Consider the following 72,089-nt stretch of genomic DNA (forward strand, 5'->3'; position numbering starts at 1 on the left):
TAAAATGAATAATATTCAAAAGCAATTGCATGCAGTTTCACAAATGCTCTTATTGTCATCCTTCCCATCTCAGTGGTATTTATGAGCCGTTAAAGCAATGAAAGGGGAGAATAATTTTTTTTTTATAAATATGAACATGGTGACTTACACTTCAAGGTTCTAATCACCCTTTGAGCTCTTAAAACTTCTATTTGTCTTCCTGATTTAGATTGTGTGTCTCTTGAGCTCTGAGTACATATTCTTTATTCCTGGTACAGTGCCAGATCCATCAGTGTTAAACAAATAATTAATCTTCATAATGATAGCTTGCAGAGGTGGTCCCGCAATTACTGAAGGGCACCTTGACATCCTTGGGAAGTCTGCTTTGAAAAATAGATGTGTGTGGCAGATAACAACCGAATATTAAAGCAAATCATTTAACTTCTCAGATCCTCAGTTTCCAAGTCTAGAAAATAAGGGTGTTGAGTTGACTAGATGCTCAGTTGTTGGATCAGACATTTATGAGGCTAATCCATATATAGTCCTTTTTAATCTAAAAATTCTTTTATGCTTTAGAGAATTACTCTAGTTTTCTGGGTTCTGTTTACTTTCCCTTCAGGTGTGTGTCATACACAGGAATCTGACTGGATCTCAATACGTAGTATTTGATGTATCTTCATCTTTCATCTCATTTTAGTGGATTAAATATTGAAGAAAAAATATATTTTCTTATAAAATAGTAGCAGTGGCTTGTGTACAAGGTTGTAAGAGTCCCACACAGTTTGGCCCCTATTTCCTAATAGTACACATAGCAACATAGCACCATTTATATATTCAGGAGGCTATGGTGGAAGGACAAAGGGCTTGGGATTCCAGTGTGACCATCATCACAAGGTACAAAGAGTGCAACTATTTAACAAGCTTGTTAAAGTTTCAAGTGTACAGAGAAACGTACTGTTTAATGAGCTTGGGGGGAGTAGTTAGCCTCTCTAAGCTCAGTTCTTTTACCAACGTAGTAAGGATATGAATAATGACTTCTAGGACTTTATGAGAATTAATGTCTATAAACCGCCTGACATAGAGGAAGTACTCAATAAAGAGCAATTTCCTTTTCTCCCCCTTCTCTCCTTTTCTCTTTGACTTCATTCAGCAGTCCTTCTTAGTCTGTGAATATTTCCATTTTATTTAAAATAAACCTCCACAGACCAAACCTGACCTAGTGGTCCTGTTGTCACAAATCTGATAGTGGAGGAATTAAACTGGTTATATCTATAGAAAACCCATCTTTGCAGAAATATATCTACCCTACCTTTACACCCTGCAATTAGCCTACCAGTTCTGCCTGTAGTCACCTTTGGATGAAGGCATTAAATACACCTGCTGAAATGCAATGATGATACCAAGATGGGTAACCAGTGAGTCTGAAGAGGTGGGGATATCCTTTCTCTTAGGAGAAATACTCAGTTGGGGGGAAAAATGTTTTCAAACTTCATATTTGACCCTGGGGTTTCTGATATAATCCTGGTGAGCAATACTGTCAGAATGGGCTATCATTGCTAAAAATGCACCTTATCAATTAGTAGTGAGAGAGAGTAGGGCTAAAAGGAAGAGTAGCATTATCGTAAGCCAGGATGAAAACAGCTTATATTTTTTTTCAAAATTTCCTTATGAGATGGCAGTATGTTCCAAGGCAGTTGGGATTCAAGTCCATTCAACCCATACCTAAGTGTGCCTACTGTGTCTAAGGCACAATAATTCTGAGTATCACAGAGGGAATGGAAGCAGAATTAAGATAATTCTGGGGCACAGCAGAGAAAGCATAAGAACGGCCTTACAAAGACGGATCTATTAATCCAGGGCCAACCTAAGGACAGAATTTTAGGAGGTAGATGGAGTCTGAAAATGAAGAGTGGTTTACACATAAAGAATACAAGTGAGCTGAAGGTAAGCATCACTAATTCGTAATAATCAGTCCATCCTTGATATAGATTTATGGTAAGCATCATCCTTTTTTAGAGGGAGGCAACATAATACAGTAGAAGGATCACAGGACCAGAAGTAAAGCAATGTCTTTGATAAAAATCTTAAGTCACTAACTGCAGGAAAGGTGTCCATGTGTATGTCCCCTAACCTGTCTGAGCATTAGTCTTCTTAGCTGTGAAATGGAACTCATAATTCTTGTTCTGTTTTACAAATGGGATAGTTGTGAGAATTAAAAAAAAAAGTAAAAAGTAAATCAAAGTGTTTTGAAAATGATAGACTATTTAAATTCAAGCCATTACTATAGATGTTTTAAAGGTTAACATCAAAGAAATCTCTGGAAGTTCTAAAATAGTTAAAAGTTATGATGTTTTTCTTCCTTGCCTTCAGGTACAGAAGAAATTAAGAAGGATTATTTTAGGTTTGCTTTTTATTCAGGTATTTATTCACACATGTTTGAGCATCTTAAAGCAAAGGAAGGGTAAGATGGTGGTGATAATGTAAAAATTTTCTGTATCACTTAATGCTAGATATTATATTGGTGATACTTTCTAATAAAAATTATTCCTTGAATACTCTATGAGGAAGAATGCAGAGAATGTCTTTGCTTTTTCATCAGTGAAGTATGTATTGTTTTGAATTGGCCTTAGTCAATATTTTGCTCATTCAACAGAAATAACAAAAACCCTCAAATATAATATATATTGAGTACTCATTGTGAAAACTGCATTGACTTCGGCACTGTATAGAAGATAGACGGAAAAAAGAATGTTGTGAGTTGATGATGCTTATGAGCTTTCTAGTGTTTCAATTAATTGTTTCAATTAAATACATTATAATTCCAAGCAAGACATTTACTATGTTCCACAGATGGGATCTTAGGTTCTTGAAGAATTTTCCATCCATAAAGATAGCTGCCATCCTAATTATCCTAAGAAGTCATTCAGATAGCTTCTGCTAGTAAACCAGGTGAAGGATCAAGGTCTGCTATTTTAGTGGAGGCAAGATGTCAGGGGAGCTGAGGCATCCTTCTTTCTAGTGGGGTAAGAGGAGAATACATATATCATTGCATACCTAGGGATCAGTATTCTCACTTTTCTTTTTTTCTGTTTTCCTGTCAATAATAGAATGTTATGGGGGCACCTGGGTGGCTCAGTTGGTTAAGCGTCTGCCTTTAGCTCAGGTCATGATCTCAGGGTCCTGGAATTGAGTCCTGCATTGGGCTCCCTGCTCAGTGGGGAGTTTGCTTCTCCCTCTCCCTCTGTGCTCCCCCTGCTTGTGCTCTCTCTCTCAAATAAATAGAATCTTTAAAAAATAATAGAGTGCTATGTTACATCCTTCCTTTTCTTCTTTTTGTCTATCCCAGAAAGGAGAAGGGAATTTAAGGAAATGCTTAACAGAGTGGTTAGAGGTAAAACGGAAAAGATCTATGTGGAGTTGCATTTGCTTGAACCCTTATAAGATGTGGTTGGGTTTATGCAGTGGAAGAAGGGAGTAGAGACAATCAGAAGGAACTCTGAGCGTGGCAGTAGTACAGAGGACATAGGACATAGAGAAAGAGAGGACCTCCATGAGATTTCAAGGCTGTGAGCCAAAAGGTTAAGGACCCAAAATGAACCATTTTATTTGGCTGTTCAGGGCTCATTGGTGTCTGGAGTCAAATAATTTTATTATTTTCTGGCTATTGGTTCAGATCTCTGATTCTGTTTTCTCTGAAAGGAATTGAAGTGATAGGACTCTTATTTATAGAAAAGCCTCTATTGGCAAGATTTGCATAAGGCAAAATTGGGACGTACTTAGTGTGTGTTTTAAGGAACTGGCTCCATTTTAGGCAATTCTTTATGTCCTAAAGGCATCTCAGGTCTCTCATGTTCCCTCACTGCTCTCTTCCACAGAACCTATTCTAAACAGATGGTCTCTGATAGTCACTTACTTTGAAATAAACATGGTTGGTAGGTTTATTTACTTATTTTCTGGGAAGGCAGGAGACAGATGAATACATGTCATGTTGGAATTCCATATATCGATACTATTAGTCAAGTAAGTCAAGTAAGTATATATCTTAAAGGAGAAAATCTGATTAAGTCGTAAAATTGTGTAGTAGTTAGGGGGCATCAATTTTGAATTTGCTTTTTAGCAACTTGATTTCCCTGAAGTTGTTTTTGGGGGATGGGAAATGGAAATAATAATGGAAGTAATGCTATCTCATGGATATATTTTAAGAATTTCATAAAAGACTTTTTTTTACAGAAGAAATTGTTAAATTTATTATTATTATTATTCAGCTCATTTTGGCTATGGGCACAAACCTGTAACTTGAATATTCATGGATCCTCAGTTTCTGATCCAATTTGGACTACATTTCAGACTTACAGGTATAGAATGTAGAATTGCTGCGAGACCGATCTCCATTAGTCTGAAGGGAGCCCACTGAAATACAGGAATCACTAATGTGCACCCTGATTTTTCCTTTTAGAGCATACATGGGGCAAGGGTTGTGTCCCTGAATGCTGCTACATATTTTTCCTTTCCTCTGAGGTTTCTTACAAAGAAGGTTGTTGCACATGCAAAAAGTAATATCCGTGAGGTACCAAGTACCGATTTATTTCTTGCTGAACAAATACTTCGTAGATCCTTCGAGAGAGTTTCTGATTAAAGCTGTGTTTAAGAACCTGGCTTGGGCCAGGAGGCCCAAATGAGGAATCTTGATTTCCTCTTCCCTCTCCTTAAAGCTAAAATGCTGGACTGAGGAGGTCAATTCCAGCCTGACTTGCCATCCCAGCCTTAGAGAAGCTGGCATCGAATGGAGGAGGAACAGCATTTCCAGGTTGGTCTTTAAAAAGCAGTCCTGACTTGTCAGTTCACCCTTGAGAAGCCAAAGCTAGAGAGTGACAGGTTTGATGACCACCGAGACTCGTCGACTAGAAAGAGAGCAGGTGAGGCCTTGGTCTTCAACCCCTAGTTATGTGGTCCAGTGAATGACCAAATTGAAAATAAATTCTTTCTATGGACAGAAGACATTGGATCTATGGACCTATGAATCCATGGGTTGGATGTAAGGAAGGACAGAAAGAATGGCAGAAATATGGTGGCAGAAGTTTCTTCCTTTATAAAAACAGTATAATATTTGAAATATTCTAGCCACCTCAGAATCTGAGTGGATCATTCAAAAACTCAAGCTCTGTGCTACAATTATTTTAGATATTTCTATCACTTTGGCCCCCCATTGTCCAGACAAAAGTTTCCCTGAATCCCTACTAATTCAAATAATTTGTACAGTTTCTTTAAAAAAATAGATTTGAATAAAATAAAGTAAGCGATGAATAGAAAACACATATGTGAGGAGCTATCAGTAATGGGGAATGAATAATAGTGCATTACTCTGTGCTAAATGGCAGCAAGGTACAATTGCAAAAATCAGTAGCAATGTAATATAAACAGAAGTGAAACAATTTAAAGCTATTGTGAGAATCTCAATAGATTGTCATTATATATATAATACAGTGTTATTTACAAAAATATAATGTTCTGATATATGTTATACATTTCAAATTATTATTGCAATAAGAAGTGGAATTTATAGGGGCGCCTGGGTGTCTCAGTCGTTACACGTCTGCCTTCGGCTCAGGGCGTGATCCCGGCGTTCTGGGATCGAGCCCCACATCAGGCTTCTCCGCTGGGAGCCTGCTTCTTCCTCTCCCACTCCCCCTGCCTATGTTCCCTCTCTCGCTGGCTGTCTCTAGCTCTGTCAAATAAATAAATAAAATCTTTAAAAAAAAATTGGAATTTATAGTAATCTCTAATTTTAAAGTGATTAACATATCCTTTTATTTGCATTTTTTACCTTAAGAAAATATGATCACACTATCAATTTCGTCAGAGAAGTATCTGTGCAATTAGCACTTTGGTGTTGACTTGGAGCCTTTATAAGGTCATATGCTAATTTTCAAAAGTATTTACACTGTATGGAAAGATGTTGAGAAAAATCTCCTGTGGACATAGTTTTAATTTCCAAATGTTCAGAGGCCCAGACCACAGTCCTAGCTCATGTTAAGAAAAATCACATCATACAGGGAAGTAGCACTAACAAAGGAACAAGGATTCTGAAGTCTAGTCCCAAAGCAAGAGCAGTATTGTTGAGGGGTAATCTCAAAGGATGGTTGATTTCAAAGAGCAGTGAAGCTTTTTTCTGCTTCAAGCGCACGGTAGAGCACAGAGCAAGACTGATTGTCATGTTTTAAGTGTAATCAGGGTGAGGGAAAAAGAGAAAAGGCTTTTTAAGAGTTGAAGAAAAATACCTAAAGACAAAATCAATGGAGATTAGAGCTTTTGTTTCATAGTGATATCTGCTTTTATTTATATACATTCGTGATTAATACACATGACACAGTTACTTAGTGACATGAAAGTGGCTAATTTTCCTGTTAGTAAAAAATACTGCTAAGTGTGCAAATATGAAAATACCCACTGTTTAACTTTTAATTCATTCTGCTAACATGTCAGGTTTTGTTTTTCGTTTCTTACTATCAATGTGAGCAACTAGCATCCAGGCATTTAGGTCGGCTCTGTTGAACTATTATGGCAATTAATTCTATCAACAAATGTTTATTGAATACTTTTCACATATTGGACACTGATACAAATGTTAATGACATAGCAGTGGATCAACAGATAAAGGCCATGTCTTCTGATGCTTATGCAGTAGCAGATATGACAAAAAAATTAAGTAATCAAGTAAAGAATGAGAAGCATTCAAACTTTCAACTATAAAATAAATAAATCACAGAGATGAAATCTACCACATAGTGAATATAGTTAATAATATTATAATAACATTGATGGTGACGGATGGTGCTACACTTGTCGTGGTGAGCACTGTGTAATGTATAGAATTGTCGAATCAGTATGTTGTACACTTGAAACTAATATATCACCGTATGTTAAATATATATTAATAATAAGTAAAATGAGAGAAGAAAAAGGAGCAGAAAGCATTCACGTGCTTTTGGCTCATATACAATGAGGATTCTAATGTCCGTGGAATCAGGATGGGCCTTTCTGAGGCTGAAGTATGAATCAGAGTTAGGTAATTTAATTTATTTGGTACAAGACACTGAATTAAACACTGTAATAAATGCAGTTATAAATCTGTACTTATGGAGCTTACAATTTAGTAATAATGATAATTATTTAATAATTCATTATGTGCTAGGTATTAACCTTGCTTGTATCAATTTTTTTTTAATCCTCATAACAACTATATGAGGTAGGTGCTGTTATTAACCATTTTTAGGTGAGGAAGCCAACGATCAGAAATTTTGAATAACTTACACAGATCTTCGAACTAGCAAGTGGTAGGCCTAGTAGATGAACATAGGTGTCTGGCTCCAAATCCTGCGCTCTTAATGAGTATTCTAAGAAAAGATCAACACATATAATTGCAAATATGCTAATGAATTGTAAGGAGTGACAGGTATAGGAGGTTCCTGTGTGGGAGCTCAGGGGAACACCTAGGGCATGATGTGGCACAGATTGAAAATCTCTCCCTTCGCCTGCCCTGTCTAGGCTCTCTCTGCAATATCCCTTCTCTGGCATGATAGTTAATGCACAGTCTCCCCTTGAAGGGAGGCATTTCTCTTTGATTGAAAGAAGTCCCTTGAAGTCTAGATGCCTGCCATGTAGTCTGCAAATAAAAAGAATTGTAAAGAAAACTGAGAACTCCTATTTCTCCTGGTAGAAACCCATCCCTCTTCCTGCACAAGAGTAGGCTGCAGGAAGTTCTGGTTGGACCAGAACTATTGTCAAAAGCAGTTCTGAGTCTGTGGAAAAGCTGGAACATCACTAGTTGACATCTCAAAGTGATGCTGTAGTGAGTCCTGTATTGCCACAGTTTAGTCAGACTTGTATCCTAATGACTTAAAAGTTTAACTTTGACTCCAAAGGACAATGAGGGGATCGTCTAATATAATTTTCAATTATATTGAATTGTTTTACCAATCACTATCCTAAACACTTTATGTGCCTGGAAATACAGGTTATTTGGTGAAATCTAATCTCACTGGAAAGCTTTGATGCTCTATACCAAATTAAAACTAATTTAACTGAACCATCTATGCTGCACATTAATATTAAGCAATTACAATAAATGGAAGCACTGCAAATATGTTAATCGCTTTCATTAAAAAACCGATTTCCTTAATTATTTTCTAAGCAAATATTCTTTACCAAGCTATTTAAGTATTTGCAACACTCAAATTCAATAGGTGATTGGGATGTCAATTTATATTAAATACATATTTTTTAAAATCTATTTTGCATTGCAAGTTTTAAAATGTATTTAATCCAGAATTGAATATGATTTTAGAAGACTATTTTCATTTGACTAATATTAGAAATTTTATTGGGTCAAAAGAAAATCTCTCATTTTTAATCCTTAAATACTTAAGGCTTCTGAGGACACCCACTTTCTCTCAAAAAGAAAGGTCTCTCTCTCTCTCTTCCTGGTCTCATCACTGATATTAACTGGGGTTCAGACCTCCATGGTTTAAACCTGGCTAAGCACTAAGGTAGCCCTTCAAGTTCATGGGGAAGGAAGGCTTTGGAGATTTATAGGTCTCATTACCTCCACAGTTTTTCAGTGCTTGTGTGACTAACTTCGGTGAAATGTCTTGATTTTCTTCAACAGAGAGGATGGTGGGTTCATGAAATATAACACAAAACATTTCCTGTGTGCTCTAAGCTTAAAAGTCAGAGTACTACTAGTGGTTCAGGATTTTTAATATAAAACTATTTGCTATGGTTATTGCTGAATGCTGTTTCACACACCTAAATATGAGATATGTTATACTTCAAAAACATGGATTTGGAGTCACATGGAAGAAAAGAAGGAGGTTAATGAGAAGAATTACTTTAAATATATTTAAGGTCTTACTCTTACACTCCAAAACACTCTGCCCTCCACTTCTTCTCCACAAGGGTCAATTAAAAAATAATAATAAATTATTTGTACATTGCATTTCTTATATGTTATTTTTTCAAAATTTTTATTATTTGTGTTTAGTTTTATTTTAAACAGATTTATTGAAGTATAATTGACACACCCTAAATTGCAGTAATTTAATAGATTTTGACATATACACACACCCATGAAGCTGACACTACAATCAAGATAATGAGCCTGTGACCCCTCAGTTTCCTCTTGCCTCTCGTAATCTCTCACATTTGATCTTTCCTACCAACTTCCTCTTTGTGTGTGTAGTATATACTCATTTTGTCTGGCTCCTTCTATTCAGAGTAAATATTTTGAGATTTATCCATGTTGTAGCATGTTATCAATAGTTTATGTTTTTATTGTTGAGTGGTATTTCATTGTCTGTAAATACCACAGTTTGTTTAACCATTCATTCATTGATGGATACTTGAGTTGTTGCCAGTTTTTCACCATTACAAATAAAGCTGGTGTGAACATTCATTTATAAGTCTTTATGTGGACATGAATTTTAGTTTCCCTTGTGTAATACTTAGGAATGCAACAGTTGAAACATATGGTAGAAATATATCAAATTAAAGAAACTGGCAAAATGTTTCCCAAAGTGCCAATGCTATTTTACATTCCTACCAACAGTATGTGAGAATTCCAGTTGCTCCATATCCTCTCCAATACTTGGGTTGTTTTTTTTTCCCCCCTATTTAGACATTCTAATATATGTTTAATGGTAGCTCATTGTGGTTTTAATAGGCATTTCTCCAGTGACCAAAGATGTTTAGCATTTTTCAGGCATTTTTTTTTGTTATTCATAAATAATTGTTTGGTGAAGTATATATTCAGAAGTTTTGCCCTTGATTTCAATTATTCTCTAACTGAGATGTGGGAGTTTTTCATATATTCTGCTGTATAAAGCCTTCATCAGATATGTGATATTCAAAATTTTTCCAGTCTGTGGTTTGTAGTTTAATTTTCTTAACGATGTCTTTTGATGAGCAGGAATTTATAATTTTGATAAAGTACAATTAAAAGTAGTACTTTGTTTTACGGATCATCCTTTTATCATATCTAAGGTAATGTTTCCTTATCCAAGTTCAAGAAAGCATTTCCTTTTTTTTTCTAGAAGCTTTAAAATTGTTGGTTTTACATTTAGGTATACCATTTTGAGTTAATTTTTACATATTGTGCAAGTTACGGATCAACGGCCATTTTAAGCATGTGATTATTTAATTGTTCCAGCACCATTTGTTGAAAAGACTCCTTTCTCCACTGAATTGTCTTAATTCCTTTGTTAAAAACCGGTTGTCCATATATGTGTGGGTCTGTTTCTAGACTATCTGTTTTTATTCCATTCATCTATTTGTCTGTCTTGATATTAATATAACCTGTCTTCAATACTATAGTTTTCTAATAAATCTAAAAATCATTAAGTGTGTGCCCTCTGGCTTTGTTCTAATTTTTCAAAGGTATTTTAAATATTCTAATTCCATTACACTTTCAAGTGAATTTTAGAATCAGTTTATCAACTTCTACAAAAAAATGTTTTGATTAGAATTAACATTTTATTGGAAGTGTATTTATAATTTCTTAGAATAGTATTGACATTTTACCAATGTTGAGTCTTCTGACCCATAAACAAAAATATATCTTTCTCTTTAAGTCTTTAATTTCTCACAGCAATGTTTTATAATGTACATATATTTCACATATTTTTCAGGTTTATCCCTATTTCATATTTTTTGATGCTATTAAAGGGGTATTTTTTAAAATTTCAACTTCTACTTATTCCTTGCTAGTATATATAAATATACTTGGTTAGTGTTTATTGATCAGGTATTCTGCAATATTGCTAAATTCTTTTATAATTTTTAGTAGCTTTCTGGTACATTCTATCATATTTTATATGTAGAAGATAATTTCATCTGCAATTGAAGTAATTTTAATTATCCCTTTCTTTTGTGGATGCCTTTTATTTCTTCTTCTTGCCTCACTGCCCTGGATAATGTTGGACAAAAATAGTGAAAGTTCAAGTCCAAAGGCCTTGTCTTCTCCTGACCATGAGGGAAGACATTGTCTTTGACTGTCAAGGATGATGTTAGTTGTCGGTTTTTTATAGATGCCCTTTATTAGGTTGAGGAAATTTTCTTTCATTCTTAGTTGGCAGAGTGTTTTTGTCAGAAGCAAGTGTTGGATTTTGTTATTTGCTTTTTTGTGACTATATTCATGGGATCATATAATAATGTAAATATGGCAAATTACACTGGTTTTTTAGGAGTTAGTCTGACCTTGCATTCTTTTGATAAACACCACTTTGTCGTGATGGATTATCTTTTTTTTTTTTTTTTTAAGATTTATTTGTTTATTTTGGGGAGCAGGGGCAGAGGGAGAGGGAAAAGCAGTCTCTCCGCTGAGCTGGGAGCCCGACGTGGGGCTCCATTCCAGGACACTGGGATCATGACCTGAGCTGAAGACAGATGTTTAACCGACTGAGCCACTCCGGTGCCCCGCCCCCCCAATACTGTTAGATTAATGAATGATGCCTAAGTTACTGGTTGTCTTCTACCCATCTGGTTCCCAGGAAGCAAGGCTGGCAGCTCATTAGATGAGTCTCTTCAGAAAAAAACATGACAAAGCTAAGTAATATTGAAAGGGACATAGAAAGTCCCTGGATCTTGGCCCACACTACTACCTGACTCATATCAACATGACTTAAAAGTAGCATTTGAACCAAGGGGTATTTCTTTTGTATCTAGAATGTTTGAAATTTACAAAATATAAGGAAAAAAACCCTAAAAGACACCTTAACTTATATTCTTCCAGTTTTGTTTGTTCTTCTGTATGTATACGTTTACACAGTTTTGAGCTTCTAAACAAATCAAAATCCATCAGGCTATTCATTTTATGGCATTTTTAAACATGTTATTACCAACATCATAAGACCACTTTCATAGTTACATCAACATTGAGTCCTGTGAACATATCCTACTTTGACAATTTATTTTTTCCAATTTTAAATTATAATTTTCATTATGTATGTATTTAATTATGTATAATTTTCATATGTTTTCATTATGTAAATTTATTTGAATTTTAACCCATGCGTATATCTGTGAAACACCCCTACAAACATGATGTAGAATATTTCCATTACCCACAAAAGGATTCTCCGGCCTGTTCACATTCCATGCAGCCTTTGTCGATCAGTCCCAGACAACCACTCATCAACTTTTAGTTACAATCCATTAGTTTGCAGTTTCCAACATTTTAATTGAATGGAGGCTTACAGGATGTATTATTTCGTGTCTGACTTTTTTCACTTTAGTCAATATTTTGCTCATTCAACAGAAATAACAAAAACCCTCAAATATAATATATATTGAGTACTCATTTGAAAACTGCATTTACTCGCACTGTATAGAAGATGGAAAAAGAATGTTGTGAGTTGAGGATGCTTATGAGCTTTCTAGTGTTTCAATTAATTGTTTCAATTAACATACATTATAATTCCAAGCCAAGACATTTACTATGTTCCACAGATGGGATCTTAGGTTCTTGAAGAATTTTCCATCCATAAAGATAGCTGCCATCCCAATTATCCTAAGAAGTCATTCAGATAGCTTCTGCTAGTAAACCAGGTGAAGGATCAAGGTCTGCTATTTTAGTGGAGGCAAGATGTCAGGGAGCTGAGGCATCCTTCTTTCTAGTGGGGTAAGAGGAGAATACATATATCATTGCATACCTAGGGATCAGTATTCTCACTTTTCTTTTTCTGTTTTCCCTGTCAATAATAGAATGTTATGGGGGCACCTGGGTGGCTCAGTTGGTTAAGCCGCCTGCCTTTAGCTCAGGTCATGATCTCAGGGTCCTGGAATTGAGTCCTGCATTGGGCTCCCTGCTCAGTGGGGAGTTTGCTTCTCCCTCTCCCTCTGTGCTCCCCTCTTTGCTCTCTCTCTCAAATAAATAGAATCTTTAAAAAATAATAGAGTGCTATGTTACATCCTTCCTTTTCTTCTTTTTGTCTATCCCAGAAAGGAGAAGGGAATTTAAGGAAATGCTTAACAGAGTGGTTAGAGGTAAAAGCGGGAAAAGATCTATGCGTTGCATTTGCTTGAACCCTTATAAGATGTGGTTGGGTTTATGCAGTGGAAGAAGGGAGTAGAGACAATCAGAAGGAACTCTGAGCGTGGCAGTAGTACAGAGGACATAGGGACATAGAGAAAGAGAGGACCTCCATGAGATTTCAAGGCTGTGAGCCAAAAGGTTAAGGACCCAAAATGAACCATTTTATTTGGCTGTTCAGGGCTCATTGGTGTCTGAGAGTCAAATAATTTTATTATTTTCTGGCTATTGGTTCAGATCTCTGATTCTGTTTTCTCTGAAAGGAATTGAAGTGATAGGACTCTTATTTATAGAAAAGCCTCTATGGCAAGATTTGCATAAGGCAAATTGGGACGCACTTAGGTGTGTGTTTTAAGGAACTGGCTCCATTTTAGGCAATTCTTATGTCCTAAAGGCATCTCAGGTCTCTCATGTTCCCTCACTGCTCTCTTCCACAGAACCTATTCTAAACAGATGGTCTCTGATAGTCACTTACTTTGAAATAAACATGGTTGGTAGGTTTATTTACTTATTTTCTGGGAAGGCAGGGAGACAGATGAATACATGTCATGTTGGAATTCCATATACGATACTATTAGTCAAGTAAGTCAAGTAAGTATATATCTTAAAGGAGAAAATCTGATTAAGTCGTAAATTGTGTAGTAGTTAGGGGGCATCAATTTTGAATTTGCTTTTTAGCAACTTGATTTCCCTGAAGTTGTTTTTGGGGGATGGGAAATGGAAATAATAATGGAAGTAAGCTATCTCATGGATATATTTTAAGAATTTCATAAAAGATTTTTTACAGAAGAAATTGTTAAATTTATTATTATTATTATTCAGCTCATTTTGGCTATGGCACAAACCTGTAACTTGAATATTCATGGATCCTCAGTTTCTGATCCAATTTGGACTACATTTCAGACTTACAGGTATAGAATGTAGAATTGCTGCGAGACCGATCTCCATTAGTCTGAAGGGAGCCCACGGAAATACAGGAATCACTAATGTGCACCCTGATTTTTCCTTTTAGAGCATACATGGGGCAAGGGTTGTGTCCCTGAATGCTGCTACATATTTTTCCTTTCCTCTGAGGTTTTCTACAAAGAAGGTTAGTTGCACATGCAAAAAGTAATATCCGTGAGGTACCAAGTACCGATTTATTTCTTGCTGAACAAATACTTCGTAGATCCTTCGAGAGAGTTTCGATTAAAGCTGTGTTAGAACCTGGCTTGGGCCAGGAGGCCCAAATGAGGAATCTTGATCTTTCCTCTCCTTAAAGCTAAAATGCTGGACTGAGGAGGTCAATTCCAGCCTGACTTGCCATCCCAGCCTTAGAGAAGCTTCATCAATGGAGGAGACAGCATTTCCAGGTTGGTCTTTAAAAAGCAGTCCTGACTTGTCAGTTCACCCTTGAGAAGCCAAAGCTAGAGAGTGACAGGTTTGATGACCACACGAGACTCGTCGACTAGAAAGAGAGCAGGTGAGGCCTTGGTCTTTAACCCCTAGTTAGTGGTCAGTGAATGACCAAATTGAAAATAAATTTTTCTATGGACAGAAGAATTGGATCTATGGACCTATGAATCCATGTGGTTGGATGAAAGGAAGGACAGAAAGAATGGCAGAAATATGGTGGCAGAAGTTTCTTCCTTTATAAAAACAGTATAATATTTGAAATATTCTAGCCACCTCAGAATCTGAGTGGATCATTCAAAAACTCAAGCTCTGTGCTACAATTATTTTAGATATTTCTATCACTTTGGCCCCCATTGTCCAGACAAAAGTTTCCTGAATCCCTACTAATTCAAATAATTTGTACAGTTTCTTTTTAAAAAAAAAATAGATTCTGAATAAAATAAAGTAAAGCTAATAGAAAACACATATGTGAGGAGCTATCAGTAATGGGGAATGAATAATAGTGCATTACTCTGTGCTAAATGGCAGCAAGGTACAATTGCAAAAATCAGTAGCAATGAATATAAACAGAAGTGAAACAATTTAAAGCTATTGGTGAGAATCTCAATAGATTGTCATTATATATATAATAAGTGTTATTTACAAAAATATAATGTTCTGATATATGTTACTACATTTCAAATTATTATTGCAATAAGAAGTGGAATTTATAGGGGCGCTGGGTGTCTCGTCGTTAAGTCGCTGCCTTTCGCTCAGGGCGTGATCCGGCGTTCTGGGATCGAGCCCCCACATCAGGCTTCTCCGCTGGGCTCAGTTTCTTCCTCTCCCATCCCCCTGCCTATGTCTCCTCTCGCTGGCTGTCTCTAGCTCTGTCAAATAAATAAATAAAATCTTTAAAAAAATTGGAATTTATAGTAATCTCTAATTTTAAAGTGATTAACATATCCTTTTATTTGCATTTTTAACCTTAAGAAAATATGATCACACCTATCAATTTCGTCAGAGAAGTATCTGTGCAATTAGCACTTTGGTGTTGACTTGGAGCCTTTATAAGGTCATATGCTAATTTTCAAAAGTATTTACACTGTATGGAAAGATGTTGAGAAAAATCTCCTGTGGACATAGTTTAATTTCCAAATGTTCAGAGGCCCAGACCACAGTCTAGCTCATGTTAAGAAAAATCACATCATACAGGGAGTAGCACTAACAAAGGAACAAGGATTCTGAAGTCTAGTCCCAAAGCAAGAGCAGTATTGTTGAGGGGTAATCTCAAAGGATGGTTGATTTCAAAGAGCAGTGAAGCTTTTTTCTGCTTCAAGCGCACGGTAGAGACACAGAGCAAGACTGATTGTCATGTTTTAAGTGTAATCAGGGTGAGGGAAAAAGAGAAAGGCTTTTAAGAGTTGAAGAAAATACCTAAAGACAAAATCAATGGAGATTAGAGCTTTTGTTTCATAGTGATATCTGCTTTTATTTATATACATTCGTGATTAATACACATGACACAGTTCTTAGTGACATGAAAGTGGCTAATTTTCCTGTTAGTAAAAATACTGCTAAGGTGTGCAAATATGAAAATACCCACTGTTTAACTTTTAATTCATTCTGCTAACATGTCAGGTTTTGTTTTTCGTTTTACTATAATGTGAGCAACTAGCATCCAGGCATTTAGGTCGGCTCTGTTGAACTATTATGGCAATTAATTCTATCAACAAATGTTTATTGAATACTTTTCACATATTGGAACTGATACAAATGTTAATGACATAGCAGTGGATCAACGATAAAGGCCATGTCTTCTGATGCTTATGCAGTAGCAGATATGACAAAAAATTAAGTAATCAAGTAAAGAATGAGAAGCATTCAAACTTTCAACTATAAAATAAATAAATCACAGAGATGAAATCTACCACATAGTGAATATAGTACTAATATTATAATAACATTGATGGTGACGGATGGTGCTACACTTGTCGTGGTGAGCACTGTGTAATGTATAGAATTGTCGAATCAGTATGTTGTACACTTGAAACTAATATATCACCGTATGTTAAATATATATTAATAATAAGTAAAAATGAGAGAAGAAAAAGGAGCAGAAAGCATTCACGTGCTTTTGGCACCTATACAATGAGGATTCTAATGTCCGTGGAATCAGGATGGGCCTTTCTTGAGGCTAAAGTATGAATCGGAGTTAGGTAATTTAATTTATTTTGTACAAGACACTGAATTAAACACTGTAATAAATGCAGTTATAAACTTCTTATGGAGCTTACAATTTAGTAATAATGATAATATTATTTAATAATTCATTATGTGCTAGGTATTAACCTTGCTTGTATCAATTTTTTTTTTTAATCCTCATAACAACATATGAGGTAGGTGCTGTTATTAACCATTTTTAGGTGAGGAAGCCAACGATCAGAAATTTTGAATAACTTCCACAGATCTTGAACAGCTGGTAGCCTAGTAGATGAACATAGGTGTCTGGCTCCAAATCCTGCGCTCTTAATGAGTATTCTAAGAAAAGATCAACACATATAATTGCAAAATATGCTAATGAATTGTAAGGAGTGACAGGATGTAGGAGGTTCCTGTGGGAGCTCAGGGAACACCTAGGGCATGATGTGGCACAGATTGAAAATCTCTCCCTTCGCCTCGCCCTGTCAGGCTCTCTGCAATATCCCTTCTCTGGCATTATAGTTAATGCACAGTCTCCCTTGAAGGGAGGCATTTCTCTTTGATTGAAAGAAGTCCCTTGAAGTCTAGATGCCTGCCATGTAGTCTGCAAATAAAAAGAATTGTAAAAACTGAGAACTCCTATTTCTCCTGGTAGAAACCCATCCCTCTTCCTGCACAAGAGTAGGCTGCAGGAAGTTCTGGTTGACCAGAACTATTGTCAAAGCAGTTCTGAGTGGGAAGCTGGAACATCACTAGTTGACATCTCAAAGTGATGCTTAGTGAGTCCCTGTATTGCCGCAGTTTAGTCAGACTTGTATCCTAATGACTTAAAAGTTTAACTTTGACTCCAAAGGACAATGAGGGGATCTGTCTAATATAATTTTCAATTATATTGAATTGTTTTACCAATCACTATCCTAAAACACTTTATGTGCCTGGAAATACAGGTTATTTGGTGAAATCTAATCTCACTGGAAAGCTTTGATGCTCTATACCAAATTAAAACTAATTAACTGAACCATCTATGCTGCACATTAATATTAAGCAATTATATTAAATGGAAGACTGACAAATATGTTAATCGCTTTCATTAAAAAACTGATTTCCTTAATTATTTTCTAAGCAAATATTCTTTACCAAGCTATTTAAGTATTTGCAACACTCAAATTCAATAGGTGATTGGGATGTCAATTTATATTAAAGTACATATTTTTAAAAATCTATTTTGCATTTGTAAGTTTTAAAATGTATTTAATCCAGAATTGAATATGATTTTAGAAGACTATTTTCATTTGACTAATATTAGAAATTTTATTGGGTCAAAAGAAAATTCTCTCATTTTTAATCCTTAAATACTAAGGCTTCTGAGGACACCCACTTTCTCCAAAAGAAAGGTTCTCTCTCTCTCTTCCTGGTCTCATCACTGATATTAACTGGGGTTCAGACCTCCATGGTTTAAACCTGGCTAAGCACTAAGGTAGCCCTTCAGTTCATGGGAAGGAGGGCTTTGGAGATTTATAGGTCTCATTACCTCCACAGTTTTCAGTGCTTGTGTGACTAATCTCGGTGAAATGTCTTGATTTTCTCTTCAACAGAGAGGATGGTGGGTTCATGAAATATAACACAAAACATTTCCTGTGTGCTCTAAGCTAAAAGTCAGAGTACTACTAGTGGTTCAGGATTTTTAATATAAAACTATTTGCTATGGTTATTGCTGAATGCTGTTTCCACACCTAAATATGAGATATGTTATACTTCAAAAACATGGATTTGGAGTCACATGGAAGAAAAAGAAGGAGGTTAATGAGAAGAAGTACTTTAAATAAATTTAAGGTCTTACTCTTACACTCCAAAACACTCTGCCCTCTACTTCTTTCTCCACAAGGGTCAGTTAAAAATAATAATAAATTATTTGTACATTGCATTTCTTATATGTTATCTTTTCAAAAATTTTTCTCTATTGTGTTCAGTTTTATTTTAAACAGATTTATTGAAGTATAATTGACACACCCTAAATTGCACTAATTTAATAGATTTTGACATATACACACACCCATGAAGCTGACACTACAATCAAGATAATGAGCCTGTGACCCCTCAATTTCCTGTTGCCTCTCGTAATCTCTCACATTTGATCTTTCCTACCAACTTCCTCTTTGTGTGTGTAGTATATACTCATTTTGTCTGGCTTCTTCTATTCAGAGTAAATATTTTGAGATTTATCCATGTTGTAGCATGTTATCAATAGTTTATGTTTTTATTGTTGAGTGGTATTCCATTGTCTGTAAATACCACAGTTTGTTTAACCATTCATTCATTGATGGATACTTGAGTTGTTGCCAGTTTTTCACCATTCCAAATAAAGCTGGTGTGAACATTCATTTATAAGTCTTTATGTGGACATGAATTTTAGTTTCCCTTGTGTAATACTTAGGAATGCAACAGTTGAAACATATGGTAGAAATATATCAAATTAAAGAAACTGGCAAAATGTTTCCCAAAGTGCCAATGCTATTTTACATTCCTACCAACAGTATGTGAGAATTCCAGTTGCTCCATATCCTCTCCAATACTTGGGTTGTTTTTTTTCCCCCCTATTTAGACATTCTAATATATGTTTAATGGTAGCTCATTGTGGTTTTAATAGGCATTTCTCCAGTGACCAAAGATGTTTAGCATTTTTCAGGCATTTTTTGTTATTCTAAATAATTGTTTGGTGAAGTATATATTCAGAAGTTTTGCCCTTGATTTCAATTATTCTCTAACTGAAATTGGGAGTTTTCATATATTCTGCTGTATAAAGCCTTCATCAGATATGTGATATTCAAAATTTTCCAGTCTGTGGTTTGTAGTTTAATTTTCTTAACGATGTCTTTGATGAGCAGAATTTATAATTTTGATAAAGTACAATTAAAAGTAGTACTTTGTTTTACGGATCATCCTTTTATCATATCTAAGGTAATGTTTCCTTATCCAAGTTCAAGAAAGCATTTCCTTTTTTTTTCTAGAAGCTTTAAAATTGTTGGTTTTACATTTAGGTATACCATTTTGAGTTAATTTTTTACATATTGTGCAAGTTACGGATCAACGGCCATTTTAAGCATGTGATTATTTAATTGTTCCAGCACCATTTGTTGAAAAGACTCCTTTCTCCACTGAATTGTCTTAATCCTTTGTTAAAAACCGGTTGTCCATATATATGTGTGGGTCTGTTTCTAGACTATCTGTTTTTATTCCATTCATCTATTTGTCTGTCTTGATATTAATATAACTGTCTTCAATACTATAGTTTTCTAATAAATCTAAAAATCATTAAGTGTGCCCTCTGGCTTTGTTCTAATTTTTCAAAGGTATTTTAAATATTCTAATTCCATTACACTTTCAAGTGAATTTTAGAATCAGTTTATCAACTTCTACAAAAAATGTTTTGATTAGAATTAACATTTTATTGGAAGTGTATTTACTAATTTCTTAGAATAGTATTGACATTTTACCAATGTTGAGTCTTCTGACCCATAAACAAAAATATATCTTTCTCTTTAAGTCTTTAATTTCTCACAGCAATGTTTTATAATGTACATATATTTCACATATTTTTCAGGTTTATCCCTATTTCATTTTTTGATGCTATTAAGGGGTATTTTTAAAATTTCAACTTCTACTTATTCCTTGCTAGTATATATAAATATACTTGGTTAGTGTTTATTGATGGTATTCTGCAATATTGCTAAATTCTTTTATAATTTTTAGTAGCTTTCTGGTACATTCTATCATATTTTATATGTAGAAGATAATTTCATCTGCAATTGAAGTAATTTTAATTATCCCTTTCTTTTGTGGATGCCTTTTATTTCTTCTTCTTGCCTCACTGCCCTGGATAATGTTGGACAAAAATAGTGAAAGTTCAAGTCCAAAGGCCTTGTCTTCTCCTGACCATGAGGGAAGACATTGTCTTTGACTGTCAAGGATGATGTTAGTTGTCGGTTTTTTATAGATGCCCTTTATTAGGTTGAGGAAATTTTCTTTCATTCTTAGTTGGCAGAGTGTTTTTGTCAGAAGCAAGTGTTGGATTTTGTTATTTGCTTTTTTGTGACTATATTCATGGGATCATATAATAATGTAAATATGGCAAATTACACTGGTTTTTTAGGAGTTAGTCTGACCTTGCATTCTTTTGATAAACACCACTTTGTCGTGATGGATTATCTTTTTTTTTTTTTTTTTAAGATTTATTTGTTTATTTTGGGGAGCAGGGGCAGAGGGAGAGGGAAAGAGAATCCTGAGCAAACTCCCTGCTGAATGCAGAGCCCGACGCAGGCCTTGATCTCATGACCCTGAGATCATGACCTGAGCCGGAATTAAGAGTTGAGCACTTAACTGACTGAGCCACCCAGGCACCCCATGATGGATTATCCTTTGTATGCATTGTTAGATTTGATTTCATAAAATTTTGTTTAGAATTTCACAACTCTGTTCAGGAAGGATATTCATTTTCTTATATATTAGGGTACTCCAGAGAAACAAAACTAATAGGATGTGTACATTTATATGTACAGAGAGATTTATTTTAAGGAATTGGCTCAATGGCTGGAACAAACAGCACTTAAATCTGGAACAAACAGCCTTAAAATTTGTGTGGAACCAGAAAAGGCCCCGAATCACCAAGGAATTGTTGAAAAGGAAAAACAAAGCTGGGGGCATCACGTTGCCGGATTTCAAGACATACTACAAAGCTGTGATCACAAAGACAGCATGGTACTGGCACAAAAACAGACACATAGACCAATGGAACAGAATAGAGAACCCAGAAATGGACCCTTGGCTCTTTGGGCAACTAATCTTTGACAAAGCAGGAAAAAACATCCAGTGGAAACAAGACAGTCTCTTCAATAAATGGTGCTGGGAAAATTGGACAGCTATATGCAAATGAATGAAACTTGACCACTCTCTCACACCATACACAAAGATAAACTCCAAATGGATGAAAGACCTCAATGTGAGATGGGAATCCATCAAAATCCTAGAGGAGAACATAGGCTTCAACCTCTTTGACATCGGCCACAACAACGTTTTTCATGACACATCTCCAAAGGCAAGAGAAACAAAAGAAAAAATGAACTTGTGGGACTTCATCAAGATAAAAAGCTTCTGCACAGCCAAGGAAACAGTCAAAAAACTAAGAGGCAGCCCATGGAATGGGAGATGTTTGCAAATGACACTACAGATAAAAGACTGGTATCCAAGATCTACAAAGAACTTCTCAAACTCAATACACGAGAAACAAATAATCAAATAAAAAAAAATGGGCAGAAGATATGAACAGACACTTTTCCAATGAAGACATGTAAATGGCCAACAGACACATGAAAAAAATGTTCAAAATCATTACCCATCAGGGAAATTCAAATCAAAACCACCTTGAGATACCACCTTACGGCAGTTAGAATGGCAAAAATGGAAAGGCAGGAAACAACAAATGTTGGAGAGGATGTGGAGAAAGGGGATCCCTCTTATACTGTTGGTGGGAATGTAAGTCGATACAGCCACCTTGGAAAACAGTGTGGAGGTCCCTTAAAAAGTTAAAATTTGAGCTACCCTATGATCCAGCCATTGCACTACTGGGTATTTACCCCAAAGGTACAGACGTAGTGAAGAGCAGGGCCATATGCACCCCAATGTTCATAGCAGCATTGTCCACAATAGCTAAATTGTGGAAGGAGCCGAGATGCCCTTCAACAGATGAGTGGATTAAGAAGATGTGGTCCATATATACAATGGAATATTACTCAGCCATCAGTAAGAACGATTACACAACATTTGCAGCAACATGAACGGGACTGGAGGAGATTATGCTAAGTGAAATAAGTCAAGCAGAGAAAGATAATTATCATATGGTCACTCATTTATGGAACATAAGAAGTAGGAAGATCGGTAGGAGAAGGAAGGGAAGAATGAAGGGGGGGTGGTACACAGAAGGGGGAATGAACCACGAGAGACTATAGACTCTGGGAAACAAACTGAGGGCTTCAGAGGGGAGGGGGGTGGGGGATTGGGATAGGCTGGTGATGGGTATTAAGGAGGGCACATATTGCATGGTGTGCTGGGTGTTATACGCAAATAATGAATCATGGAATACTACATCAAAAACTAAGGATAAACTGTATGGTGACTAACATAACATAATAAAAAATTATTTAAAAACCAAAGGAATTGGCTCATGGGATTATGGAAACTGGAAAGCTCAAAATGGTAGGCTGGCAGCCTGGAGACCTAAGGAAGAGCTAATAATGTCCTTACTCCTTACTCCGGGCAAGGAAGTCAAACTTTATTCTATTAAGGCCTTCAAATTATTGGATGAGCCCCACCCATATTATGGTGGGCAATCTACTTTACTGCAGTCTATCAACTGAGATGTTAATCTCATTAAAAAAAAACAAACAAAAACCCCCCAAAATTCAGACAGATCTAGACTAATGTTTGACCAATTGTCTCGATACTGTGGCCCAGCTAAGTTGATACATAAAATTATCCATCACATCTTGCAATGCCTTTGTTTGACTTTGGTGCCAGTGTAATAGTGGCCTCATATAATGAGTTGAAAATATTTCCTCCTTTTCAACTTTCTGGATGAGTTTGCATGTATTTTATATTATTTCTTCTCTAAATGTTTAGTTAATTCACTCTATCTAGGCCTGGATGTTTCGTGGGATAGATTTTAGCTATATATTCTTTCTATCTAATAGATACAGTATTTTTTCTGATTATCTGTTTCTTCTTTAATGAGTTTTGGCTATTTAGGCCTTTAAAATATTTTCCCATTTTATCTACGTTGTGAATGTATTTCCATAATATTGTTATTAATATTGCATTATTATTCTTTTAATATCTGACACATTCTGTAGTGATGCTATAATTATAGTTCATGCTATTGGTAATTTGTGGCTTCTTTTTTTTTTCACAATTACAATAGGAATGAAAAATGAAACCATAATGAGGTTCTTTAAAAAATTTTTTGTCTGGTGGAATTGGCAACAATTTTAAAAGATAGAAGTATTAGAAAGAAGATGCACAAGTAGCATTTTATTTGTTGGTAAATCCCTTCTCAAAAACAATATTGTGATATGTTGTATCATAATATATATGATATGTGCAATAAAATTGCACATATCCGGTGACCCAATCATTCCACTTTTGGACTCTGAATTAAGTAGTTACACATTAGTGCAAGGTTATGTTTACAAAGAGGAATGACATCAAGGACTATTTTATATTGTATACTTTATTGTTTTAATCTCAATGATGACAATGGACTGAGAAATTCTGTAATTTTAAAAATGAAGGGAAAATTATTAAAGTTGCCTTTTATTTAATGATACTCTTTCATTTTCAGAAAGCTCATATTCTTTTGTATTTTTTGAGTAATCCAAGAGTCATTATAGTGTACTAGATAAGAAATAGAATCCACAGCCAGATTGAGTGGATTTGAATTGTAGGGTCACAACCTTACTTGCTATTTTATAGACAATTTATTCATCTCATCAGTGCCTTTGTTGCTTCATCTGTGAATGCCTTATATCAATACTAACTTAAAGCCTTCTGTAATAATTAAATAAGACAACAAATACAAAGCTTCTAGTACAGAACCTGGAACTAGTAAGACCTCTAGAAATATTAATGATTGCTAATGGTTAATGAAACCCTATTGACTGCTCCTTAGTTTATCACAGGGTATCAGTGAATTAGTATGCAATTGGTGAGTTACCCTGTAGAAGATAATGAGAAATAGTTAGACAAATTTCAAATCTTCCTAATTGTATGTGACTTGAATTTTGTATATGGATGTCCATAAAGTTCTTTCTTTATCCTCAAAGTTCACATCCAATTTTGTGATAGAGATAGCTAGTTGCCCTCAAAAATTTACTTTCCTCTTCTTCCATATGTAATATAAATTTTATATTTGTATTTATACTGACATGACCACTTAGAACAAGATGATTCTAGTTGCGGGGCTCCTGGGTGGCATAGTCAGTGAAGCTTCCGACTCTTGGTTTCAGCTCAGGTCGTGATCTCAGGGTTGTGGGATCCAGCCCTGCATCGTGCTCAGCATGGAGTCTGGTTTGGGATTCTCTCTCTCCTCTCCCTCTGTCCCTCTGCCCCCCTCATTCTAAAATAAATATATCTTTAAAAAAAAAAAGATGATTCTGGTTGCTGGGATATATATATTGTGGTTGCTCTTGGAACCATTGAGTAGCAGCTTCTAGAAACCTTCTCTCTGGACAGCTGGCGTGAGTCCTTCCTCTTTCTTCTCATTCCATTCCTCTGTCCTTCATTCAGGACACTGTATGCGTCCTTAGACTATGAGCGGAAAGACTTCATGGAGCTTGGTGGAGTGGTAAGCTGGAAAGTTCACTGTCAATGAGGACACCAAGGAACACAGGCCACTCTCACCTTGCAATGCATGCCTTCACACGTGCATGTGAGAAACAGACTTCTCTCTTATTTAACTCAGTATAATTTTCTGTTTTTCTATCAAAGTTAATTTTAACTGATAATTCACAAACCTACATCTTAGTGTTGATTGTTCTCTATTATTTGCCTTCAGAACTGTTTGTACTTTTTGTTTGTGGGTTTGGGTTTCTTGTCTCTTCAGAAATTTTATCCAGTTCTGACTTTGAATATCTTTCATTGTTTTTATCTTTGCTGATACCTAATATCCATGTGTTGGATGTATATTTTCTTATTTTCATATTCTCTTAGAGCTTGCTTTCTCATTTTGCTTTTCCTTTCCCTGGTAACTTATCATTGTATTCCCAGTACTAAAACAGTACCTGGCATATTCCTAATTTGTTGAATGAATACAATAATGAATTAATTAAATGAATTAATTACTGCTAACTCTATGTTAGCTGCATCTATTTTTCTTCTTAACTGCTTCATGATTTCTATTTCATATTTCATCTTTTTTTGTAATTTCATATTTCTTTGTTCTATTTTGTTTGTTCATGTCTTAACACTTTTTATTAGTGTTTTCAATGGTATAGGGGAGTATTTTTCTAAAATTTTATGTTGTTTCTTGGAGATAACTTTTCTTCTGAAGCCGTCTTTCAAACCTCCTTTTTTTGTAGTATCTATTTTTTGCTTGGATTACAAATTTGTGTTTTTCTATGACCATATACTTTTTCTTATCTTGTTTCAAACCAGTGGTCAGATTCTGTTGAATCCTTTTTACTTCAGACAAGATTTATGTTTCAGGAGTACAAGCAAAGTTACTTGTGCCTCTTTTCTGTTTTATAAGCATAAAACTGATTAAGGGATTCAGTTTACTGTCCTATAAGAGGAAAGAGAGAAATCATTGGGAGCCAGTGGTAGAGGTCATATTTGAGGTTTCAGAGGAGAGAGATGGTGGGAGAGAAGAGGGACCTTTTTCAGAAGATCACCATCAGTACTCTTTGGGTGTGTATCAAGAACTCGAGGATGCCTTTGACCACTTGGTGCTATTATGAAGGCTACCCTGAAGGCTTGGGCATTCTCAGTTCCCAAAGACTTATAGAAACGAGCAGAACTAGCAGTCTTTACAGAATTGCAAAGTCTAAAACAACAAACATCTCAATTTTAATCAGTTGTAAACTGAAGTCTGAGGATGACAGTGGCCTCCCTCACACTCAGAACATTGGTCTGACTAAGGAGCCTCAAGAAAGAGCTTGATTTTCCCACCAACTTTGAAGTATGGATTTTTTTTTTTTTGGAAAGACTTTATTTATTTATTTGACAGAGCAAGAGTGCATAGCAGGGGGAGAAGAAGCAGGCTGCCTGCTGAGCAGGGAGCCCGATGGCAGGGGATGGGGTGGGGGGCGGTGGGGGGGTCTGGAGCCTGACTCGAGGCTTAATACCAGGACTCTGGGATCATGACCTGAACTGAAGGCAGACACTTAACCATCTGAGCCATGGATTTTCAATACCGAAACTGATATATAACATATGCATTAATTCCAGGTTGTATTATTTCTCTATATTGCTCTTTTTGGAATGGTGATATAATCTAGGCGTAAATTTATGCTGGAATTGGGGGCAGTGACTTGGAAAGTTGGCACTTTCAAATTGAGTATGTTGTCTTAGAACATTTTCTTTCTGTCTTTACTGAAGACATGTCTTGCTTTAGCTTTCAGTGTACATCCCTCTTTCAGGCAAGAGGTGAGCTAAGTTCACAGTGACCATTAGTTGTGTGAGTGGTGGTGATAGTGGTGGTGGTGTTTACTGCAGATTAATTGACTCTGGTAAGCAGTTTCAAAGCTGGTGACTGTTTACCTTCTTTTTCCTTCTCTGTTGCACCTGATAGTTTCTGAGTTAATTATTTGTGCTGTAGAAAAATTAAAACGGCTTGTGCAAGCAATTCATTGCTATGTCAATGTCCTACTTTTTCCTTTGACCAAACTTCACTGTATTTGATAAATATTCATCATAATTTTCAGTTTGGGAATTGAGCCTTTTCTCGGTTTTATTACAGATGGGAATTTAGTTCCCAGTTTTTGTTCATTAAGTAGGTTGCCACAGGTTTTAAGAATATGAGTTTACTCTGCTACTATTTTACCAAAGCCTTTAGCCTCTGGAGTGTGTGTGTGTGTATGAGAGAGAGAGAGAGAGATTGGGAGAGGGAGAGGGAGGGAGTGTGAATACTACCAGGGACTTGTGGGGGGGTCAGAGGGAGAGTCTTAAGTAGACTGCACCGAGTGCGGAGCCTATGGGGCTCAATCTCACAACCCTGAGATCAAGACCTGAGACAAAACCAAATCAGAAGCTTAACCGGGCACCCCTCAGTTTTACTTATAAGAATGTATTTTTCATCCCCTACCAACACCAGTTTTCCTTTCCTAGGAGCAGCCAAAGCCACAGACAAAGTAACAATTTAAATATAATTTGTAAAATCCTGCCGCTGTCATTTTTCATACTGTAGTTTTTGTTCTCGTAACCTGTTATTTGCAGACATCCTGTCCTCCTTTTCTCCCTGAATCAGTATCAGTTGGCCATACTTGGCCAACACTCCTAATTGGTTTTCTGGTTTATTTGAGCTCTGTCTCACAGATTAGTAGCCCTCTCCCATTGCTCTCATTTACAAGGCAACAGTTGAATAGCAAGTGAGTTTAAAAAGGTTGAGTTAAATTTCTGCTGCATCTTAATTTTGGTACCTACAAATTTAAAAAGATGAGGGGTTTCTAGAAAGGACCATGTCTTGAAGCTACACGAGCTGCTCACTTCTGAGGCTGACAACTACTTAATTAATTTCACAAGATCAAACAGACAGGAGGAATTTGAACACAGGTCTCTCTTATTTTAAGTACATTACCTTAGATTCTTTAGTATTTTCTTCTGTTAATATCACAGGATGCCAAGGACTGTATCAACTGAGACTTACTTCATGGCTGTAACTGAGTATAGAATGATAATGCTACTGCTTTTCAACAACCAAATTAATTCGATACAAGAATGATAGATCCTCACAGTTTGGCCATTTTCTGAACAGAAATTACAAGAAACTATCTTGCAAGAAATTCTCTCTAAAACTTCAATTAATAAATATAATAAATTTTCATTCAAATAAAAGAGCACAAAACTATATATGGAATTTCTGCTGGCAACTTTTCCAAAATTTTCTAAAAACCCAGTTAATGGGGCACCTGGATGGCTCAGTTGGTTAAGTGCCTGCCTTTGGCTCATGTCATGATCCCAGGGTGCTGGGATCAAGTTCCACATCAGGCTTCCTGCTCAGCAGGAGTCTGCTTCTCCCTGCTCCTCCCCCCACTTGCGTTCGCCTGCAAGTGCACGATCTCTCTTTCTCTCTCTCTTTCTTTCTCCCTCTCAAAAATAAATAAAATCTTAAAAAAAAACACCCAGTTGACATCCTTTCCCCCACATAACATCCAGGTATTAAATAAAGCTGACTAGATGTAACGTAGAGATCTCCATGACTATTTCTCCAACAACTGCTTGAATACAAAATTTAGATTCATTTCATTTACTTACCAATATTTTAATGGCAAGTGACTGGAAAATTTTTTAAAAAGGCATTTTAAATATTTTTGAGTAAGTTGCAAATGATGTTGCCAATACTTTATCAAGAGGGAGCAATGTTTTTTGTTTTGTTTTGTCTTTCCTAGCCAATGAGTAGATCTGGTATTCCAATCATCTCACTTGGAAGAGTGAGATACTTAAATATTTTTCTTGGCCTAAATATAAGGATTTTTTAAAAACTCCAAATTATATTGGTTTTGACTCTTTTATAAGTATGACTTCATTAAACACATTTTTGTAGGGACTTGTGTCTTATAGAACCAGAATAAACAGTCAATCATGTATTTGAAACTAGTTGTATTGAATATCAGTTTTGGGCTTTAAAAGCTCTGAACAGTTAAAGCTGATACTCCTTCCTGTAACTGATGGACTGTCTGCATGGACTAAAGATCATTCAAATGATGCTCCAAAATAAGCTTCCTGTTATAACGGAGGCACACGCACAAGAGCAGGAATTTCACATTCAATCAGAGTACAGAAGAAGGAAATCCTTCCTGTATAATGGAAATGATAACCTTGAAATACTTGGGCAGTCACCCTTGAGAAAGCAAAAAGACCCAAATGCTAAGTGTGATGAGCCCATGAAGCCCAGAATTGTAGAGTAGCTTTAATTTCATGGCATCTGGCAGAAGAGCCACAAATGGTCACTCCAAACTCCTAAGTAGCTTGTTAATCATCCTCATTTTATATTTAAATTCATATACTAGGCATCTTTACAGGAGTGGACCTTAAATACAGGTAATTTGTAGGCACAATTTGTTACAAACCGTTTAAATAAAATTTCTAAAATTATTCTAGGTTTTATCCTATTGTACAGCTAGATTCTATTTCAGTTGCAAAATTCTATTTCAGTTGTCAAGTTGAAAGGTGTGAAATTATTTTTTAAGCTGGTACTATAAATTATATGCCAGAAATACAGGGTCACTTTCCCTAGTCATAGCAATGTTCAGGTACCAAGTTAACTTTTAGAAAGCATATTTTTAGAGGATACATGGAAATCAACTGTCACACTGAAGCAGGACCCAAGCAGCATAAAATATTAATGCATTCTTGATATAGTCAGTAATTTCCATATAGGGTAGGGTAATATACTAGGGGACAGGCTGCACATGGAGTCAGAACCAGATCTGAGTCCTAGCTTTGTTAAACTTAAAAATCTTGAGTATATTTCGTGTATTAAAAACTTAACTTTTCTTTCTCCAAAATAAAAATGATACACATCATAAAAGGCTGTAATGAGAATGCTGAGCTATGCATAATATACAACAGTAGGGTAGGCAAGACTTCCGTCTCCCCTCTGCTTCCCCCCAGAGAAGAGAAGCACTCATTAGCATTATCAGATTGAGGACTCAGAGTGGATCACCTTTGCTAGTGAGAAACACTGCACTAAAATGCCTCTAGATGGGTGTGACTTCTCTCATCTCTGCAGTGCAGTGACAGAGGCCCAGTCATCTGCTCTTTGTTCCAGTATGGCAGCAGGGAGTATAGGGCTTTTGAGTTTGCTAGGACCCAGGCCAGTTTTTACTGTCAGGGGCTCAGATGTAGCCCTTGTAGTTAGAAAATCAGACTTCCTCTCAGTGGGTAGCCTGTGCATACGTATGTGGATTGCTCTGTTTTAGTTTAACATAATTTAAGCCTAAGGAATTTAGGATAAAGGACTGTGACCATCCCAGCTATCTAAGTTCTCTGCAACAGAGGCTGCCAATCCAAACCCAACTAATAATAACCTGTGTTCCTGGGTCCATTAAGCACTTTCCTTTGCACATGAACACATTTTGTGGACCTCATGAAGAGAGATGATTCGGTTATCCCTGGGTCCTCTGGCTAAATAAAATACTGTTATTTTGCATAAAGTCTCAATTCCTCTCTAGATACCAACATACGTGATAGTGGTTTGCTTTATGTATTCTTGGTATTAATTACCACTATTTGTTGTCTAGTTAACTTTGCGCCAAACTATAGGGCATTTGGCTCTTATAAGCCCTTGTTCCCTGAATGCTGAAGTTCCTTAATGTTCTCTCCAGGTCTTCTCTTTTCACTTCCAGAATATTCTCATCCACACTGATGACATTATTATTTCTTCACTGATTGCTTCCAAATTCATATCTCTATTCCTAATCTCTTCTTTGAGACTCAGCTCTGTATTTCTCTGTGACTATTAATGTATCTACTGGATTTCCCACAGGCATCTTAATATGGCTAAAAACAAATACACGTTTATTATGACTTATATGTATTTATCCTCTTGTTTTAGTGATAGTAGATAGCATTATCACCTTTCCAGCATTCCATTCCATTCCAGCTCATTCCATTCTCTTCTGTTCCATTCCCTCTCCTTCAATTTCACAAATCCATCCAATTGCAAAATTTCAGTCTATTATGTCTCAGATCTGCCTCTGAATAAAGCCACTATGCTCCTGGACTGTCACTGTCTTGCCTTATGGATACTTTCAAATGTAGTTGTGCCTATTGTGAGTAACTACGTCCTGTCCTTAGTCTTATCCATTCCAATTTTCTTCCACTTTTCTTCCCAGTTATTTTCCTAAAGCAGAAAACAAAACTATTAATTTCTTGCTTAAAATCTGATTGCTTCTCATTATGTTCTCAATGAAGTCTAAATTATATATCATATTAAACATTGTTTATAATTATCTGTTGCCTACTCAGCCCTCTGGCCTCATCTCCACAATATTTATCTTATTCACCAATGACTCAGAACATGCTATTCCCAAAGGCTAGGATATTTTCACAGATGATCCCTTTCCGTCTAGACTTTTCCCTTCCTCCTCTGGCAATTTCTGTTCATCATTTTAGACTCAGCTTAACTTCCTCCGTTGTGGAGCCTGTCTTTATTATTCCCCAGCCAGTCACTCACTCCCTTGGCACCATCTTTGGACCTATATTGCTGCAATGCAACATCTGCTGACTTGTCATTCTGTCCCAGGATACTTTGTGGTATTTAATCAAGTTTCTGTCTCCAATTATGTTCATAGTTTTTGCAATATGGCAGAAGATAAAGAAATACTTATTTGTTGGCTGATTGGCCAAGTAGCAAAGAACTTTGCCATTTTCTTCAATATTTTTTATGTAGATAATTTTAAGATCCCTTACTTCATTCCCATTTCCCACCCCCCACATCCTCATCTCAGCAGCCCAGCTACCCCTGCAGATGCAACTATTCCTCTTTTTCATAAGGTTATACAGGGCATATGTAGATGTATTTTAAACACGGAAAATAAAGATTAATAACTATTTGAAATGAATGAAAATAAATTCAGGAGAATTTATTTCATTTGGCATTAGTTCCATACGTGTATTTTTTTTTTTATCTATTGTGTAGAAAGTTGTGTCCCAAGTGTAAAATGCGCTGAAACTGGAGACAACAGCAGACAGTCTAGTATTAGTGGATATTCCATATCTTCATGGTTTTTCCAGGAGCTTAAAATTTTCCCCTCACATTTCTTCAAATAGAAGACTGCAAAAGAACTAAAAAGGTGAAGATTAGCACTTGCCAAAAATTTTAGGCCAAGAAAAGTATATTGTTTGAAATATCCCTATAACTGAAAGGAAAGTGGTATTTTAGCTTGAATTATCTGTGTAATAGGTTCTACTGTCCACTTGATGGAATATATGTAGACACAGCTTACATGGCAACCCTATCTTAGCCACTCATCCTTTTTTTTTTAATGTAGTTTCAGCATCACAAGGATACTTTTTCTTTATTTTGTCTCATATTACCACATAGTTACCAATTTGCTGAAGAAGTAGTTTCAAAAGGATCCTGATTTGCAGAGCACAGGTTTCCTTAGCTCAAGGTTGTATATGTTCTGAAGTAAAAATGAAATTCTTTTCAATGTTTGAACTCAGTGGAGCTGAATTTACAGTTCAGGGAATTTTAATAGCCATTTCTTGATGGACCTAGACCACCTCCTTCTGATTAAGTTTATATATAACTTGGCAAGGAGGAAGGAAGTCATGGCTCATCATCATCTACTGTCCAAAGTGACTTAAAACAAAAATAAAAGAAGCCATAGGGTATTGCTGTTAGAAAATTGTTGGTAAAGATTGTTTTTTAAAAAAATTATTTCTAGAGAATTCATTCATAATACTTTCTTTTTAACAAAATTTATTGATAATGAGTTGATTATAATGGCCAATTATAATTTAAAATTGATCATAGATGCCTTTTTCAACACATGTTATCTGTCAAGTAGCAGCATATATCCATAGTGCTTAAGTATGCAGGCTCTGAAGACAGACAGTGAATTTGAATTCAGTCATTAAGATTCCCTACTCGTATGGCCTTGGGTAGTTCCTTTACTTAAGCTTTTTCTAAGCCTTGACTTCCTTTATAGTAAAATGGGGTAACAGTTCTACTAACCTCACAGTAAGTACTCTATAAATTTCAGCTCTTATTATTTATTGTTAAAAAAGCATTAGCTGTATAGAAGGAAATGATGTCTTACAACATTCTTTCTGAACTTTATATATGTCTGCTGATTTCATGCATTTTTTTAAATCAAAACATATAGCATAATTTTACCTATTAATCCGAGAGCACCATTTAAATATACATACTAATATTTCTTTCCCAGATGATCAGTGAACAATAATGTTCATCCAGCGATTAGAAAATATGATCAATTATCTGATGTGAGGTTTGATTTTAAATGTCAGTCACGTTTTTTAATGTGCTTTTAATAGATGTTATGTTTTAGAGCAGTTTTAGGGAAACAGCAAAATTAAGTAGAAAGTACATGGATGTCTTCTTTGGAGAAGTGTCTATTCATGTCTTCTGCCCATTTTTTGACTGGGTTATTTGTTTTTTGAGTGTTGAGTTTGAGAAGTTCTTTATAGATCTTGGATATCAGCCCTTTATCTGTAATATCATCTGCAAATATCTTCTCCTATTCCATGGATTGCCTCTTAGTTTTGTTGACTGTTTCCTTTACTCTGCAGAAGCTTTTTGTCTTGATGAAGTCCCAAAAGTTCTTTTTTGCTTTTGTTTCCCTTGCCTTTGGAGATGTGTCTTGAAACAAGTTACTGTGGCCAATGTCGAAGAGGTTACTGCCTATGTTCTCCTCAAGGATTTTGATGGATTCTTGTCTCATATTGAGGTCTTTTATCCATTTTGAGTTTATCTTTGTGTATGGTGTAAGGAAATGGTCCAGTTTCATTCTTCTATATGTAGCTGTCCAGTTTTCCCAGTACCCCTTATTAAAGAGACTGTCTTTTTTCCATTGGATATTTTTTCCTGATTTGTCAAAGATTAGTTGACCATAGAGTTGAGGGTAACAGACACATGAAAAAATGCTCAACATCATTAATCATCAGGGAAATACAAATCAAAACCACAATGAGATACCAATTAGAGTGGCAAAAATTAACAAAACAGGAAACAACAAATGTTGGCAAGGATGTGAAGAAAGGGGAACCCTCTTATACTGTTGGTGGGTACAGCCACTCTGGGAAACAGTATGGAGGTTTCTCAAGATGTTAAAAATAGAACTACCCTATGACCCAGCAATTGCACTACTAGGTTTTTACCCCAAAGGTACAGATGTAGTGAAAAGAAGGGGTACATGCACCCCAGTATTCATAGCAGCAATGTCCACAATAGCCAAACTGTGGAAGGAGCCGAGATGCCCTTCAACAGATGACTGGATAAAGAAGATGTGGTCCATATATACAATGGAGTATTACTCAGGTATCAGAAAGAATGAATACCCACCATTTGCATCGACATGGATGGACCTGGAGGGGATTATGCCAAGTGAAGTAAGTCAAGCAGAGAAAGACAATTATCATACTGTTTCACTCATATGTGGAACATAAGCAGTAGCACGGAGGATCATAGGGGAAGGGAGGGAAATCTGAAGGGGGAGAAATCAGAGCAAGAGATGAACCATGAAAGACTGTGGACCCCAGGAAACAAACTGAGGTTTTCAGAGGGGAGGGTGTGTGGGGGGTAACCGGGGGATGGGTATTAAGAAAGGCACATGTTGTGATGTGCACTGGGTGTTATATGTAACTAATGAATCATGAACACTACATCAGAAACTAATGGTGGGGGAGCCTGGGTGGCTCAGTCGTTAAGCATCTGCCTTTGGCTCAGGGCGTGATCCCAGCGTTCTTGGATCGAGCCCCGCATCGGGCTCCTCTGCTGGGAGGCTGCTTCTTCCTCTCCCACTCCCCCTGCTTGTGTTCCCTCTCTCGCTGGCTGTCTCTCTCCCTGTCAAATAAATAAATAAAATCTTAAAAAAAAAAAAAAACTAATGATGTACTAAATAATGGCTAACTGAACATAATAAAAAAAATAATACAATATGTGTTTTTGGTGGTGGGGGGCCTGTGTGGCTCAGTTGGTTAAGCATCTGACTTCGGCTCAGGTCATGATCTCAGGGTTCAAGTGGGGCTTCTAGGTCAGTGGGGAGTCTGCTTGTCCCTCTCCCCCTGCTTATGCACTCTCTCATTCTCACTCGCATAAATAAATAAAATCTTTAAAAAAAAGAAAGTATGTGGAATTCCCAGAAACCCCTTTCGCCATGTATACATAGCCTCCTTCACAAATAGCACTTTTAACGAAAGTTTAATTATGGATTGAGGATTGCTTGCTTTTGTGTAATCTATCATCTATTTCTTTTTTTCTTTCTTTCTTTCTTTCTTTTTTTTTTTTTTTTTTTTTTTTTTTTTTGTCTAAATTGACAAATGTTTCACATATGCCTTAGTTAAAAACATAAAATTGTAGGGGCGCCTGGGTGGCACAGTGGTTAAGTGTCTGCCTTCGGCTCAGGGCCTGATCCCAGCGTTCTGGGATCGAGCCCCACATCAGGCTCCTCCGCTATGAGCCTGCTTCTTCCTCTCCCACTGCCCCTGCTGTGTTCCCTCTCTCGCTGGCTGTCTCTATCTCTGTCGAATAAATAAAATCTTTAAAAAAAAAAAAAACCAAAAAACATAAAATTGTAATATTAAATTCGAGGAACAGATTCAAGAGTATACTTCAGTGCAGTTAGAGATACTCGTCAAATCTAAAGAAAATCTGGATCATTAAAGTAGTTTTTAATTTCTGTGTATGTTGATGATAGTTTATCACAGTGTATCTGTGAACATAACTGAAAACTTTGGATTAGATGACAGTGTATCCATGTCTATGATCTACTTGTTCTGGGATAAATTAGAATACAAAATGTGGCTGATCATAGAACAGCTTTTCTTTTTCATGGAAGAAGTGGATCAGCAGTTCTTGTAGAATGTATTTGATTAAAGGGAAAGTACAGTACAAATCGGGAGGGAAAAACACTGACAGCTATACAAATATATTTACATATTAGCACACACAACAATTCTGTCCCACCAGGCATTCCTCCAGGACAAGCTCTTGACTCTTAGACCATCAGTGATCTCTGCAGCTTTAGTGAGATCAAAAGGGCTAAAACTTAAACCCAGCCATTACCTCTCACTTTGAACCTCTGGTTCTCAGCTGTGTCGTAAATGCCACCCACCCTTTCCCTTGGGGCTCATACTTTGACTAGTAGGGCGCCAGCTCTTCCCCTACCTCCTGCCCTTGTCTTCCATCCAGTGATTCAGACTCTGAGCAGCCTGAGTCTTGTGCAAATGCTTTGTGAACTTCAGCACCCAACCTCTCCTGAAACTTGGCCTGAATCTGTCAGTAGATATAAAGATGGATTTCACATTTAGAACCAGCATGACCATTGGTTACAAACATTTTCCAGAATGAGGCTTTTTCAAAAGAATGTTTGAGAATTCCCAAATAGAGTTCTTCAATTGTTTTCTTTCCCTTTTATGGTTTTTGGCAGGGGGATTATGTGAGATAGATATAGATATAGATATGTTTTATATAGGCTTTTAATTTTATTGTTTTGGCTTCCTCAAATATGTATGACTCTATGTTTTAGGTATTGTGATTTTTCTTGTGGTGCTAATACATGGTTGTGTGTGTATGTGTGTGAGTGCACACCTGTGAGTAGCATTGTCCCAGAAAAGAGGAAGAACCATTTATTTTCACAGAGAGCACTCACATGTAATGTGTGTATGCATATACGTATATGCACACACACACACCACAACTTGTAATTGTGTGATCATTATGGTGAATAAGCAGGACTGTAGGGTGAAGCCAGAAAGCAGATTTATTCTTTCTGTCCACTCCATTATTTCTTTAAATCTCTTCTATCAGCCAGTTTTCTTCTGTCCCTTGGAGTTTCATTCAGATGACTTTCCTGATTATTCGTAGATAACAAAAAATTTCCCAGTTACTTTGAAATTGAAATTCTCATTTCAGTATCTGCGGGATCTAGCCCAGTTTAAAAATCAGTGCTGCAAATTCTTCCACATCTACCACTTGTTCTGCTTCAGGCCTCAAGCCCATTGTAGGATAAGGCGGGCGTATTTTTTCCTTCCTGTATACATTTAATATCTTGAGCCCTTCTACCCTCTTACCTGCTCACAATCAGAGTTGGAGGAAATGGGGAGGAGAAAGGAGAGGTGAAAAGCAGTAAAGGTCTTACTGTTTGGCATTTGTTGACCAGGTGCAGGCTCATTCTGGCTGTGCATGGGTTTAAAGCTCTCCCTGTGGCTATTTGCATGGGTTACATGCCTCTTCCCTGCTTGGCCCTCTGACCACAGCTCCCTCTACCCAGAGCTTGCTTGTTCTCCTGCTTGCTTACGTCTGCCCTGCAGCTTCTGCAACAGAAGGGTCATCTGCAGCTGCTTTCTGTGGAGAAAGCCTCACATTTACAGGATCTCTTGGCGGTAGAATTTTTCTTTTCTTTCTTTCTTTCTTTCTTTCTTTCTTTCTTTCTTTCTTTCTTTTTTTTTTTTTTACTTTTTAATTTATCTTCATTTTTAAATTTAAATTCAATTAATTAACATATAATGTATTATTGGTTTCAGAGGTAGAGGTCAGTGATTCATCAGTCTTATACCCAGTGCTCATTCTATCACGTTGGGCTGAATTTCTGTTAACTGTATAAATTAGTGCATCTATGCAGGTTCCACATCTAGGCACTGGGGGATCGACTTTAACTACACTCAGGAAGAGCATAGTTTCTCCTTAAGTTTTCCTTCCATTAGCCACTGTATTTAGTCTCTTGCTTGTAGACTATTCTTTAAGTATACGACATCAGTTCTCAGTGTTCTGTAAACTATTGGGGACACATATCATGTATTCTCCAGCAGGTCTTATTGAAGCACTTTTATTAAACTAAGAATGAGAGGAAAACAACCCTGACAACTTTTCCAAAGAAATACTCCAATTTCCAGCTCCTACCCCTTTCATCTTTTATGTATCTTCAAATTTGAGAGAAGGCTGTAAAACAGATTGCCAGCAAGGTCTTCAGGCCCTCTCTGGGCATTCTAGCACCTGACTTTGGATTGTAGGGAATAATTTGCTGCTATTGTCTTGCAGCTTCAGTGGAAAATGAGAGTTTCCCATTTAAATATCCTCTTACAGTGGTGTCATTTACTTCCTTTAGTGTCTTATTTTTTCTATTCCATCTGTTAATTTCTTTTTTTTTTTAAGATTTTATTTATTTGAGAGAGAGAGAGCACAGGAGGAGAGTAGAGAGGGAGAAGCAGACTCCCCGCTGAGCAAGGAGCCCAATGCAGGGCTCCATCCCAGGACCCCAGGATCATGACCTGAGGAGAAGGCAGACGCTTAACCAACTGAGCCACCCAGGCATCCCATCTGTTAATTTCTAAGAGAGTCTTAGAGTTTTGGCTCATGATGTTGTCATTTTCTTATCACTATTAATTTATATAGTATACATTTTAATATCTTGAAGTCACATTGTTGAGTACATATTAGTTTATGATCATCATATGTACTTGGTATATTTTAACTTTTTAAAAAATCACTATAAAACATTAAAAGTTTTTGACACTCTTAAGTTTTCCCCTTAATGATTTTTTCCAGCTTTATCGAGATATGATTGACAAATGAAAATAAAGTATATATTTAAGGTATACACTGTGATGTTTTGATATAAGTATACCTTATGTAATAATTACCATAATCAAGATTATTAACATATCCATCATCTCACATAGTTACCACTGTTTCTGTGTGATAAGAACACTTAAGAGCTACTGTCTTAGCAAATTTCAAGTATGTCCGAACCATACTCTTTGGATTACTAGAACTTTGTAATTTAGTTTGAAGTTCAAAAATGTTATACCTCCAGCTTTGTTCTTTATATCTAAAATGTAGACTGTTCTTTTATATTTATATAACATATCGTCACCATCATTATTATCATCAAAGCAATAGAAGCAACAACAAAGAAATACAGTGGAAAGAAACCTCTTCAATTACTACTTTATCAGTTCCAAGTAAAAATGCTATGTTTTTATCTCTTTTGGCTACGTTTATTTTATCCCATTAAGAAAGTTAATTGGCATCAAAAGGAACATTGAAACAATTAGAGAAAACCTACTGAAATCATGTGATTTCTAAAAGATATCATTATCCTTTTAGGTAAAGTTTTTCAATCATTATCTCTATTTCTGGAAAGTGTCACCCAATCACACAGTATTGTATATGAAAGAGGTCTCAACACCCTCATGGTACAAATGCACCTTGCTGTAGTTTTCCTCTCATAACATTAAGTGACTTCAAAACAAAATAGAGTATGAAAACATAGATAGCAAGATAAGAAAGGAATATACTTTTCTTGTTTTATGTAATCGTAGTAGTAATAATATTATGGCTCCTTAACGGAGACAGTGCATGTTAAGTAGAGAAAGTTTTAACTTTCGTACTAGGATATCTGTTGTGATGGCCTACAAAGATAAAATAATTTGTCTTTGTCTTCGCATGGTTATTCTCACTGTTGTTGATATTGTATTTTCTATTTCAAATATCATGTCATCATAAATGGTAATCATATATCTACATGTTAAAATTTTTGAACATAATCACATGCCATTACTTTATTGTTTCAGTAAATGTATCTTATCTTTTTAATTAAACTCCAAGGTCTTTGAGGCAGACACTTTGTTTTGTAGGATACTTGTTCTATACAAATCTGGAATCATTCTTTCATGAAACTATTAAAGACAACGTTACCTTGGACTTACTACACTGGGGTTCAGCCTCTGAGTAGTGCTGTGTGATTAACTTCAGTTAGCTCTGTAGGTTTAGGCAAGTCACCTACTTCTCTAGGCCTTTGTTTACTCATTTTAAAATGAGGTCATTTGGTCAGATTATCTCTAAATTGTCTTCACTTTTAATATTATATTACTTTTGAAAAATAAAGTCTGTTTCATAAAGCAAAAGAACAGCTGAGAATCCAAATTTGCTCAAAAATACAAAAAAGGGACTAAATCATCACTTGAAGCCTTATTCATAAAAAGCTCTAATAAATCTTTTTCCTTTTTGATATTTGAGTGTGTTTTCCATATGTCTGAATTTACTGTGCACATATTAGATTATAAAATGATTCATCCCTAAGACAACTCAGTGCCTTAGGATATTTTCTTGATAATTTGCCTATTGAAATTTGACTCTTAATAATATATGTCAAGAAAATACTTTCATATGATTTTTAAATTCCAAATAATTAATATTAGATGAATACAACAGGAGGCATTAGAATCACATTCTGACCAATTTAAAGAAATGGTCTTAAATCAACTTTAGACATGAGCCCTTACAGCTTAGCCACTAAAATAATAAGCACTTTATCAAATCTCTATTTTCATAATAGGCACTCTTCTAAGAATTATTGGTCTCTAACAGCATTCTCAAAGAGCTACCAGGCAAGGCTATTAAAATGCAAACTATGGCAAATGTACTCAGAATATAAAACAAACACCAATTGTTACAGTTCATTTACGTCCATTTGCACAATGCATTTATTTTATTTTACAAATAACTGATAGATAGGTTAGTGGAAATAATACCCATCCTTTCATGATATGAAGAAAAGGAAGTGTAACTTCAATCTCAGAAGAAAATGTTTTCCAGAGTGTTTATATCTAACATTTTGTGTTATCAAAAGACCTATAATTTTATTTTGCATCTTTATCTGACATTTACCTGGAGTTTATTTAAAGATTCTTTGAAAAAACTGCTTATATATTTGGATCTTTAAATAGATTTAGCTTATATTTGAAGTGATATTTGTGGAGAATGCTTCCTGTTTTAGGTAGGTCAGGGAAGGTCTTACTGAGGAGAAGACATGGGGACAGGAATTCAAATGAAGTCAAGGGTTATCCATGTGGACATCCAGGAGAGGAACACTCTTGACCTCAGCATGAAAAAAAGATATGAAAAGATTCTGAAGTGGGTCTTTGCCAGGTGAATTCAAGTAACACCCAGAACAATGTAGTAGGGGCAGAGGAGCAAAGGAGAAATTTGGAGAGGGAGCCAGAGGCCACATTTTTGAAGTTTTGGAGCCACGGTTAGAATTGGTCCTAAGAACAATAAGAGGCCACAGGAGACCTTTAAGACATAGTGTGACTTAGGCTTAAAAAGCCCCCTCTTGCTGCTAGTGTGGACCAAGGGTAGGAGCCGAGAGAAATATTAGGATCAGGTATCCGTAAAACATATTTGTGTTGGTTTGGGTCTTTTGAGAAGCAGAATTAGGTACTACAAGATGTGTAAATAATTGGCAAGAATATAGGGACAGGGAGCAGAAGCAGGGAAGCAGGAAGCAAGAGCCATCAGACAGAATGCCATCGACCTGAAAGGAGAGGAAAGATCAGACTGCAGCATGGCTCTGAGAAGGTATTGCCAGCCCAGCGGAAGTCCCTTAGTAGAAGTTACACTTTAGACAAATCCTATGTCAGAATAACCCTGTTCTGGTCCTTCCTCCCCTGCTACTGAGCTGGTCACTGGAAGAGCCTGAGGAGGAATGGCTTTGGAGAGACAAACGTATGGCAGCTGGAGGCTGTCAGTCATGAGACTCCTTGAAGAGAGGTCCAATCAGGACATCTCCATGGCCACCACAAGGTGGGTGCTTTGGACTAGGATGGTAGTAGTGGAGGTGGTGAAATTTGGTTACAATTCTAATATATTTGAGGAAAGAAAGTATTTATTTATTACAGGATAGGATGTGAGGTATGAGAAATTTTTGACTTGAGATCCTGGATGAATTGTTATGACAATTCCTAAAATGGAAAAGATTTGGAATGAATGGGCTGCAAGGTCAGGGAAGGAGCAGGTGCGTGGGGAAAGCAGACTGTTTTGAACATGTTAAACCTGAGATGATTATTAAACATCTAAGTAGATATGTTATAAAAGGCAGATACATTTCACTGGGTGAATATTGAGCTGTGGGTATTAAGTTAGGAGTCATAAAAGACAGATGGCTTATAGAGTATTATAGTCATCTGTATGGTGAGCACAGCTGGAGAAGGGAAGGTCATTCATGAGCCCTGGGTTCTTTACATCTAGAAACTGGAGTAAGAAAAAGGATCTAGCCAAACAGTAGAAATAGATTAGAGTAATAAGTAGTATATATCAAAAGTGAATACCTGGCTCAGAGATGAAACCACACAGATGAAAGAAAGAGAGGACTTCAAGACGAAAGGAATGGTTCATCGTTTCAAATAATGATGAGAGGTTAAAAGGATGATGACCTCAAATGAATCATTGGATTTAGCAGTGTGGAGGTCAGTGATGACATTAACAAAAGTGGTTTTAGCGGAATGTAGGACGAAAGACTTACTGGCAAGAATATAAGAGAGAATGAAAAGAAGGAAGTGGAGACAGGATAGAAACTATTTTGAGAATTCTGTTGTAACAGGGAACAAAAAATGGGGAATTGCGATTGTCCTGTCAAAGGAGAGGTTTTAAGATGGGTGATAGTAGAGCATGTTTAGACGCTTACGGGAATGATCTATCAGAGTAAAATGTGTGGATCCAGGGCAGAAAGGGGAGGACTGCATGAGCAAAATTCTTGAATAAATGAAGGGATAGGATCCAGAACATGAGTGAGACAAGTTTGGCCATAGCAACAAAAGTAGTTCATCTATTTTAAGCAAAGTATACTGCTCTGGCTCCCAACCACTCTGAACACTTACTAGATATGTCTTTAAAAAAATTCCGCTCAGTGTAGTATGAAAAGAAAAACTTATTTAAAAAGGTAGTTAATAAGACATTAACTAAAAGACAGCACACATGCATCTACATCCCATATGCATATACACATACAGAAAGAAAGACAAAGGGAAGAGAGATGTAGTAACATAGAGGCTCTGGCTTCCTACCTGAGAGGTAAGAAGGAAAGAAAGAGATGATTAATCATAACAGTAAAGCAAAACCAAAGATGTGTCTTGCACATTTGCCTTTTATACCCTAGAGATTAATTACTACAAAATATAGCCCTCGTCTCTTCACATTTTCTCCCAGTGGCACCCGTTCACCAAATGACTCATTTCCATGGTGTTCCACTCGACTTCTCCCCTTTTCAGAAACACGTTTTTCAGGGAACGAGGGCTCAAATGTCCTTATCCAATATTCTTAACCACTTCTATTCCTTGTAAGATGGTCCATCCTGAATGCTTCTTATTCAGTGAATGCTCAGCAAGCAAGGGAGCAAACAAACACATCATCTTATATGTCCTTCCTCAAGTATTCTGGGGAAAAATACCTGTTGTTCATCATAAAAGATGGTTGCATTGTCAGTGCCACTACATCTGTCTTGTTCTTCTGCCCTGCACTTCATGATACGACTATCTGACTCCTCTAAATCTGATGACAAAGGAAAGACTCAAGTCAGAGAGACTTGCACGTATGGTTCAATTTTACTGTTTGACATGATAGGTTCTGATAGGTCTGTTTTTGTTCTGTCAGTGAGCAGCCGTCTCTCTCAGGTCTTAGCCTTCAGGGCAGGCCCCTGCTCTTAGCCAGTTACCAGGGAGGAATCTACTCCAGCACTTGCCCATAGGCTCAGAGAATCCTTCAGGTCTGTTTTCCTCTGTAGTCCTGCTCTGCTTTCTCTATAAGTTCACTATGTTTCTGGATTGCCCTTTTTTTTTCCTTTTTTTTCTTTTTTTGTTTTTAGGATTGATTGATTTATGAGAGAGAGAGTGTGTGTGCAGCTGGGGGAAGGGACGGAAGGAAAGGGGGAATCTCAAGCAGAAGCCCCGCTGAGCACAGAGCCTGATGTGGAGCTCGTTCTCACAACCCTGAAATCATGACCTGATCTGAAATCAAGAGTTGGATGCTCAGCTGACTGGCACCCCCTGGATTGTCTTGATTTGCATTATTAGCTTTCCCTTTTAATTTTGCCATGCTCGGGGCTTCCTATTTGTGCCACTTTGGAGTTGTCTGAGCCCCAGTGCCAGGTCTCAAATCTTAATTTTTTTGTATGTCTGAATTGTGAATGTGTGGGGTGACTCAGGGGCAACATTTCTCTGGAACTGTGGACTCCAGACTGATAGTCATGTAAATGATGCTGTACAGGCTTCTTAAGAGAACAAATGGGGTTGATCCAGCTGCGTGCATCTGAGGAAGGTAATGGTTTCTGCAATGTAATCCTTTGTAGACAGTGCTTACAAATATCTGTTCTTTTATTATTGCGTAGTAAAGCCACTACAAATGGCCACTTCTCAGTATAAAATGGTTTGTTTTGCTTGGTCTTCTAAGGTACTTGGACCACGGGTTATGTACAAGGATTTTCGCTATTCTATTTTCAAACAACAGTGGTCTTTTATGTCTAACCATCAATTTAATGGCGCCGATGACCATCAAAACAAAGAAAATCACACAGTAAGTCTGTCTTTCTTTCATAAGGGGAATCATTTGCATAGCATTGTGGCATGCAGCATGGATTTTTTCCAATACTTCCATAACCATTTTTCACACAGAAGGGTGGACCATGAATGCAAAGGGCATTTTATCTCCATGTCGTTGTTCCTACTAGGGAAACACTTTGCAAGCATCACTTTTATTATATGAACATTTACAGTACAGAGTGAACCAAGTAGAAAATAATAGCTTTCTAGAAAGAGAAAGAAAGTGTAAACTTCATGATGGTGATGAATAGTGTGCACGTCAAAAAAGAGTGGACACAAGTTCACAGAATAGGAAAAATGTTTTAGTATACTCTGGATCTATGTGAAAGTTTTATTTGGTGTATTTCAAAGTGCTTTAGGATAGTACTTTTATAGAATAAAGGAACGGTAGCATGAAAGGAAAATATGTTCATAAAAAGTAAATAAAATGTCATTTGGTTCACTTGGATATTTTACAGAGAAAATTACATAATTAAGTTGTACCAGTGGAAATTTGGTTTAAATTCCATTACCTAAGATGGATTTACATTTTCAGAGCACTAAATTATGTGGTAGGAAAAGGAAATAATTTTACCAAAAGGAATGAATGCATATATCATTGTCATTAGTTATTGGGTGCCTTGTAACCTAGAAAGCAACTGGACTGAAAAACAGTCACTTTATAACAAGGTGTAGAGACTGTAAATTTGAAGTTTCAATAGGCAGAATGAAGCTATTTAACTCAGCTATCTTAATAACTGTGCAATTGTCATTCGATTTCCTAAAATTAAAGTTCTTTCATAGTAATTTGAATTTTCTTGATTCTTACTATAGTTTATGCCTTGGTTGTTTGCCATGTATCTATTTCTCTCTGTATCTATGTCTGTCTGTCTGCCTGCCTGCCTGCCTTTCTATCTATCTGCCCATCCATCCAGAAGATCAATCATTAGTTTAAAATTACTGAGGACGACAAAAGGCTAACCCCTATAAATTCTTTAAGTTTCTTTTCTTTCCATTTTAAAATGTTTTCTTACGGTGAAAATTCTGTTTACCTACCTTAAAAAAGGAGATGTTGATTCTACGTTTCAAAAGCACTTCTCCCATCAGTGGCTTCCAGTCTCTCCCCTTTCACCACCTTAGCAACGTGTGTCATTAATTATCTCATGCCTCTTGTGCACCTCAGATTTTCCCCCTCAACTAGCTCTTTTCTCTCTGTCATTAAGCTTGTTCAGGACTTCGGATCCTAAAGTTGTTCCAACCATCTCTTTTTTCCTTCTCCCCCCACACTTCTTGAGAAAGCAGTCCGCACTGCCTCCACTCCCTCACCAGCTGGTGCCAGAGGAGCCCTGTGTGGTCTGGCTGGCACACACCTGTTCTCCTGAAACCAGTGGCATGTGTTCTGTCCTCAGCCTAGATTGGTGGTTTAGAACATGGCCTCTGGAGCCTGACAACGAACTGCAATCCTGGCTCCAACACATATAATCTAGGTATAGTTGGGCAATTCATTTAATCTTTCTTCCTGTTTCTGTTTCCTCAATCGTGAAGTGGGAATGCTAATTTTATAAGTATAAAGAGTATGGTCTTGGGATAGAAACCAGTATATAAGGACAATTTTCCATTTTATTTTATTTTATTTTTATTTATTTTATTCATTCATTTATTGTTACTATCATCCATTCTTCATTGCAGCTTCTCTTTTGGTTTCCATAATATCACATTGTCATGCCCCCTACCCCCGCTTCTCTTGTTACTCCCCTTTCTCTATCATAGGCTCCTTGTCCTCACATTTTTACTTCTTTATGGTGTTTTAAGGGTCTGTCTACTTTTCCTCATTTATCTATGACTACGGTTACATGGGTGACATGCATACACAATTCCTAAATCACGGTGGCCATCAGGACCTCAATTTTGTGATCTAGTCTAGCACTTCAGGTTGCCTTCTGGCCATTTCTGCCTGAATATTTGAACTAATAATACTCTACATGACTTTAACTGATCCCATCCTTTCTTCCAAAACTTCCAGCATCTGTGTTAGCACTTGTGTTTCTATTTGAAAAATGTCTTTAAAATATTAGTTTTACTTAAAACTAAGTAAATTCTTATTTAAAAAAAAACTGTAACAAGCATGCCTATAATCTTAAAAAGCACAATGCCAATTCATAGTCATATGGATATCCTGTTAAAAGTATATACCTCACTTAAGATTAATAAAACCTGAAACATTGGAAGCTTGGGCATTTACATTTTGTCAATTATTTTTTTTTTTAATTTTTAAAGATTTATTTATTTATTTTTAAGATTTTATTTATTTATTTGTTGGAGAGAGAGAGAGCACAAGCAGGAGAAGTGGCAGGCAGAGGCAGAAGCAGGCTTCCCGCTGAGCAAGGAGCGGGATGTGGGACTCGATCCCAGGACCCTAGGATCATGACCTGAGCTGAAGGCAGATGCCCAACTGACTGAGCCACCCAGGTGTCCCACATTTTGTCAGTTATTTCAAGTGATTTCTTGTATACACTAAAATGGGAGAATCATAATCTTAGATAACAGGATAATTATGATCAAGGGTGTATCTATATATGATTGTGAATAAATAATTTGGTTTTATGGTTTAAAATTAAATATACAAGCAATAAATAAAAGAGGAAAATAAAAATTTCTTGTTTGTGTATGATAGGAGATTCAAAGATCTCTGCCCGCAAGGGTGAAAATACATACACAAATACTATGAGTCTCAAATAACTTGGTCTAGAGGTGAAAGAAACATAGATAATTATTTTCTAAATATAAAGTTAATTCATATTTAAAATTTGAAAGTAATTTGGATCATAGAAACATTTTAAAACTCAGTAAACCAGTAAACTAAACTGAAATTTTAGTTAAAACTGAAGAATTAGAACAGTTCATCTTAAGTAGAGTCTCATAGGTGTGACCAAATCAACTGTCCCAGGACCTTTGCACATATTTTAGGTAATTTTAATTACTTGTATTTGGGGGATGAGTCTGCTGAATCTTTAAGACTTCTATAAGTAATGCGAGAGAAGCTCTGGCAACTTTTGTTCTAGGCTATTTTTCCCAGGATATTTGTATGGTCAATGGCCTTGAAAGTTAGATATAATATCTCTCTCTGGGTTAGAGGGCAAGTTTGCTTGCTGTCCAGGAAAATTAAGAAAATGTCTCTTTTCAGGGAAAATTTTGTGCACATTTGCTTGCAGTCCCTTAAAAAAGATTGGGGTTTCCTAAGTGTGGGGTTCTTCAGCTATGAAGGAAATCCACTGCATGTGCAGTATCCCCCTCAGTCATTACACAGCACTCCCCTGGATGTGAACCTGAAGTTCATGCTGCCTGCTAGGTCACAGATTAGAAAGCTCTTTGTCTTTGACCCAGGAGTCTTATGTTTTCTACCAGAATCCATCAAATAGTAATAATGCAGCTTGTTATATGGCAAACAGAGTAGAAGCTTAGGTGTTTCACAGCTGACATTGTCTCTCCCCTGTTTATATAAAACTGTAGAATCAAGGCATATAGATTTTTGTTTCTTCTTTTTATATTTTACATCTGGGCTTTCATAATAGACTCCTAACTATTCTATCTGTAGTATATAATAGTTCCACAGACATTCACCGGACTCCTGTCTTTCAACAGACACTCTTCTAGGTCCTAGAAATGCAAGGATAAATAAAAAATGTGATTATTGACCCCAAAATGCTTCCAGTGAATAAAAGAGACAGGTACAAAGACACATATATGACTATAAATAGTATTTTTCATAGCATCAAATATATGTTATGACAGTAATATTCAAAAGGTTCTCTGTGAGCACAGAGGTGCCTTTAATCTCAGCCTGTTGTGAGAGCTCAGGACAGTGTTGTGGAAGGAGTGGTCAGTTTTGAAGGAGATTGAATTCGATATATGAAGACAGGTGAAAAGACCGTTTCTGACATAAAGCAATGAAGCAAATACAGGGAAATACAAAATAGCAAAATATATAATGAAGGAACTAAAACAAAGCAGTGTTACTAGGTTGTGAAGTTCGTTGGGTAGAGTGGTAGGACACTGAAGCTAGAGCTTGCTTAGTAGGTCATGTTAAGGAATTCAGTTTTATCCTGGATGCTTGCCTCCAGAGAGTTCAGATTATACATTCATCCATTCTGGTAAAACCTTTTTTGAACAGTCTCTTCTAATATATCTCTACATAGGTATTTATAAATTTCTTACATATTTTGTTGTCTCTGCATATTAGGCATTAGTAATTTATTTTATTGGATAAAATAGAAATATGTGAAGTTTCTAATATTTTCTTCTACATCCCAGTGATTGTTTTTCTCACTCCGCTTGAGGATATGTAGATTGTTGACAGATTGTAAAGGGGGGGTCAGGTGATCAGATTTGCCTTTTCCATCACTCATTCTGTCCAGAGTATGGAGGCTGGAAGTTCAGGTAAAAAGGAGACTGACAGCCAGTGTGCTGCATTGGGCCAAATAAGAGAAGGTGAGATTCTGACTCTGAGAGCAGTCAAGAGCATGAAAAGGGGATCTGAGAAATATTTAGGAGTAGAATTGGCAAGACCTGCCCATTGAATGGGGCTGGGGAGGGGTTGGCTCTGAGAGGGGAGGGTAAAGGTATAGAATTAAATGTGTGCAAATTTTGTTTCAGTGACCAGGAAAATAGTGGCAGTGTTTAATGAGACAGAGAATTTCGTGGATAAAGCAGAATTGGGAGCTAAGAAATTGAACTCATCTTTATATAGATTCATTTCCTTTCCATTTTCTCCACCTATAATCTTAAAAATTCATTGCTGTTCTGCTAAAATTCCTATATAAACCTTTTTCCCCCCAGATCTCCACAGTTTGGTCCACCTGTGTTCCTTGGTAAATACACTGTCTTTTTCCTGAAGCACAAGAATCTCTTTTCCAAGTACCTTCTTTGTTATTTATAATGTCTTTTATTCTAATTTTATATATGCCGTCTTTTCCCTAATATATTTGTTTTTACTCAGAACAAGCTCTGTTACTCTTCAGGAACAAATGACCTCATAGTTTCAGTGGCTTATTATAAATAAAGTTTATTTCTTGCTCATGTTAATTTTATTTTATTTAATGTACTTTTATCCCAATGTACACTTTTTTTAAAAAGATTTTTATTTATTCATTTGACAGAGAGAGAGACAGCCAGCGAGAGAGGGAGCACAAGCAGATATTTACATCCCAATTTCCATCAGCCCTGGTTGAGCCCGCACCCGTGGGTGTTCACTCTTAGGTATTCTATGTCTAGAGTGAGGCTGGCTAAGATGGCTTCAGGGTTATAGAGAGCCTTCGAGCAAAAAAACCCACGTGTTGGCATTTGTGAGTCAGAGGGGTGTGCACTGATGTGGTAAGAGCAAAGGGATATGGAGAGAAACATGCTAAATCTGTAAAAAATAAAGAAAGGAAAAACAAATAGTAAAGGACAGTATTGAGATAATTTAATAATTTTACCACTATTTCTTTCAAAATTTAGCTAACTCCTTGTCATTTATTTGTGGTAGCTGATATAGAAATTTTACAGCATGCATTAATTCCCCCCCCATGCTGTATATTTTTTCCCATGACTTATTTATTTTATAACTGGAAGCCTATATCTCCTACTCCCCTTCACCTACTTTCCTGAAACCCCACATCTCTCTCCTCTGGCATCCATCAGTTTGTTCTCTGTATTTATAGGTCTGATTTTGATTTTTGTTTGCTTATTCATTTGTTTTGTTTTTTAGATTCCACATATAAGTGAAATCATGTGGCATTTATCATCCTCAGTCTAATTTATTTCATGGAGCGTAATACCCTCCGGGTCCATGCATGTTGTTGCAAATGGCATGATCTCATTCCTTTTCATGGCTGCATAATATTCCTCTGTGTGTGTGTGTGTGTGTGTGTGTGTGTGTGTGTACGTGTACGTATGTACGTATATGCATACCACATCTTCCTTCTATTAATGGACACTTAGTTTGCTTCTGTATCTTGGCTATTGTAAATACTATAGTAAGCACAGGGGTGCATTTATCTTTTTGAATTAGTGTTTTCATTTTTTTTGGGTAAATACCTGGTAGTAAAGTTACTGGATCATATGGTATTTCTATTTTTTATTTTTTGAGGAAACTCCATACTGTTTTCTACAATAGCTGCACCAATTAACATTCCCACCAACAATGTATTGGGGTTCCTTTTTCTCCACGTCCTCACTAACACTTGTTATTTCTTATGTCTTTTGTTTTAGCCATTCTGACAGGTGTAAGGTGATGTCTCATTGTAGGTTTGACTTGCATTTTCCTGGTGATTGGTGACATTGAGCATCTTTTCATGTGTCTGTTGGCCTGTTCATGTGTCTATATGTCTTCTTTGAAGAACTGTCTATTCTCGCCCTCTGCCCATTTTTAATTAGGATTATTTGTTATTTTTGGTATTGAGTTGTATAAGTTCTTTGTATATTTTTGATCTTAACCCCTTATCAGAGATATCATTTCAGCATGCATTAATGTGAATCATGTATTTGTACTAAAACACAACTTGTTTTTTAAATCTCCGTGCTATTCCCTCTTATATCCTGCTTCTCTGTAAAATCTGACTCATTTGTCAAGACCTATTTCAAATGATACCTCTTTTATAAAGACTTTCCTAAACTTCAGTCTGAATCAGCCACACCTTACTGGGTGCTAGAATTTTACCTATACTTTTATTTTGTCATGCCATCATATTATATTATAATTTATAATCTGTTTCTTTAAAAATTATGAACATCCTCAAGATATGAGTTCTATTTTACTCCTTTTTACCTATCCTGCAATTGTTATTCAAAAAAGGTTTGCACACATAATAAGCAGACATAAGTAGATACAACTCTGATTCCCTTACAATTAAGAAAGTTAATCTTGCCAAAGCAATAATAAATGCCTCACATTTTTCAGTGTACTTGTGGAAATATTTTAATAACTGTGTTTTTGTAAATATAGAGCATTATTATATATGCTAAGGAATTTATACCTTTTGATGTATAGTTACATATAAAGTCACTTATATTTTATCAAAAGACCATTATTTTCAAATAATTCTTTAAGAGAAAATTAATTTTTAAATCCCTAATAAATATTACAGTGTCCTTGGGCAGAAATCACTAATGAAATTAAGTTCAAAGCTATTGCTTGTTACTCTAAAGAGTAAGAAGATCTAATAAAATGTAGGGAGTAGCTCATAACTTAAGAGTCTGTCCTTCAAATTGTAGACAAGAGTTAACTATGTTATCACATTTTTATATCAATACCAATGTGATAAAATGAGAAATTTGAAATATTTGTGAATAAGGTATAAATGCGCAGTTTCAGTTTGGTATGTGTAGTCTGTTAAAAGTATTGGTTCTGCTCAATATATTTGGTGATAAAATTCTCTTACATTCTATATAATTTAGAAAGCAAATTCGATGTATGTGCAACAGTATTTTCCTTTGAGACAATTTGTAATGGGAGAAATTCCACTGGCAAGTCTCATGCAACATTCAGTCACAGGGAACATTCTAAAAAGTTACAGTTTTTAAAGCCGCCATTGGGACTACATCATCATAATTAAACTTCTTAGGCAGTTTTGCCAACATCTAAAACCACCTTCGGTGTTCCTTTTCATAGTAGTATTTGTCAGTTATAAAAAGGTATTTCACCCTTTCTTTCCTATGGTATAGTTGGTCAGGGTTCATGGTCAAAATAGATAGCTCCCAGAATTCCTGCAAGTGGTCTTTGGGCAGCAGCAGAGTCATGCTGGTGGACCTGATTATTTATTGTATGTATAGCTCTACCCGTCTTGAAGCAGAACTGCATGTGCTGGTCTCGATTTTGATGAATGAGGTGTGGTGCACAGATGGAGAAAAGGTGAGTATCTCCCAGAGCCGGACCTTCGAGGTTCATAAATTATTTATAAGATACTTCGGTGTGCTGCAGCAGCAGTGGTCAGGGCTGGTTTCTGATATGGTCACAGGAGCTCTTTAATCACACCTTTCCCCTCAACAGAAAAAGACTGGCATTGAACAGAGAACTATAAGCCACGAATAGGATGCAGTATGACTATAAGGGTAAATCTCCATTTAGAACAGGAGTCATTTATCATTTACAGACCTTGAGAGCTGACGGCCAGTTTTATGCACCTACATAGTAAGAGCAATGCAATCTTAAATTTATCTAGTATTTTCTCCATAATATCCCGAAAATGTTTTTAATCTATTACCAGCCCTTTATAGATCTTTATAACAATAAGTAGAAAATGGGCATACACTGTCTCTATGTTCCATATCAGAAAACCATCACCATTTTCCTGGGTCAAAAACACGTAAGTTTAAAAATTTTAGTGGCAGGCCAGTAGTCAGAATTTACCAATACTGTCTTAAAACTTAAAAATACAGTGAGGGACTATACCATTGGCTAAGAAACTGAGACTTAAAAGTCTCTAGTATCTAGAGGTCTTCTGATCCAAATCTGCCAATAGGTGAAAATAATCAAAATATTATTTATATCCTCTAATATTTACAAACTTAAGTTCCTTATAAGACAAGTTAAATTATCAGTGTGGTCATGCTGTAGCTGATACAGTGCTTAGGCTTTCCAGCAGCATGTTCAGAAAAGAAAGAATCATTTGCTGATAGAAATTTGATTCAGTTGCTAAAACTGTTGTTAGCAGAGTCCGATTTCAGGCAAACCTTGTGTTCCTAGTTTAGACTCCACATTAAAAGGTTCACTTGAGTGAAAGCTTAGGTAAAAATTTAATCAATAAATGTAGACTTTATTGCTCTACAATTCCAACAACCGTTAAGGAGAGGTTTTATTAGCTGTCGATCTCTGCCCGAGGGAAAGTTCAAAATTTTCTCTTAAAGTGCCCATAAGGAGTAGGAGTTCCCAGGAGTCAACAGCACACAATCAGTTTTGTACACACTGTAAGTCATAGATGGGGACAGGGAGTGAAGCGTTCAAATTGCTGCCTCCTCCAGAAAAATCCTACAACTCTAAGTCTCAGAAACAGTTAAGGCTCCAGGGCTGCCTAGGCACAAACAGCCTGTGGTTGATTTGGGGTGGGGGAAAGGTAGTAACTCTCTCAGCTTCTGGAAGGCAAGGATCTTGTCTTTTTGTCATATGTATAGGACATTGTCCTGGCATTTCTGTGACTCTGAGTAAAAATACTTGTTGAATGAATAAATAAACAAATGAAAGCTATTTACATGTTGCTGCTTTTCAAATATGCCCATATGTTAATGACTAGCTGTTAATGACTAGCTGATTTTCCCATTGATTTTATTGAACTCAGTAATAATTAAGTATTCTAAGGTTTAAGAACACATACTTGTAATATTACATACTTTTTTAAAGATTTTATTTATTCGAGAGAGAGAGTGTGAGAGAGAACGAGATCACTAGCCAGGGGAAGGGGTAGAGGGAGAAGCAGATTCCCCGCTGAGCAGGGAGCCTGATGCAGGACTCGATCCTAGGACTCTGGGACCATGACCTGAGCTGAAGGCAGATGCTTAACTAACTGAGCCACCCAGGGGCCCTAATATTACATACTTTTAAAACGGATTAATAAAGTACTCTTCCTTTTATTTTGTACTCTTCATTTTTTATTTAAAAATTCAGTCCATAAACATTTGAAGTTTTTCTGTAATTGGTCTATTTGCTTAAATATTTATTCACCACTAGCCTAGAACAGTGATTCTCAACCAGGGGCATTTTTGCCACACAGGGGACATTTAGCTACATCTGGACACATTTTTCATTGTCACACTTGGAAAGAGAGTGATTTTGGCATCTGGTGGGTGGAGGCCAGGGCTGCTGCCCCACAACCACACGGAATGGCCCCCACCACAGAGTCATTCAGCATGAAATGTCAGTAGCACCTTGGTCTGGCAGAACTAGGATATGGAAATGAAGGGAAGTGGAAGTGTACTCAGTGACCCCATCCATCCACCTCCCTCCCCTCCAGCAACCCTCAGTTTGTTTCCTATAATTAAGCGTCTCTTATGGTTTGTCTCCCTCTCTGGTTTCATCTTGTTTCATTTTTTCCTCTCTTGCCCTATGATCCTCTGCCTTGTTTCTTAAATTCCACATATCAGCAAGATCATATAATTGTCTTTCTCTGAGTATTTCACTTAGCATAATACTCTCTAGTTCCATCCATGTCGTTGCAAATTGCAAGATTTCTTTTTTTGATGTCTGCGTAACATTCCATTTGTGTGTGTGTGTGTGTGTGTGTGTGTGTGTGTACACACCACATCTTCTTTATCCATTCATCTGTCAATGGACATCTGGGCTCTTTCTATAGTTTGGCTATTGTGGACATTGCTGCTGTAAATTTTGGGGTGCAGGTGCTCCACTTTTCTCTTGAGTTATCTTTTCATATTTCATCATTTACTTTCTTACCAGCTTTTTCTCGAGCTTACATATTCTATTCTTTTGTCTTTTTTGGCTCAGTGAGGTGATTGATACATTATGTAGTCTTTTTTTGTTAGTGTTATGAACCAAGGCAAAATATGTGGTTACAATTTTCAGCTGCATTTCAATGGCCATATATATATATATATATATTTTTTTTTCCTGGTGAACTTTTTTATTTTAAAGATTTTATTTATTTATTAGAGAGAGAGAGCAAGAGAGCATGAGAGCCTGAGCAGGGGGAGGGGCAGAAGGAGAGGGAGAAGCAGATTCCCTACTGAGCAGGAAGCCTGATGTGGGGCTGGATCCCAGGACCCTGGGATCATGACCTGGGCCAGAGGCCGAAGCTTAACCCACTGAGCCACCCAGGCACCCCCCGGCGAACTTTCTTTACCTGTTGGTTTCTGCTTCTGTTCTCCATCTGCTAGGGGCGAGAGAGTCTGCATTGTGTGAAGGGAGGTCTCTTGCCTTGGATCCCCCATGAGAAGATTTACATGGGGATCTGCACTCAGGATAGAGATAGCCAGAAGGAAAGTAGCAAGCACAAAGCAGTTTACTAAAGCAAAAGTACACTCTCAAGGTGAAGAGCCCGCAGGTTCCAGAGGTGGGACTGGCAGGGCCCTTGGTTGTTTTGAGGTTGAAGATTACTGGGTCTCTCCAGGCTGGAAGGAGGTATGACATACAAGGGGTGGTCTCCAACGGAGGCTGTAGTCAGTCATTTGGGAGACCCCTCCCACAGGTTGGGAAGGGGAGTTTTTGATCCTACAGGGTTTGTGCCAGAAACTTCATGGCAGCCTTTCTCCATCAGGAGGGGCTGTCCCTGCAGTGCAAATGCATTATAATGAATCTAAGTGTTACCCTGAAGTGGAGGTGGAAGAGGAGAGCTCATGTTCTGTACCCGTGTCTCTTTGGTCTTGGAAGCTACAAGGTCAGAATGTTGTGCCCCCGGGCTTATAATGTGTAGCTTATTTATTATGGCCTTGCCTCCAGTTCATGTCTCCATCATTCCCTTTCAAGGGCTTGGGACTCTGCCTCCAAGGTCCTTCGACTGCTCATGTCTAGCTTCTACCTAACATATCCGTTTTACATTTTTAAAAAATAAATCATTTTTAATTAGTGCTGATTACTCATTTGGGAATATGTTTCATTTTTCCTGGATCTGCTCTTTAACATAGGTGGAAGAAGGCATTTTACAGGGAGATTAGAGCCATGATTTATTTAGTTTTTTTTTTAATTAATTTTTTTATTTCGAATGTTCTATTTATTTTTTATTGAGATATAATTGACATATAACGCTGTGTAAATTTAAGGTAGGTTCGAGGCATTATTAGGATAGGCAAATCCCACAGAGCTGTGTCTGATTTGAGGCCGATGTTCTTTTCTTCCAGCTCTGAATCCTGGCTGCTGTGTGTTTGGTCACAAGGCCAGTCTCTTGGTCTCTTTCTTCCTCAGGGTTACTCTCCTTCCTCCAAATATAATATATGTATCTGTGATTCCATGTTTAACTCTATCTCTGCTTCTAGAATTTCACCCAGGACCAGAGAAGATTAGTAGCTGGTCCATGCCTGCCATTCTGTTTCAAGCAAGGAATTCATGTTTTGCCTTTAGGATAGACCCCTCACTGTGGAAAGCTATTCTTTGCTGGAATTTCTGGTGTCTGTGGCCTGAATGTCAGCTCTCTGCTTCTGCCCACAAGGAGCCCAGTTCAATTTGCACTGTGCTTACCCCGCCCTAGCTTCTATTTTGTGTTTTGGTTTTTTACCACACTGTTGTTTTTGATTAAAATGGACTCTTCCTCTTTTTAATTCTATGGGTTATTTTGGGGAAAAGCTATCTTTATATCATCTTCAAATTACAAATACACCACCCCTTGTCTTTTTTCTTCCTACTTTCCAGATTTCTCAACTTCCTCCAGGCTTTTTTTCCTGAAGGTATCCAGGGATATTGTCAGAATTGTATTTTCCAAGAGCCCTTCCGCGTTCTCTGATTGCTGTTTTTGGTCCTTTTCATTGTGTGTCCATGTATGTGTGTGTATGACATAGGATATACATATAGAAAGGTGCACAAAATTTAAATGTACAGTTTTACAATTGGTAATAAAGCCGATACTAACAACAACACAAATGAAGAAATGAAACACGGCCACACTTTCACATCCCAATGTGTCCCTCCCAGTCACAACACACTCTTCCACTCCCCACCAATATACTTGATAGGGAGCTACTTTCTGCCTTTAGTGCAATCATTCTCAAGTTTGTTTCTAATTTTACCACCTACATGCACTACCTAATGATTTCTCTCCTTTGTATATCTTTTTCTGGTTGTGATCTTCTTGTGTCTTTAAGGATATTAGAAACAGGTTTTTAAAAAATAACTTCTTTTGTTTCTTTTTTTTTTTTTTTTTAAGATTTTATTTATTTATTCGACAGAGATAGAGACAGCCAGCGAGAGAGGGAACACAAGCAGGGGGAGCGGGAGAGGAAGAAGCAGACTCATAGCTGAAGAGCCTGATGTGGGGCTCGATCCCATAATGCCGGGATCACGCCCTGAGCCGAAGGCAGGCGCTTAACCGCTGTGCCACCCAGGTGCCCCACTTCTTTTGTTTTTGCAACATTTCTTTTCTACTGGGTTTCTATTATCATTTGACTGATTTTGTTCCTCTTATATTATAGATTTTTCTCACATGCCAAGCTTACTTTTCCATTCATAAATAAGTTTTATGCACTAGAAAATGACTGGAATGTCAATTTGTGAGGGGTCTTATTGGCAAGTGGATTCCTTAGTAAAATGATCCTTTTTTGTTGGGCATCACTGAACTCCAGTATCTAGAGTAGAACTTCCTCGTTGGGGGTTGGGTCTGACTGAAGCCTTCTGTGAGCAGAGCAGGAAGGTGCTTAAGTTCCATTATTCAAAGTATATATTATCACTAAATTTCTCAAGTTTAGCCTCATAACACACCCAATCTACCAAGACCCCTGGTGTTCTGAGGGGGCCTCTTCTGTTCAGTCTCTTCAGAGTTGGAAACTCAGTACTCTTGCCTGGAGACCTGAATACATGACTTCTTTGCATATAGACTTTCAACCAATCCTTAATTTTTAGCTTCACGCCTTCTGATCTACCAGGTGACTCCAAGTTATAACACTTTCTAATTCTTTGGGTGAATCATATTTCTTCTCTTCCAGCACTTAAATTACAGCTTTATGTCACTACATCAATTACCACTAGTCTGTTAAATCCATAAAAAAAATATTCAACTTCTTATCTCTTATTACCACTTCTCCATTCTTTTTGTGCTTGTGGGTTTATACATATTTAATTTCCTTGTGCTCCTTTTAGTTGATTTTCTTGAGGGAGAGCAGATAACATGTACTCAAACTACCATATTTAACCAGAATTTTGAGCAAGGACAGTTCAAAGAAAATTTCATATAAGATTTTCCCTTTTTCTTCCATTCTTTTTCTAGAAGCTCTTTCATATTTTTATTCCTTATAACTTGTGTGTGTGTGTGTGTGTGTGTGTGTGTGCGCGCACCAAGATGGCATATTAGAAGTTTTCAGTTTCAGAGTAGTAATATTGACCAATTATTTTAGTAAGCTATAAGCTTTGAGGGTCTAACCACTTCTAAAATGAATCAATATAGAGCTAACATTTATATTTCCAATGTTAGATATGATATTTTGCAGGTGATATATTGCAGAACAGACATCTTCAAAGAAAACAAATGTTACAAGCTTGACGTTCAGTTACTTTACACACTTTCCTCCTAATCCAATAAACTCAGTTCCCAATGTGTCCCTCCCAGTCACAACACACTCTTCCGCTCCCCACCAATATACTTGATAGGGAGCTACTTTCTGCCTTTAGTGCAATCATTCTCAAGTTTGTTTCTAATTTTACCACCTACATGCACTACCTAATGATTTCTCTCCTTTGTATATCTTTTTCTGGTTGTGATCTTCTTGTGTCTTTAAGGATATTAGAAACAGGTTTTTAAAAAATAACTTCTTTTGTTTCTTTTTTTTTTTTTTTTAAGATTTTATTTATTTATTCGACAGAGATAGAGACAGCCAGCGAGAGAGGGAACACAAGCAGGGGGAGCGGGAGAGGAAGAAGCAGACTCATAGCTGAAGAGCCTGATGTGGGGCTCGATCCCATAATGCCGGGATCACGCCCTGAGCCGAAGGCAGGCGCTTAACCGCTGTGCCACCCAGGTGCCCCACTTCTTTTGTTTTTGCAACATTTCTTTTCTACTGGGTTTCTATTATCATTTGACTGATTTTGTTCCTCTTATATTATAGATTTTTCTCACATGCCAAGCTTACTTTTCCATTCATAAATAAGTTTTATGCACTAGAAAATGACTGGAATGTCAATTTGTGAGGGGTCTTATTGGCAAGTGGATTCCTTAGTAAAATGATCCTTTTTTGTTGGGCATCACTGAACTCCAGTATCTAGAGTAGAACTTCCTCGTTGGGGGTTGGGTCTGACTGAAGCCTTCTGTGAGCAGAGCAGGAAGGTGCTTAAGTTCCATTATTCAAAGTATATATTATCACTAAATTTCTCAAGTTTAGCCTCATAACACACCCAATCTACCAAGACCCCTGGTGTTCTGAGGGGGCCTCTTCTGTTCAGTCTCCTCAGAGTTGGAAACTCAGTACTCTTGCCTGGAGACCTGACTTCTTTGCATATAGACTTTCAACCAATCCTTAATTTTTAGCTTCACGCCTTCTGATTTACCAGGTGACTCCAAGTTATAACACTTTCTAATTCTTTGGGTGAATCATATTTCTTCTCTTCCAGCACTTAAATTGCAGCTTTATGTCACTACATCAATTACCACTAGTCTGTTAAATCCATTAAAAAAATACTCAACTTCTTATCTCTTATTACCATTTCTCCATTCTTTTTGTGCTTGTGGGTTTATACATATTTAATTTCCTTGTGCTCCTTTTAGTTGATTTTCTTGAGGGAGAGCAGATAACATGTACTCAAACTACCATATTTAACCAGAATTTTGAGCAAGGACAGTTCAAAGAAAATTTCATATAAGATTTTCCCTTTTTCTTCCATTCTTTTTCTAGAAGCTCTTTCATATTTTTATTCCTTATAACTTTTGTGTGTGTGTGTGTATGCACCAAGATGGCATATTAGAAGTTTTCAGTTTCAGAGTAGTAATATTGACCAATTATTTTAGTAAGCTATAAGCTTTGAGGGTCTAACCACTTCTAAAATGAATCAATATAGAGCTAACATTTATATTTCCAATGTTAGATATGATATTTTGCAGGTGATATATTGCAGAACAGACATCTTCAAAGAAAACAAATGTTACAAGCTTGACGTTCAGTTACTTTACACACTTTCCTCCTAATCCAATAAACTCAGTATGTTAATATCACTAGGTTTTTGAGATTTACCCATTACTAGTTTGTTCTTTCCTCTCAAAGCATTTGTTTCACTGCCTCATTTTATTGCTTTCAATTAATGAAATCCAATTTTAAAACCGCAGTTTCCTCAGGTGGTAGCCACTAGTGCTATCCTCCCCACTGTCATTTTCATTCTGTCTGGTCAGCTTCTCTTTTTGGGGACATCCCCAGTTAAGGTTATTAACCTCACATCATGCTTCCCTTTGCCTTTCATTTGTACTCATTTTGTCTGGCTTGGGTAATTCCAAAGTAAATTGTTTTGGTCACAAAACCAACTCCTTGCTCAAAGCATCCCTTGAATCTGCTTTTTGCAGTGAGCAGCCCATCCTGGAAGGCATTTTGGAATCTTTCTAAGTCTAATGACACCTACACCTTTGCTATGTCAGAACACCCCCTGCAACCCTTGATCTGAACTTCCGTGGGGCCAGGAAAAGAGTGGGTTTCTCTCTTTGATTGCCTCTGTGTCTCCTAATTATTCTAAAGGTGAAAGGAGGGAATGGTAGGTCTTAAAGTGCAGAAATAATTTTTCTCTGGTTTGATTTTAAAAAACTTTAGGTCCTTTGGTACCATTTAGCTGGAAATATTGCTTCTAATTAGAGCGTATTTCTCCCACCATAAGCAGCCCCTCCTAGAGAACTTCTTGGGAGATATTATGTTGTAGAAAGAACATATTTTTTTAGATCAGATTGTTGCAAGATTAAACATGGGCCCCACATCTCACCAGCGGTATAATCTTGATAAAGTAGGAAACTCTCTTTACTTCTTTAGCTGTTGGACATGGATCCTATCTCCAAATATCGTGGAAAGGATTAAATGAGACCATGTACTTAAAGTCCCTGATATATAAGAAGCACTTCATAAATAGTGACCATTTTATCATTGTTGTACATGTTAAAGTTTTCCAGGATGTTTTGGGATGATATGCTCTGTAATTCAATACTGCTTTCACACATGTAGTCTGATAACACTTCCCTAGGACACTGAAAAAAGACTTCTCAACTACCTAAGCGCTGTTTAGATATTTTTCAGCTGTTCTGGCTCTTTAAAAAAAAAGAAAAAGTTTATAAAGAGAATTAGCTCATTTATTTTTCCAGTTTACTCTCCATATCTGAAGGGAGAATGCACAAAGCTCTCATCTACAGCTCCAAATAACCACATGATACACATTGTGTCTAGTGAGGCAAGGAGGGGACTAGAGACTTGGCAGAAACCAGGGCTTCCTGTTTTCCTATGTTCCCAGACATCAATCCTCATATAATTTTTTAAATTGGAGTATAATTAACATGCAGTGTTAGTTTCAGGTATGTTGAATATGATTCAACAATTCTACACATTACCCATGCTCATGGAGGTAAGTTTACTCTTGATCTCCTTTACTTATTTCCCCATCACTCCATCCATCTCCCGTCCTACAACCACCTGTTTGTGGTTCTTTGTTTTTACTTGTCTGGGTTTTGTTGTTGTTGATCCTTTTTTTTTCTTTTTTGTTTGTTTTGTATCTTAAATTCTACAAATGAGTGAAATTATGTGGTATTTGTGTTTCTCTGACTTACTTCACTTAGCATTTTAACCTCTAGGTCCATTGATGTTGTTGAAAATGACAAGATCTCCATTCTTTTTTACAGTTAAATAATATTCCAGTGGATATATCTTTGGTATATACATTTTACTTTAATCATATATCTACAAATGGATATTTGGGTTACTGCCATATCTTGGCTACTATAAATAATGCTGCAAATACAAGATACATAGATATCTTCTCAGATTAGTGTTTTTGCTTTCTTTGGTTAAATATCCAGTAGTGGAATTACTGTATCATGTGATAATTCTATTTTTAATTTTTTGAGGACTCTCCATACTGCTTTCCACAGTAGTTGCACCAGTCTGCATTCCCACTAACAGTGTACAAGGATTCCCCTATCTCCACATCCTCATCAACACTTGTTATTTCTTATCTTTTTGATTTTAGCCATTCTGACAGGTGTGAGGTGCTATCTCATTGTTTCGATTTGTGTTTCCCTGATGATTAGTGTTGTTGAGTATTTATTCATGTGTCTGTTGGCCATCTGTATATTTTCTACCGGGAAGTATTTATTCAGGTTCTCTGCCCATTTTTTAATATATTATTTGTTTTTTTGGTATTGAGTTGCATAATTTTTTCACATATTTTGGATATTAACCCCTTATTCGATGTATCATTTGCAAATGTCTTCTCCCATTCAGTAGGGTACCTTGTTATGTAGCTGATGGTTTCCTTTGCTGTGTGTAAGCTTTTTATTTCGATATAGTTTAAATTTACTTTCATTTCTCTTGTCTGAGGAGACATATCTAGAAAAATCTCACTATGACCCACATCAAAGAAATAATTCGTATGTTTTCTTCTAGGAGTTACATGGTTTCAGATCTCACATTTAGGTCTTTAATGTGTATTGAGTTTATTTTTATGTATGATGTGAGAAAGTGGTCTAATTTCATTCCTTTGCTTTGGCAGTTCACTTCTCCCAACACCATTAGTTAGAAAATGCCTTTTCCCCATTGTATAGTCTTGCCTCCTTTGTTGTTGATTAATTGACATATAAGTGTGGGTTATTTTTGGGCTCCCATTCTGTTCCATTTATCAATATGTCTGTTTTTGTACCAGTACCGTACTGTTTTGATTAGTACAATTTTGTGATTTATCCTGAAATCTGGAATTGTGATACCTCTGACTTTGTTGTTCTTTTTCAAGATTCCTTTAACTGGTCTTTTATTATTTCATACAAATTTTAGGATTTTTTGTTCTAGTTCTGTGAAAAATGTTGAATATTTCTATGAGTAAGGCACAAAGTCTATAGACTGTTTTGGGCAGTATGGACATTTTAGAAATACTGGTTATTGCAATCCATGAGCACAGGATATCATTCATTTGTTAGTGTCATCTTTGTAATTTCTTTCATCAGTGTTTCATGGTTTTTCAGAGTACAAGTCTTTCACCTCCTTGGTTAAGTTTATTCCTAAGTATTTTATTATTTTTGGTGCTGTTGTAAATGAGATTGTTTTCTTAATTTCTCTTTATGCTAATTCATTATTAGTGCATAGAAATACAACAGATTCCTAAGTATTTTATAATTTTTGGTGCACTTGTAAACGAGATCGTTTTCTTAATTTCTCTTTATGCTAATTCATTATTAGTGCATAGAAATACAACAGATTTTTATATATTCATTTTGTATCCTGTGACTTTACCGAATTCATTTATCAGTTTTAGTAGCTTTTGGTGGAGTTTTAAGTTTTTCTATATAAAGTATCATGTCATCTGCAAATAGTGAAAGTTTTACTTCTTCCTTAGCAATTTGGATGCCTTTTATTTCTTTTTTAAGATTTTCTTTATTTGTGAGAGAGAGAGCATGCACAAGCAGGGGGACCAGCAGGCAGAGGGGAAAGCAGGCTCCCCACTGAGCAAGGAGCCTGATGCGGGACTCGATCCTAGGACCCTGGGATCATGACCTGAGCCAAAGACAGACACTTAACTGACTGCGCCACCCAGGCGTGCCTGGATGCCTTTTGTTTCATTTTATTTTTCTTATCTGATGGCTGTGTTAGGACTTGAATTACTGTTCAATGGAAGTGGAGAGAGTAGACTTCCTTGTATTTCTGATTTTAGAGGAAAAGCTCTCAGCTCTTTACCATTGAGTATCATATGAGCTGTGGGGTTTTGTACATGGTCTTTATCATGTTGAGCTATGTTCCCTCTAAACCTACTTTATTGATAGTTTTTATCATGAATGAGTGACATACTTTGTCAAATGCTGTTTCTGTACCTATTGAGATCATTTTTTTGTAATCTTTTCTCTTGTTAATGTGATGTATCAAGTTAATTGATTTGTGAATACTGAACTATCCTTGCATCCCTGGACTAAATCCCCATTGATTGTGGGAATTCTTTTTTAAAATAATCCAATCAAGAAATGGGCAGAAGACATGAACGGACATTTCTCCAAATAGGACGTATAAATGGCCAACAGACACACAAAAAAATGCTCAACATGACTCAGCATCAGGGAAATACAGATCGAAACCACAATGAGATACCACCTCACACCAGTCAGAATGGCCAAAATTAACCACTCAGGAAACAACAGTTGTTGGTGAGGGTGTGGAGAAAGGTGGACCCTCTTACACTTTTGGTGGGAATGCAAACTGGTGCAGCCACTCTGGAAAACAGTATGGAGGTTCCTCAAAAAGTTGAAAATAGAGCTACCCTGTGACCCAGAAATGCACTACTGAGTATTTACCCCAAGGATACAAATGTATTGATCTGAAGGGGCCACCTGCACCCCAATGTTTATAGCAGCAATGTCCACAGTAGCCAAACTATGGAAAGAACACAGATGTCCGTTGACAGATGAATGGATAAAGATATTGTGTGTGTGTGTGTGTGTGTGTGTGTGTGTGTGTCACACACACACACACACTGGAATACTACTCAGCCATCAAAAAAATGAAATCTTACCATTTGCAATGACATGGATGGAACTAGAGGGTATTATGCAAAGTGAAATAAGTCAATCAGAGAAAGACAATTATCATATATTCTCACTGATATGTGGAATTTAAGAAACAAGGCAGAGGATCATAGGGGAAGAAAGGGAAAAAATAAAACAAGACAAAACCAGGGAGGGAGACAAACCATAAGAGACTCTTAATCACAGGAGGAGGGAGGCAGAGGGATGGGGTAATAGGGTGATAGACATTAAGGAGGGCACTTGATGTAATGGGCACTGGGTATTTATATAAGACTGATGAATCACTGACCTCTACTTCTGAAACCAATAATACATCATATTAATTGAATTTAAATAAAAACAATGGGAAAACAAATAAATAAAAATAAGCATAAAATGTATTGTTGGATTCGGTTTACTAATATTTTGTTGAGGATTTTTGCATTGATGTTCATCAGAGATATTGACCTGTAGTTTTCCATTTTGTAGTGTCTATATCTGGTTTTGGGGTCAAGGCAATACTGGCCTTGTAGGATGAATTTCAAATCTTTCCTACTTCTTGTATTTTTTGGAATGGTTTGAGAAGATTAGATATTACCTCTTCTTTAAATGTTTGGTAGAATTCACTTGTGAAGTGATATGAGATTTTTGATTACTGATTCAATTTCACTGCTAGTCTGTTCAGATTTTCTATTTCTTCCTGATTCAGTTTTAGAAGGTCTTAGGTCTCAAGGAATTAATTATTTTTTATAGGTTGTCCAGTTTGTTGGCATATAATATTTCGTAATATTCTCTTAAAATCCTTTATTTTTCTTTGGTGTCAGTTTATTTCTTTTGCCTGATTTTTGATCTTATTAGAGCCTTTCTCCTTTTTTGTTGGATCTGGCTAAAGGTTTCTCAATTTTTTTGATCTTTTCAAAGAGCTAGCTCCTGGTTTCATTGATCTGTTCGATTGTGTCCTTTCCCCCCCTCCATTTCATTTATTTTTGCTCTAATCTTTATTATGCCATTTCTTCTACTAGCTTTGGGCTATATGTTTTCTGCTTTTTCCAGCTCTTTTAGGTGTTTGGTTAGGTGGTTTATTTTTATTTTCCTTCCTTCTTGAGGTAGTCCTGTATTGCTATAATCATTCCTCTTAGAACAGGTTTTGTTGCATCCCAAAGATTTTGGACTATTGTGTTTTCATTTTTATTTGTTTCAATGTATTTTTTTATTTCCTTTTTGATTCCTCAGCTGACTCATTTATTGTTTAGTGGAATCTTAATTTAGCCTCCACATCCTTGTGTTCTTCCCAGATTTGTCTTGCGATTGATTTCTAGTTTCATACTGTTAGGGTTCAAAAAGATGCATGATATGATTTCAATCTTTTTAAATTTATTGAGACTTGTTTTGTGGTCTAACGTTATCTATTCTGGAGAGTGTTTCATGTTTGCTTGAAAAGAATGTATACTCTGTTTTTGGATGGAATGTTCTGAATATATTGGTTAGGTCCATCTGATTCAATGTATCATTCAAAACCAGTTTACTTGTTGATTTTCTGTCTGGATGATATATCTATTGACGTAAATTGGGTATTACAGTCTGCTACTATTACTTTACTACTGTCAGTTTCTTCCTTTATATCTGTTAATAGTTGCTTTATGTATTCAGGTACTCCCATGCAAGTTGCATAAATATTTATAATTGTTATACCCTTTTGTTGGATTGTTACCTTTATCATTTCACAGTGTCTTTGTCTCTTGTTACAATCTCTATTTTAAATTCTATTTTGTATGATATATGTATTGCTACCCTAGCTTTCTCTTTACTTTCATTTGTGTGGTAAATGTTTTTAACCACCCCTTCATTTTCAGTCTGCGTATCTCTTTAGGTCTGATTTGAGACTCTTGTAGTCAACATGTAGATGAGCCTTGCTTTTTTATACCTTCAGTTACCCTGTGTCTTTTCACTGCAGCATTTAGTCCATTTACATTCAAAGTAATGATTGATAGGTATGTGCTTATTGCATTTTGTTTTATATATATAGTTTATATATATAGTGTATATATATATATATATGCATATAGCCATCTATATTAATAGTTCCTGAAATTTGAACCCACTCTAAAAACACTGTTTTTACTCTCCTGCCTGACAAGTTTTATGTATATGTCATACTTTATATCCTTTTATTTTGTGGATCCCTTGACTGATTTTTAAGGATGTAATTGGTTTTACTGCTTTTGTGCTTTAACCTCCATACTGGATTTGTAAGTGATTAATATACCTGTTTATTATGTTTAAATTTATCTCTAATATGTTTCCTTTTCATATTTTTTTTTCCTCTTGATTATGTTTTTATCTTTCCACTAAAAGAATTCCTTTTAACGGCTTCTTGTAGGGCTGGTTTAGGGGTGATGAACTCCTGTAACTTTTTTTTTTTTTGGTCTGGCAGATTCTTTATTTTTCCTTCTTTTCTGAATGACAGCCTTAATGGGTAGAATATTCTTGGCTACAGGGTTTTTTGTTTTTGTTTTTGACTTCTTGTACTGTGAATAATATATGATGCCATTTTCTTCTGGCCTGCAAAGTTTCTGCTATGAAATCAGCTCATCGCCTTATGGGGGTTCCTTCATATGTTTTCTCTTGTTGCTTTTAAAATTCTCTCTTTATCACTACATTTTGCCATTTTAATTAAAATAATATTACATAATTATTATATAATTTTGGTGTGGAACTTCTTGGGTTGATTTTTTTGGGGATTCCCTTTGCTTTCTGGATCTGGATGTCAGTTTCCTTACCCACATTGGGAATTTTCAATGATTACTTCTTCAAATAAATTTGATGCCTTCTTCTCTATGTCTTTTCCTTCCGGAATCTCTATACTGCAAATATTATTATGCTCAATGATGTTGCTCACTGCCTTTAACCTATTCTCGCTTTTTAGTATACTTTTTTCCTTTTTGCTATTCAGCCTGTTTGTTTTCCATTACTCTGTCTTCCAGCTGACTGATCCATTCTTCTGCCTCCTCTAACCTGCTATTGATTCCCTCTAGTATTTCTTAAATTAACTTCAGTTATTGAGATCTTCATCTTTGATTTTTTTTTTTTTTTTTTTTTTTTTTTTTTTTTTTTTTTACATTTCCATCTGTTTGTTGAGTATCTCATTGAGATCTTTAACTCTTTTATCAAGTCCAGTGACTCTATTTATAGCCATTACTTTGAATTCTTTATCAGGCATATTGCTTATTTTCTGTTTCACGTTTAGGTCTTTTGCTGTGCTTTTGTCCTTTTCTTTTACTGGGGACATATTCCTCTGTCTCCTCTTATTGTCTAACTCTGTTCCCTTTCTTTCTTTTTTTGCTGTGCTTTTGTCCTTTTCTTTTACTGGGGACATATTCCTCTGTCTCCTCTTATTGTCTTTTTTTTAAGGAGGCTCCACGGCCAGTGTGGAGCCCAACGTGGGCTTGAACCCATGACCCTGAGATCAAGACCAGAGCTGAAATCAAGAATCAGATGCTTAACCAACTGAACCACCCATAACTCTGTTTGTTTCTATGTATTAGGAAAGTCAGCTATATCTCCGATCTTAAAAGTACTGGTTTATGAAGAAGTCCTGTGATGCTCTATAGCACAATGTCCCCTATTCACCATAACATCCTTCAGGTATTTCAGCTACGTGTGTTATGTGCAGGCTATTGTGGTTGAGCCACATTTGCCTTTAGTCCTATAGCCTGGACTAGCCCATTTTGTTTGTTTCTGGTGCACTGGGCAGGGTTTAGTCCCCATGCTGTTAAGGGGCCAGTCTGGGGCTGCCACAGACTTACAGTGGATTGTGTCAGCAGTCATACCAGATGCCTGCTCTTGGCCAGTGTGCCTGAGCTGCAGTCATACCAAACTATTGGGTGCCCTCCCTGTCTTGTCTCTCGAGAGGCTTTTGTTGTTGAGTAGGGCCAGCAGTCAGATGAGATGCCTACCCCCAGTCTGTTGGGGCTTCAGTTACATTGGTGTATATGATTATTTTCCCCTCTCCCCCAAGGCAGGAGTCATTCTGGTGGTGGCAGTCCCTGCTGGGGCTGCGTACATTATGAGATTGGGCATAAGCCATGTTGGAGTGTCTTCTGCCAAGTGGAATAGGTTGGATGGAATAGATCTGAAGGAGAATGCAGGGGTGGTGTGCATGGTATTAGCAAGTTAGGTGGAGGGTGTTTGCTCATTCCTGCAGGTGTCTAGCTATCTAGGCTTCGGGTGGGTGGAGAGATGATGACTCCCAGCTCTTTTGTTCTTGGAAAAGTTTCCTAACAATCCCTACTCTCCAGAATGTATTCAGAGATTAGTAAATAAATCTCCTTCACATATACCCCAGGTGCTTTTCAAGCTGCTGTTTCTATGCTCTTATCTTCCAGGGGGTTGTTATGTTGGATCTTTAAGGGGGTGGATTCACTTTCCTATTGCCCTCTGCCTCTCCCAGGGCTAAGCTCACTCATTTTTAAGCCCCAGTAATTGTAAAAACTCATGAAGTGAAGCCCTGCTGATTTTTAAACCAATTATGGGGACTCCTCTTCCCGCTTCAGATCCTCTGTGCCTCGGATGCCTGGTATGGGGTCTGCCCCTTTGCCTTTCTATGCTTGTGGTATCCCTCCCACTTGAGGTCTCACTGGAGTTTGTTCTTGACTGTGTCACTGCCATTCCTACCATTTTCGAAGTGGTCTCCTTTCTATGATTAACTGTGGAAAGTCTGTTCTGCCAGTCTTCAGATCATTTTCTGGGTTAGTTGCACTGAGGTAGCTGTTCTTTAGATGTGTCTCTGGGATGAAGTGAGCTTAGGATCCTCCTACCGCATCATCGTCCCAGAAGTCCTTGAAGTTTTTCAGTTTAGTACTGAATATTGGGTTCTGGCCTATCAGCTAGTCATATTTTACTAAAAGGTTGCATCTTCTGATTTCAGTATCTCAGACACTAAGTTCAATCTATAAATCCCTGTTCAGAATGTACAAAAAAAAAATTGAAGATGATCTTTTCCAACTGGATCATCATGATCATCATAGTATTTGGAGAAATCAAAGATAGAAATGAAAGCAATAGTAGGAGTGTGTTGTATGTTTAATTGAACATTAGATATGTCATTTTTCAAAAAAGAGCCTCATTTCTGAACATTTTTTCTCCAAGACGGAAAGAGGTATAGCTCATTTCCTTTTAGAATATAATCTGTATTTGGTATTTTTTTATTTTTTTTAATTTGCTTTTTTAAAATAATTTTTTATTATGTTATGTTAGTCACCATACAGTACATCCTTAGTTTCTGATGTAATGTCCCATGATTCATTATTTGCATATAACACCCAGTGCACCATGCAATATGTGCCCTCCTTAATACCCATAACCAGCCTATCCCATTGCCCCACCCACGTCCCCTCTGAAGCCCTCAGTTTGTTTCCCAGAGTCCACAGTATCTCATGGTTCATTCCCCCTTCTGTTTACCCCCCCTTTCTTCTTCCCTTCCTTCTCCTGCCGATCTTCCTGCTATTTCTTATGTTCCATAAATGAATGAAACCATATGATTGTCTTTCTCTGCTTGACTTATTTCACCTAGCATAATCTCCTCTAGTCCCATCCATGTTGCTGTAAATATTGGGTAATCGTTCTTTCTGATGGCTGAGTAATATTCCATTGTATATATGGACCACATCTTCTTTATCCAGTCATCTGTTGAAGGGCATCTTGGCTCCTTCCACAATTTAGCTATTGTGGACAGAGCTGCTATGAACATTGGGGTGCATATGGCCCTGCTCTTCACTACGTCTGTACCTTTGGGGTAAATACCCAGTAGTGCATTTGCTGGATCATAGGGTAGCTCTATTTTTAACTTTTTAAGGGACCTCCACACTATTTTCCAAAGTGGCTGTACCAACTTGCATTCCCACCAACAGCGTAAGAGGGATCCCATTTCTCCACATCCTCTCCAACATTTGTTGTTTCCTGCCTTTCCATTTTTGCCATTCTAACTGGTGTTAAGGTGGTATATCTCAAGGTGGTTTTGATTTGAATTTCCCTGATGGCTAATGATTTTGAACATTTTTTCATGTGTCAGCCATTGGAAAACTGTCTCTTCATAACTCCTGCCCATTTTTTGATTTGATTATTTGTTTCATGTGTATTGAGTTTGAGAAGTTCTTTGTAGATCTTGGATACTAGTCTTTTATCTGTAGTGTCATTTGCAAACATCTCCAATTCAGTGGGCTGCCTTTTAGTTTTTTTGACTATTTCCTTGGCTGTGCAGAAACTTTTTATCTTGATGAAGTCCCTGCATTCATTTTTCTTTTGTTTCTCTTGCCTTTGAGATGGTGTCGTGAAAACGTTTGTGCCCGATGTCAAAGAGGTTGCACCCTATGTTCTCCTCTAGGATTTTGATGGATTCCTGTCTCACATTGAGGTCTTTCATCCATTTGGAGTTAATCTTTTGTATGGTGTGAGAGAATGGTCAAGTTTCATTCTTTTGCATATAGCTGTCCAATTTTCCCAGCACCATTTATTGAAGAGACTGTCTTGTTTCCCCTGGATGTTTTTTCCTGCTTTGTCAAAGATTAGTTGCCCAAAGAGCCGAGGGTCCATTTCTGGGTTCTCTATTCTGTTCCATTGGGCTATGTGTCTGTTTTTGTGCCAGTACCATGCTGTCTTTGTATCACAGCTTTGGTAGGCTTGAAATCTGGCAGCGTGATGCCCCCAGCTTTGTTTTTCCTTTTCAACAATTCCTTGGCAATTTGGGGGTTTCCTTGATTCCACACAAATTTAAGGGCTGTTCCAGTTCCTTGAAAAATGTCATCGGTATTTTGATCAGGATGGCAGTGAAAGTGTAGATAGCTTTGGGTAGCATCAACATTTTAACTATGTTAATTCTTCCGATCAATGAGCATGGAATATTTTTCCATCTTTTTCTGTCTTCTTCAGTGTCTTTCAAGAGTGATTTGTAGTTTCTAGAATATAGATCCTTTACGTCTCTCGTTAATTCTGAGATAACATATGATTTTTGGTGCTATTGTAAATCGGATGGATTCCCTAATTTCTCTTTCTTCAGTCTCATTGTTTGTGTATAGAAATGCAACTGATTTCTGAGCATTGATTTTATATCCTGTGACATTACTGAATTGCTCTATAAGTTCTAGTAACTTCGGGGTGGAGTCTTTTGGGCTTTCCATATACAGTATCATGTCATCTGCGAAGAGAGAGTTTGACTTCTTCTTTGCTGATTTGAATACCTTTTATCCCTTTTCGTTGTCTGATTGCTGTTGCAAGGACTTCTAGTACTATGTTGAATAATA

Source organism: Ursus maritimus, unplaced genomic scaffold (genome assembly GCF_017311325.1).
Source record: "Ursus maritimus isolate PB19 unplaced genomic scaffold, ASM1731132v1 scaffold_28, whole genome shotgun sequence".
Taxonomy (NCBI): Eukaryota; Metazoa; Chordata; class Mammalia; order Carnivora; family Ursidae; genus Ursus; species Ursus maritimus.